Here is a 72,089-nt window from a genome sequence, read left to right as displayed (position 1 = left end):
TAGATAGCCCATTCATCGAGGAAGGCTATAGGCTATATTTTATCACGCTAAGACTAATAGGAGCGAATAAATAGCGAAAAATGTGGAAAAAACGGGAAAAATTCTTTGAAAGGTCTTATTTGAACGCGTCTCTACTGTTTTGATTTAAAAATTTATTTCAGTATTAGATAGCCCATTTATCGAGGAAGGATATAGGCTATATTTTATCACGCTATGACTAATAGAAGCGAAAAAATAGAGGAAAATGTAAAAAAACGGGGATTATTGTTTAAAAGGGATTTTCTCACGAACTTATACTAGAGCAATTTGCTGTTATTTGGCACAGATAAGAAGTAAACCACGTGAAGGATCACAGGCAATTTTTTGTGTTTAAAATATTTTGTGTTTAAAAAACTAATTTGTCTGTAAAATATCTAATTTACGCGGCCAAAGCCGCGCGGAACGTCTAGTTATAATATAAAGCTGAAGATTATGTTTGGTTGATCGCGGAACTCGATCGCGAATCTCAGGAACTACTAGACCGATTTCAAAATTTTTTTCACCAATATATAGCTAGGATATCCGTGAGTGCTATAGGGTATGTATGTACCACGGGCGGAGCCGGGGTGGACCACTAGTAAAATAATAAATTATTATTTTAGTACGACCACGATGTCAAATGTCAATGGCTTTGGTCTGTCATTGGAAGTCCATTTGCTCATAGAAAAACAAAGATAGTGGAGACCATTAATAAATTTAGGGTTTTTCAAAGTTTTCCTGCGAGCATTTTTTAATCATTTACATATATACATACATACATATTTTTCAGAAGAGCATACTAAAAGTTAAAATAATTTTGAAAACTTCATTATATTTCCAACATTATTTAAACAATTTCAGTGGCAATCATTATTAAGTAATTACGAGCGCTAAAATTAAACATTAAAAACTCCACGAACCTTGACGATCACTCCTTAACACTATATTTTAACCTTAAAGATATAAGGAAACGAATTTGTGAAGCTAAATGTATGTTTACAATTTGATATATATAATATTGTTTAATTCGGAGTCGATGAACCTTCTAGGTTACGACGGCTTCAGCCTTAGACTTTAACTCCTTGCGAAGGCGAATCTTATCATTGTGTGTCACTTTATTTTTCTTAAAAATATTAATTACTGTGCTGTACCTACTTGAAGGTTCTGGTGAGGTTGTTAAATTAAAGAAAGTCATATTTTTATGTTAAAAAATATTAAAAGTTCAAAACATGCTCACATAATATTTGTAAAGAACGTGTAGGTATAGAGTCATCTCTATAAAGATATTATTAGAAAATTTCTAAGCCGTACCTAACCGTTCCTTCCTATTTACGCGCTGATTTAAATTTACATTGACAATTAAAAATTAAATTTATTAGCGTAATATAATAATAAAGTGAGTACTGAATATCTACTGCTAACTTTCCATCGGATCATTCTAAAAGTATGACGAACACTCGACTCTTGTAAGTTTTAAGTCATTCCACTTGTACACTCCAAATTTGTCCAAATAACACTTTAATGACTATATCTAGCTCAAGTTTACTGTTACTGCCTATATTTAGAATAAAACGTTCAGACCGAATATAAACATAACTCGCTCCTGTACAAACAGTAACGAATCTCAGAAACCACGTGCTACCTATAACTGTCTCGTTTTCATTACCTTATGAATAAAAATCTTTATTTAATCGAATCGGAAATATTTATTTACTATTTTTTGTCTTATTGGAACGAGATAGGGCTGTTATATTATGTCGGGACATAATGAATATAATCAGGAATGTCGCCAACATCATTCAACCGACGTCAAACTGATCGGCCTATCGCCATTCTGTGAACATCCCTCTAGCAGCACCAACTATCCCAATCTTGGGCAGCCTTTGTCTATGCGCAGCCTTCCCAATATTTTCGGTTCATCGTGCCAAGACTTCCTAACTATTACACTTTGCCTACATTCCGACGGTAGACTACAACTACTAGGCTATCATAAGTTTCAAGCACATGGCATTTCAACTTTTATTGTTTCAACCATTTACATAATATGTATTGACTACTTATATATAAACTAAAATATTTATAGTAATTAAGTTCTTGTAGTGGATCCTAGTTTCTATACTCTAGTATTTTCGTTGCATTTTTCAAATGCACTAAAAGAAACTAGGAACAATGTATTTGCAGATAATATTCTCATGTCTGACATAAGCTCGGGATGTGACCTGTTTCAAATGAGAAGAGCAAATCTCTGGCGGTTTGCGGGAAATCTCACCATTTCGAAAGTCGAACGCGGCAAGTTTTTTATCACATTTTTTCGGAGGAACAGGTTATTGTGGCCAACCCGAGATAAATGTGTTTTGCCACTTCGTATGATCACGTTAGACGTAAGATGACATTTTCGGCGTTGTCGAGTCCAATGAATATTAAATACTCACAAATTCATACTTACAAAGTTCAAACTTCAGGCATTTCAGCACTTGCCGGTCATACTTTTTGTATTGTCTTTTTTATCTCTAAAACGCCATTTTTCAACGCTTAAATATCTAAGTAATTAATAGCAATAAATGTAGCATATTTTTATAGTAGTTTTAATACACGAAGTCTAATTTGATTTTAAGTTTTAACAAAAATAGAACTCTCGTAAGCACTTAGTTGACTGTTGAATTAAGACTCTGATTTCGTAGTTTTTCTATCCTAATATAAAACCATAAAACTTAAAAGAAGCGTTGACACAACCATAACATAAAAACTTACTATCTCAAGTTTATCTGGAGTTCAGTTCGATATCAGTTCGTCATTTAAAATGTGCAGGATTTCTTTACTTCTACCAAAATATTAGGCAATCAAAATATTATGCCGCATCGAGCTGCTAGCATCGTTTTAGTAGTGGCTTAGCATAGAGACTGCAACTGTACCATTTATAGTAGAGTTATAGATATATGAACCAAGCATTTATTGAAGGAATGTGTTTAAATAATTATTTTGACATCAACTACCTTAAGTAAGCATCAGCTAGAGATAAGCTAAAGGTAAGCTTCCTAAAGTCTACTATCAAATAACTTCGTTCCACAAGCACAAAAAGCCTTAAGCTCAAGCCATTAATACGTACATCATAATCTTATTACGGATCGTGCAACAATAATCCGTGTTTCCCTCAGACTCGTACGAGACTGCACCTTATGTTGTTGCAATAAAGGTTCCGCGAGGTAATGTGAACAAACCCACAAAATAAGTAACATACAGTAATCCTTGTACCAGACCATTAGATTAGCACGCTCACATTACTATCATTTCAGATAACTTAAAGTAGCAAAATGAAGTGTCATGTCGCGCGATTTTATGTTTGAAGCGAGTACCGGCCATTTAAGAGGGCGACTAACGCCAAAAATCAAACATCGTCCTTCTCTCTTCACACTCACGCCCGTCTTTCATATGCCAGGTGAAAAAGAACGACGCGGATTCATCGCCAAATTAGTTTTTTCTCAATAGCTCGATAAATATACAACATTTTAAAAATCTTCTAGGTCGATCTCTCAATGATAGAATTTTATACAATGTGTTAAAATATTAATTTAGTTCAATGCACGGTTATGGCAATAAATAAAAAATTCATGAAAATTAGATGCACCTGTGTGATTTTTTTCTATCAAGAAAATTTTAAGATATTGTGTTTTAGCTCAGATCGAACTCTCGGAAATATAATGTAGTATCTAATTTTAGAAAATGAAACATTTCGGGGCTTATTTTCAAGTATAAAAATGAATTATAAAATCGACACTTTAGGGTTAGTCGCCTTAAGGATATGGTAGAGATTACTGTATGAAACGCGGAAATTAATAGGCCCCGCAGACATCAGACTTTAGACGATGACGTTTAGAGTTTAGACGAACGCTTAATCAGTATGAAGACGTATGGAGGTGAGTACAATAAATGATTTGTATTAGTCAATAATGATGTATGTACCCCAATTTGCTCAAACTATCAGTCGTTTAAAAGTTTGCGGGGGCTCCAAGTCTCCAACCTGATTCATAGACTAAGGTTACACGCTCAGTTTGGAATCAGTTCTGTCCACCAGTTTAGTCAGACTAACGGGAGAATGATCTACAAACGATTGACTGACGGACTGATAACTTTTTAATAGTTTTTTATTTGTACTTTTCAGCCACCATTCTGGCGTCAGTCTAAGGCTGATAGACTGAACTAAGGCCAGACTGAGCGGGTAACTCTTGTCTTAGAGCTCCCCGAGACGAGCAGCGAGAGTAGTTAACTTCTGCATGTTAAATTTATACTGTGGTACCTTTGAACTCACCTTTGTCGCTGTATCGCGCACGCACGCCGCCGCCGAGTTATTTAATAGTTTTTTGTGCGTTGAGCCGATTGCGCCACCCTAGGGGCTTCGCGCAAAAAACCCTCCGAATACTTTGAATATTGTTTCGGAGTGGCCCCCGCGATGGCTATCGCACGAAACCGCCGCACGCACTGTCCTATCGCTGCCCGCTTAATTGTTGTATACGTGGCTAAACATTACCATTTTCGTGCGAGAATTATAACGCTATAATGAGCGGCTTAAGAATTCGTCCACCGTCGTAGGCTCGGAGCGGTGCATAAAGATTTGTAAGTTTTAGGAGAAAATTTGAAAGTTTTTTTGATCTTGTATCAAATTGGTTTGAGTAAGTGATTTTCAGCAGTAACATTTAACGTTAAGTACGTTGTTATTTCGATGTTACATTTATATGCATCAATTCATTCGAAAGGTGCACTAAGCAGTTGATAGTATGAAAGAACGAAATGTAAAGATAGTTGTGACGAATGTATCCTGTAATTATTCCAGAATAAGCTACTAGGTACCTATAAACTATAGTAAATAAAAGTAAATGTTACTAACTACTGTAAAAAATTATAAGCAATAGCCAATAGGTATAATATATCTGTCTTGTCTTGATTTAGGTCAATAAAAGCTAGTTTCGTGTCTAAAAAAATATATTCATAACACATGGTACATTTCACTGAAATTGCATTGGCTTTCTCCCTTAGTTTTGCTCTGCCATAAAAATCGATCGTTTCATCAAATTTGTCAAAAATTTTATCGCGTGTACCTGGTCAGAGGGTAACATAGGAAGCTCATTAAGGTAAAAAGCCAAATGCAAACGTCGACTAATGGCGAATCACACGAAGGGGAGCCCAGCAGCTCGCCCCAACACTCGCATCTAACGTTCGCCTTACAATTAGAACAAAAACCGCCTAATTAACTCATTTAACAAAGAAACGTCACTCTCGGCCCTATTAATGGAATTCTAAGAAATGTCAACAAGTGATAATCTAAGCCGCGGAGTGCATCGGGGAATAGCGAGGGGTTCGGGGGAGGGGAGGGAGGGCTATCAGCATTTCGGCGCGCGCCCCCGCCCGCCCGCGCCGCGCCCCGCGCTCGCCCCGGCCTCGCTACCCGCGACGCTCCCCTCCTTGCGGCGTGCTAACCTTGAAAATAGTTCTACTGACACGAGGGTATTCACCCCGAAGCCGAATTCCGAGCCCAGTGCACACCGCCGCGCCGCGCCCGTCTCCCCGCGGCGCAGCCACTTCTTATAGGATCCGAGGCGTTTTTTGTGGAGAAACGTGAAGTGTAGGCCGTGCAAGTTTACGCGGACCGCGGCGAAGGATATTTGATTATGTTCAGTTTTTTAGCCGGCCGCGAACACAAAAAACGCCTGCATACATTTTCTTAGGACGCGATTACTATTATATTAAAAATAAAACGGCGGGGAATTATTATAATTCCCCGCCGTTTTATTTTTATAAACTTTCGAGCTCTACCGCGGCATTGAAACATTGGAATATCAAAGATGAGAACATAATATGTATTAAGGTATAGGTATAAGGTATCCCTTAATTATCATTCTAATTATTGAGGATAAGGGTGAAGCCAAGTGAGCGTAATTTGTGAGTTGTGAGTCGCAGAATTTCAGTCGCGTAAATATCTTTTCATGTAAATCATGACTCACAAAATTACGCTCGTGTGAATCAAAGTGTCTAAACACACTAGGCCGAAATTACGCGGCGTAAATTCCGCATGATTACGTCCGCAATGTCAAACGCATACAAAATACGGACGGAACGCGACGGAATAGTGTGTCATCGGTAATTTATAAAATACATTGCGGGCGTAATCATGCGGAATTTACGCCGCGTAACTTCGGCCTAGTGTGTTTAGAGTTTAGACACAAACAGGACTTTTGTATGTAACTGAATGCAGCAGAATTTCTGCCAGCCGAAATTCTGCGACACACAACTGACAAATTACGCTCGTTTGGCTTCACCCTAATGTAGGAAATAATGGCTATTGAGAAATGCAATTTTAAAGAACGAGAGATTTTTCTACTAGAGACAAGTTTAAAGTTATAAAAGAAAAATAAATAGCAAATGCTGCAAAGTACATTCTATGGTAATGAATAATGATAATATAATATAGGAATCGAGTTATGTAGAAACTTTTCACGTAATATTTATACCAAGGGTAGTAAGATAAACTAGACAATATTGCGCTTTCATCAATAATAATATTATGTTGTATCAACCAAATTGCAATGACCCCAAACAAATGACCCATAATGTATTTCCATGTTATATACTCATTAGACTTGGTGGAAATTCATTGGGCACTCTGCCCTATCGTAGAGTCACGAAACGAATAAGAAAAAGAAAATTATTTACCTGCAAGCGGTGGTAGTCAAAATAAAGTAAGACCATCGCCATGCAAGACGAGGCAAGGGTAAAAAGCGGCAAAAAACGGTGAAAAAAGATGCGACAGGCTACGCAAAGCCTCCTTCCCCTTACGATGTTGTCTTTTTCTTTTCGAGGACTTTCGTTACGATCACGTATTGGCCTGGGCCAATATAATAGTCAATCTTTAAAAAAAATAGTAAAGAAAAAAAAGTTTCCAAAGAACAAGCTTTTCTGCCACTGTGTAATACTTTAAGACAAATCAAACGAAACCTACGCATATGATTGGACTGTATCGATTTGTTACGGAGTTCCTATCCTATGGCCACCATCCAAGACCACCATCAGACCCTAAAAACTATCTGAAGAAAATACCCATCTAGACAAATCAAATAAATCAACCATTTCGAAAAATAGCTCATCTCTTAACTAATATTCTTAATAACTCATTTAAACACTTCTTATAGTACCTTTATATAATTTACGAGCTTTTGCCCGCGGCTTCGCTCGCGTTAAGAAGTATTATTATATACAAACTTTCATTCCCTATTTGAAGCCCTTAGGGTTGGAATTTATCAAAATCTTTTCTTAGCGGATGCCTACGTCATAACATCTACCTGCATGCCAAATTTCAGCCCGATCCGTCCAGTGGTTTAGGCTGTGCGTTGATAGATCACTATGTCAATCAGTCAGTCACCTTTGAGTTATTTACTCTTTTCTCAACACAATCTCGATGGGGTTATAAAGTGGTTTTCTTTCGGAGTTCCTATGATGATTTCTACGTCATCATAAGCAATATTGCATTGTCATAGATATTGAGCTGCAATTTGGCATCAATATGTTAATATTCATGCAAAAATTCAGTTAAGGAATGAAAAAATATGTGAATTTTTATGCCAGATTTCAGTTTATTGGGTCACTATTCACTTTGAACTTTCGACTCGCAAAATTTTAGAGTTACTGCGCTGCGCTAGGCGGGCTATTATTTTAGCCCAGTTCAATTCAATTAATGCAATAAAGAATTACTTCTCATGATGTTATTCCTAGTGCCTGTCATATTGCATGTCTGCGTGCCTGGTCAAACTGATCGAACCCCAGGGCCCAGCTACAGATGGACAGTAATGGGCAGCTGCAAGTAGACGCCAAAATCTAACCACCAATTTCGTTAATTAAATGTATTGTTTTATCCGATCCAAAATGATTTCTGCATGATTTTCATTTCTTGCCATGGTAGCAGCTGCTACAGGGCTGCAGCCTGCAGGGCACAGGCTTCTTCCAGTTTGTTATACCATAAGTAGAAGGATCTGAATAAAGCAATGAAAAAAAAATTCAAAATTATTTTTGGTGTTTGAAAACAAGGCATTTTAGACATTGCATTACTTATGTTTGTATTGTGTTTTATATAATATTGTTAGGCTCAACGGCATTGAATCGATCGTCATTAATTTATCAATATTAAATATTATTCATTATATACGCGTAGCCCGTAGGTAATGTAGGTACAGCAGTCACATCATGAATATAAGGAACCGTCGACAGGTAAAAACTAGAAAATCAATTGTACCAGGACTTCATAAAACACAAGAAGTTTTATACTACGAACATACCTACTAGCATTAGATAAAAGCTAGCGAGTCATCGGCAACACTGTTGCAGCATAATATAAATATACACAGTACACCGTCTTATAAGTCAACTGCAAGCTTGGAACCTAAGCACACGCATAATAGTGATTACAAAAAACTTTTAGTAGTGTAAGGGTCAATTCAGACCGCAACGCGACGAGGCGATGCGAGGCGCAGCGCGGCATAAATTTGTATGGATTTGACAGATTTAAATTGCGTGGGACGTCTTGCGAATCTGTCAAATCCATATAGATAAATTTAGAAATGCATCTACGCGTCGCGTTGCGGTCTGAATCAAGTATCAACCCTAACAATACAGTATTACGTCGTATACTAGTAAAACTTGTCTATTTGCCTTCAGCGACTTTGATTTAGAAAATACGGCTAAGTAACTCTACTGCATGTTATTTACATTGTGGAAGGTGTCTCGAGATAAGGAACTGTTTACAATGCTTGAGTCAATGTCCTCCTTGCAAGTCGACAGGAAAACCTTGGAGCTGTCTTCCGCCTGTGTGCTAATAACCCATACGAAGGCCAATATGGATTTAACATATTATTCATTACTATCATTGTTAAATATTCATCGTCAACAAATTGTTTAAATGAAACTGTGTAATTTTCAACTTTAGGTATAGCAATAATCCACTTCGCCCAGACTCCCAGAGTTTGTATAATTAATAACCCAATATGTCCTTACTCCTAACTATATTAGGTACAGGCTAAGACATTTTATAAAATAACTAGATAATTATGTACCTAACGATTTTTTACTAAGTAGGTATGTTGCAGCTGAAATTTTTGTGCAAAATGGAATTAGATTATGTAAACTTTATGAAAACAACATGCAACAACGTCATCAGACTTTCTGGAAATTCTAAACAAAAAAAAACTGATCCTCGCAGCAAACGAACAAAAAGTTAACAAAAAAAATTATGAAAATTTGAAACCTTTTTTTTTTTAATTTCTATTGACGCTTCACACCACGTCGGTCCTGCAGGCCACCCCGTGGTAGGTGGAAGGACTTGTGCTTCGGGTAACGAAAAGTATAGCATTAAATATTATAATATTGTGTTCTATTTTTAACCGACTTCCAAAGAACGAGGAGGTTATATATTCGGCTGTGGATATTCTACTTCCTACTAATATTATAAAGGCGAAAGTTTGTTATAAAAAAAAACTACAGGTCCGATTTAAAAACTTATTTCAGTGTTAGATATCTTATTTATCGAGTAAGGCTATTTATAGCTATTTTTATTCGAAAATGTACGGTTTCAATGAAATTCCTAATTTACGCGAGCGAAGCCGCGCGGGACATCTAGTTTTTTTATATACTTATAATTCACAACCATCTACCCAGGAACTTCTTTGTATAACTTGCGGAATTCAAATTTTAAACCCCCGGCTCGGTCATCTACTTCGTCAAGTGGCCATTTTGATTTGAAGGTTTGATGTTGAACAGAACTACATACATACATACTAATATTATAAATATACGAAAGTGTGTCTGTCTGTTTGCCCGCTGTGAGCTGTTCACCTCCAAACTGCTGGACCGATTTTTCTGAAATTTTGGTATGGAGATACTTTGAGTACCTTGAAAAGACATTTGATACTTTTCATCCGAATTTACTAGTCGACGCCTGCAACTCTGTTCAGCAAAATCGGATCAGTGGTTTGAGCGTGAAGAGGTAACATACAGACGGACAGACTCACTTTCGCATTTAACGTGGAAGAGCCACGCTTCGATACGAATGGGCCGGCTCGACCGGAGAAATACCACGGGCTCACAGAAAACCGGGGTGAAACAGCGCTTGCGCTGTGTTTCGCCGAGTAAATGAGTTCACCGGAGGCCCAATCTCCTACCCTCCCCTATTCCCTTCCCTACCCTCCCCTATTACCCTATTCCCTCTTAAAAGGCCGGCAACGCACCTGCAGCTCTTCTGATGCTGCGAGTGTCCATGGGCGACATCGTGGCGTAGGGATGTGACGACTCCACCGCCTACCTGATGGTACTTCTGTCTCACAATAATTAGTGTGGGCTGGATCTTACATCAAGCGCAGTTACTCAACCGAAGGATGGCGGTAAAACCATCAACGATAGGGTTAGTGAAGAAATCCATGGCCATCAATGGGCTGCAGCATTGATGGTTTGATTCACTGGCCACTGTCAGATTGCCAATCCGCGAGCTCCGCGTGGCAATTATGAGCAAATGCCTTTCATGAAACGCACCAGAATATTTGTATGGATATCAAAAACTAGAAAATAGTTTGATTTATGAGTGCCTGTAGGTATAGTATAAGTAATAGGAATATCGACTCTACGCCTTTCCCTCGTCCGTATCTCCGTTCGCCCCTAGCCCCGTCTCGTAAATAAATTGAGCCCTACGTTAGTGACAATTGTTCACTACAACTAGTGCACTTTCCTAACTCTATGTCGCAAAGGAAATAATCATTAATTATTACTAGAGATCGCCCAATGGTCGAAATTCGACCTTAGTTTCAACGACATTAGGACTAAAAATATTGACTTCATCATATTTTTTTTAACTCTTGTCTCTGGGACTCAGCTGATCTCAGACTGTCCGTGTAAGCATTGTCTTAGTATCTAAGATTCAATAAAAAAAACTATAAATCCATTTTCAATTTGTCACCTTGTTGTCAACAGACTTCAGCCATAAATAAAAGAGTATACTTAATTAGTATGTATAGGCTTGTCACTCAACATCTGTCATTTTTCCCAGTGTATTGTGTGTGTAATGTTTTATTTGTTAAAAAAATGTATGATAAAAGCATAATTTCAAAATAATATTAGCTCGATGCACTCCTTCATCATATAAACTATAACTGTGCAAAATTTTCATTCACCTACGTTTCCCCATTTTTCGTCAAAAGGGATACAAAGTTTTTGGCTCACGTATTAATATATAGATAATAGATATATTTTAATTGTACCTTTAGGTAACCTCAATCATTTTGAACTTTCTTACTATGAAGCGCAGATACTATAATTTTATAATCAAGTCTCCAGATATAGACATTTAGGCGTTTTGGGGCCTTTCTGATGTTTACATGGGACCGAGGACATTAAAATCAGAAAAAGGTAGCAGAATTTTTGTCTATTGCGATTTGCACAGGAACCGACTATTTTTCCGAGCCCAGACTATTTGCATAGACATGTAGTTAGTACTGAATTTCAGAAAAAACGGCTTAAGGGCTTATCCCACCTTATAAACGTCTAAATTGATTCAATAACTCAAGTTAAGTCAAGTGAAATAGCATTTAGTAAGTTAGGATCCTAATTAGCGTGCTAAATCGGAAGAAGTGTGGCTTCTGATTGATGGAATCAGAAGTATTCTAATTAGTCTTCATTTTAAGATTCTAATTAGGACGTCTAAATTTAGTAAGGTGGAAATTGGAATAAGCTCTTTAGCGTCATTCTACCACATATTACCTAATTAGACCACCTTTCCATAGTAGGTACCTATAACCTAAATAACGTTTTTACTTTTTATATAGGCACCATAGCCAATATAATAAAAGGGTTATTTATAATCTTGATAAAGCTGTGATAAAATGTAGGTATACCTAATAAAAGTAAATGCTAATTAATGTTTCTGCTTATACTTAACGTCGTTAATATAAAAATATAAAAAGTTCGTGCATGAGATTGATAAACGAAAAATTTTTCGCAGACCGTTTAATCTCACGAAAGAAATCTATTTAATTTGCGCACAATATAAGTACAGTAAAACTAGTGGGTTAGATATTACTTTAAACCTATAGTTAATTTTCATGATACAATTTACAAAATTAAAGACCAATCACCATTTACCATGTTTTTGTGTGTTGATTTGCAGTTTGCCACACGTTTACTTTAACAATGCTAAATTAATTTATAATAGTATATTGTATATTAAAAATATACTTTTTTCCGGGAGAACATTTCCAGGGTCATTCTGAATGCTGAACTTGTACTTAGTATCTAAGTATATTTTAAATAATTTCAAACTTAGGACCCTAATTAATTTTTTGTCGTTTTGAAAACTTAGGAGAACATAATATTATATTAAACAGCATTTGCTCAAAAACTTCTTTTAAATAGAATTCTTTGCATTTGGTCCCTACACTGATTACTAAATAAGTAGTTAAGTAAGTACCTACTACGTAACTTCTAGGTACACTCTGTTTCAAATTTTAATTTTTAATCCAAACTTAAACAATTAACAAAGACTACTTTTGGCGGCTATAATCAAGCTGTAATGCTTCCAATTAAAATATCACAGTAGTATGTAACATTAACATAATTTTTTAGGCAGGAACTTAGTACGGTATTTACAGTTAGATCAAAATGAATTGAAACGGAGTAGATATGCAGACCGTTGAGATTTGATAATTTCTACGTGAGCTTTATGGTGTTGCCGTGTTGGCATAAAGCCTCTGTTTAAAGGTAAAATAACTTTGTACGATTGTCAGGGATCCAGGCGCGGTCGCAGCCTGAAATATATGGGGGGGGGGGGTCACTCACTAGTCACTACACTAATATATTTTTTTTATCTGCGCCCACGGACGGTTCTGGGTTGACAGCTGTCTAAGGTCGGACGCAGTGGCGAAGGCAAGATTTTGAGATTTTTCAATTTGACCTAGATTTTGGGGAGGGGGTCATGTCCCCTGTGAGTTGTAACCCCCCCTTCAACCGCGCCTACAGGGATCAAAAGTTGACTAACAATGATCAAACAAGTCGCTACCTGAGACCTGTCTCGATACCACTATTTCGCTATAGATACACGTCATGTATTCGACTCTACCTACATAGAGTCTCGACGTTAAGATAAATTGTTTGTATAAAATTAGCTCAGAATAAAATATTTTTGCTTAATTTGATACCCTCACTAGCCAGGCAGCCACCACAGTTGAGCTACGAACCTGCATTACACACAAAGTATCTGGGTTTATACCTAAAGTATATAATATACCTAAACCCAGCATTGTATGCAACATATTAAGCAGTACTTATAATATTATCTCAATGAAACCCAAATACTTTTTTACAGAGTTTTTTACTTCTTTATGACGTGGAAGAGTCATGCTTCGGCACGAATGGGCTGGCTGGCCGACCGGAGAAATACCACGGCCTCACAGAAAACCGGCGTGAAACAGCGCTTGCGCTGTGTTTCGCCGATTGAGTGAGTTTACCAGAGGCCCATACCCTTTTCCCTTCCCTACCTTCCCCTATTTCCTTCCCTACCCTCCCCTATTACCCTATTCTCTCTCAAAAGGCCGGCAACGCACTTGCAGCTCTTCTGATGCTACGAGTGTCCATGGGCGACGGAAGTTGCTTTCCATCAGGTGACCCGTTAGCTCGTTTGACCCCTTATTTAATAAAAAAAAACACTGCCTTGCCAGTTACAACTCATAATCATTATTGTAACGCTGGGTAGAATATACCAGAAAGAGTACGAAACATTAGGTACGGTAGCGAGATATTTATTTATTTCAAATCACATACATTGAAAATCATATACATTGAAAAGCTTATAAATAAGGCATATTCAATTTCAATACGAGATCAGCGATTTTAGCGTTGGGAGCTGTACTAGTTAAAACTGTGACACAGCTCCCAGCGTCTTCCACTCTGGATAGAACCGCGAAAGGGAATTTGTAAAGGAAAGCTTATTAGCGATGATGGTTGACACTTGACAGCTTACCTTTTACCTACTTAGTACTTAATACCTATGCTTACGTAAGGTAAGAAATAAGTGATTATGCGAATGCCGCAAACGAATCTCTTATCGTTCGGCGAGATACTGTAGTAAATCGCTCCGTGCCCTTTGTTATGTAAAAAAGATCGTGAACCCCACAGATTTGATATTTTTTTCAAGCAAAAAGGCAGCAGGTAGTCAGAGGATCGCAATCGCTTTTTTATGCATCTTCTCTAACAATTTTAATCTTATAAGAAAGATAACGTAAGCACACTGAACAGCGAGCAGTAGGTACTGAGATAATAAAACAAATCCTACTAATATTATAAAGGCGAAAGTTTGTTTGGATGTATGGATGTGTGGATGTTTGTTACTCTTTCACACAAAAACTACTGAACGGATTTTAATGAAACTTTACAATAATATAGCTTATACATCAGAATAACACATAGGCTACAATTTTAACCGACTTTCAAAATGGGGGAGGTGTTATGTTCGTTTTTTTATGTTCAACGATTACTCCGCCGTTTGTTAACCGATTTTCAAAATTTTTCTTTTGGCTTATGGGGTATCATCCCAATTTGGTATTATATTCACAAAAGTGGTGATCTGATGAAGGATCCATAAGTAATCGAGGGAACTCTTCAAAATTTATAGGGAAACATGTGGGGACTTCGGTTTCGTGAGAAGTATTCTAAGCATATGCTACCAATAAGTAAGATTTTGCAACGAAATATACCTGGTATACCGTGGTTCGGAAGGTGCTGAGAGAACTCCAGATTCTTTATAGATACAAGTTTGGGAGTTTCGGCGTTGTTTTAAGAATGGAAAGCATATCGTCGTCTTCCTGGCTAAGTGTCGTAACTGAAAAGTATTACTATTGCAGGGCAACTGTTTTTCGGTTGAGTGTTATGTATTTCGCCTTATGGATTTCTTATTTTTAGGTTTATTAACAAACGCGAATATGAATCGCAAAGGCTTTAAAAACTTTGGTAATTACTAATTAGTTAAGCTCGAACAAAGCAGATACGTCACTTTGTGAGAACTTTGTTTTACATTTCTGTGTGACCAGTCAGTTACAACGCCAATTCTATAGGTATTATCAAATTAAACTAAGTACATTCTATGTGAAATTATATATTTTTAACTTAGAAACATAATGTTAATTATAATTTATAACAATGAAATGAACGGTCTTAATATTATAATCAATGAACTACTAGAAACTTAGCACGTCTTGTTTAATATACTTAATTATCACAACCATGAAACGATCAGTCTCGAATAATTTCTTTTATTAAAGTAATTAGAACAATCACTAATTATGGTCAGTCGAAATAATAATGTAAGTATTATTATAATTATTAAATATCAATCTTATATTCGACACATCCAGGAATTCCAAAAACTTCGCTAAACGACTGAAAGCAAACACACAATAAACAATATGAAAATTAATTACGAAGAGATCTATGGCCATATGAGCCACAATGGATTTTTTATTCTGACCACTACACCCATCTGCAAATAAATGAATGAATTGAAATTTTAGATGAACCCCTTTTACTTTCCCCTTCGTGCCAGGTATAACATGAACAATTTCCTGAAGACATAGCTCGTAAATCGTAAAACTGCATGCTGAAAGCCTTCGTTTATAAAAAACTGAACTTTCTTTGCTGACGGGTAAGCTGATCCCTTGTTGTAGATCAAATGTAGCACATTGTATAAATGAGGGATTTTCCTGTGCAGCCAATTTACATTTCTTCCTAACTGTACAAAACAAAATGTTCTCTGTCTGGTGCTTGGTGTTCTCTTGCTTATTACTTTGTTTTGCTTTTTCGGAACCTTTCAGATAAATCATGCGTAAACTGCACTGGTATTTATGGTCGAATGTACATACGACAGCAAGTTTTTTTACTTTTATAGAAAATCCATTCGGACTAACTGTCGTATATACTTATGTAAATACTACAGTTAGCATTACTTTTTTCTCATACTTTGACAGATAAGCGTTTTAAAATAATGTGATATCTCTTTAACGGTAGAAGATACCGATACGATTGTTAGAGAGAACTTATGCAAAAAGAAGCTACGATTTCGAAGGTAGTATCTGTGTATTTACGATAGTTTGTTAGATACTACACTTAGCCAGGTGGGTGACGATATATGCTACTATGCAAATTACATTCATCATCATCATCATCACTACCATATTATACCATGCATCGTCCCATGATTATGAGCCTATTATGACCCTGTTCTTGTTACTTTTCATATAGTCTTTTAGATCGAGACTTGAGTTTGTCAAGTGATAATTTAACTAACAAAAAAATTTACACTTAATATTATAAACCTGAAGAGTATGTTTGCTTGAACGCGCTAATCTCAGGAACTAAAGGTCCGATTTCAAAACTTATTTCAGTGTTAGATAAGCTCATTTATCGAGTAAGGCTATAGGCTATATATTATCACGCTAAGACTAATACGACCGAAGAAACTCAGGAAAATGTGAGAAAAACGGGGGAAATATTAGAAAGGGTTTATCTCACGAACTACTGGAGCAATTTTTATGGCAATATATTTTGGCACAGATATAGAGTAGACCACGTAAAGGAGTATAGCTATTTTTTATGGGAAAATGTACTGTTTCCGTATAATTCGTAATTTACGCGGGCGAAGCCGCGCGGGACTTCTAATTAGATTATAAATTAATTAAAATAATATTATGATAAAAGAATAAGATAAAAATCATGTTTTCGGAATAAAAATTTAAAATTTACACTTGTACAACGCAAAAACTAAACTCGAATTATTAAATATTATAATATAGGTCTACCCAGTGGTCTACCACAGGGTTACTCAAAGTGCGCCATTTGACGGCAAGGGCGCGCGACATAATTTACGTAATGGTGGCTTGATAATTGGCTGGAAAAGATGGCTGGATTCGTAACCCGTTTGGGTCACGAACGAGAGCATAATTTCTAGTTTGAGTGTCAAGCAATAAGAGGATTTCAAACAATCACGCAAAGCGGTGAATTTCCTTTTTACCTTTGCTACAACATACCTACTTATGTGAGAGTGGGGTTTGGGATGGTGGGACACCTGGTCATGATAAAAACTAAATACAGAAATCGACTTCATACCGAGTCAGAATTAAGGTTAAAATTGTCTAAAGTTACTCCTAACATTGATTTCATTTGCGAAAAGAAACAAGCACACCCATCACATTAATATTAGAAAGACATTTCTTTTGGCACTTTATGTTACCTTTTATTCGAATAAAAACCTCATTAGTTAGTAAGGGATTCGCTGTCACCTGGAAATTTTGACAGGGGTTCGTGGAGCCGAAAGTTTGAGAAACCCTGGTCTACCAGAATCTGATGGCAAAAAGTGAGAAAAGAAATTGACTCTATCAATACCGGGAATAAAATATAGCGGCTGATTCTGTGTGTGAAACATGCAAAATATATAGCTTTTTTTTTACTAAATAAGGGGGCAAACGAGCAAACGGGTCACCTGATGATAAGCAACTACCGTCGCCCATGGACACTCGCAACATCAGAAGAGCTGCAGGTGCGTTGCCGGCCTTTTAAGAGGGAATACGCTCTTTTCTTGAAGGTTTGCAGGTCGTATCGGTCTGGAAATACTGCTGGTGACAGTTCATTCCAGAGTTTTACAGTGCGCGGCAGAAAGTTACGCGAAAAACGCACTGTGGAAGACTGCCACTCATCAAGGTGATGAGGATGGTATGTTTTTCGCTTGGGACGATAGCGAAAATTTGCAGGTGGTATGATTCCGAACAATTCCTCAGAGCACTCCCCGTGATACAACCGATAGAGGATGCAGAGAGAAGCTACATCTCGGCGTAATTCCAAGGGGTCCAAGCTGTTTGAAACACTATGGCAGTCAACAATTCGAGCAGCCCTTCGTTGGATACGATCCAGAGGGAGCAGTTGGTATTTTGGCGCCCCTGCCCAGAGATGAGAACAATATTCCATATGAGGCCGAATCTGCGCCTTGTAGAGTTGTAGGCGTTGGTCCGGACTGAAGTACTGTCTCGCTCTGTTAAGTACACCAAGCTTCTTCGAGGCTAATTTGGCCTTACCCTCAAGATGATATCGGAACTGGACTTCGCTCGATATGTTGACGCCAAGTATCTCAATGCTAGGGGAGATGGTTAAAGATGTGCCCTCGAAACGAGGATAAACGACCATTGGTGACTTTTTAGTGGTGAACGCGCAGACTTGTGTCTTGGTGGGGTTGAATTGGACTAAGTTACGTCTACCCCATTCAGAGACCTTCTCCAATGAATTCTCCACCTTAGACACAAGTTCGTTTCGACTCTCAGTGACATTTTGCCGAGAAATATTAGGGGAGCCGATATATACAGCATCACTTGTACTATCATCCGCATAGCAATGAATGCCGTTGGTTTGTAACATGTCATTGATATGCAGTATGAATAGAGTAGGCGATAGCACACAGCCCTGAGGGACACCAGCATTAACAGACTGAGTTTCCGAGCATTCCCCTTCAACTACGACCTTTATGCTTCTGTCTGCTAAGAAACTAGTGACCCACTTACATAATTTCTCGGTAAAACCCGATCAAAGGCCTTCGCATGTGCAAACTAACAGCCAATGCCTCTCCCTTCGACTCAATTGCCTGAGCCCAATGGTGAGTCAGGTATGCTAAGACGCGACCCTTACGGAACCCGTATTGTTTGTCGCTTAGCAATCCCTGGCCGTACAAGTATCGAAGAAGCTGGCTATTGATAATGGATTCCATTATCTTCGAGAAGGGAGAGGTTATAGCGATTGGTCTGTAGTTGGAAGGATTTGAGCGGTCACCTTTTTTGGGGATCGGGTGCACCGAGGCTGTCTTCCAGGAAGCCGGGACGATGCCATTGGAATAGGAGAGCTGAAAAAGACGCGTCAAGACCGGAGCCAACTCTGGAGCACACTTCTTCAACACAATAGGCGGGATTCCGTCAGGCCCACTCGACTTTTGGATATCAAGGGAACAGAGGGCTTTTCGCACTGAGCGCTGATGAAACCGAATATCCGACATGATGCTCGTGCATCGCGTATGGTCAGCGGTTTCTGCCCCCCGTCATCCAGGGTCGAGTTTGACGCAAAGAGCTTGCCCAGAAGATCGGCTTTGTCCTTTGCGTCCTGGGCCAACGATCCATTTCCTACGTGTAGGGATGGTAGGGTTGGCTTGCAGAAATTTCCTTCAATAGCTTCGGCCAGAGACCAGAATGCACGGGTTCCCGAGGGGAGGAAGTCTCTTGCCAATTCTATTGACGTGCTGTTGCTTTGCCTGAGTAATCTCTTTCTTGAGGGACCTAGAGGCAAGGCTGTACTCCTTTTTATATTTAAATCCCGAGCAGACACTGCGTTGGCCCAGGATTGGTAAGCCTCCTGCTTCCGGCGAGAAGCTTTTTTGGGGGATAAACCAAACCAGGGACGAAATCTGCCGCCAGTTGACACTACAGAGGTCGGAATGAAAAGTTCCATCCCCTGCATCACCACATCGGCAACAGAGTTGGCAGTGTTGTCGGGATCATCCGGCGAGAAGCACACGTGCCCCCAAGGATAGGATGCAAAAAACGACCGCATCCCATCCCAGTCTGCTGACTTGTAGTGCCACACACGACGGTAGGTATTTAACAGCGCGCTGTCTTAACACCGTCGTAAGTGGCACAGAACTCCTAAAAAGGCAATGATCCGATGAACCAAGTGGCGCGGTTACGGATATTTGGTAGCCGTCAGTATTTGAAGTCAGTAGGAGGTCCAACAAGGAAGGATTCTGACCATCCACATCTGGGATTCGCGTAGGCGTAGTAACCAGTTGTGTCAAGTCGTTCGCAAGGGCAAAGTTGCAGACAGATCTCCCCGCATGATCAGTTTTACTGAAATTGAGCCAGTCGGCGTGGTGGGCATTAAAATCGCCAAGTATTATGATCTCTGCGGATGGGATCTGCTGCTGCACAAAATCTGAAGCAGCTTGCAGGTGCTCCAAGAGTCGGTCCGTCTCGGGGTCACCGCTATGGGACCTATATAGGCACGCATAGACGCGAGGGTGGTCGTCGCAATCTATGCGGAGCCATAAGTTTGATAGGTCCATGACCTCAAGATTGCTGAGGCGGTGAGAGCTGATATCATCTCTGATATACACACATACTCCAGCTTTGGGTAGAAAGGAGTGCTCGAGGTAATACCCTGGGTGGGAAAGGTATGATGTGTCACTCGGAGATGATATCTGCGTCTCGGTTAAAAAGAGCAAAGCCGGCTTTGCCGTCTCAAGGTGGTAATGGACAGCATTAAGGTTGGAGTGTAATCCCCTGATATTACAAAAGTCCATGTTTAATATCGAAGGGGGTGCCTTTGTGTGTTTGCTCTTGCCCCGAGCAGATTGGAGCGCAGTTTTGCCCTCCCCAGAATACGAGGGGCAGCCTGGACGTTCACGTTCAGTTCCAGGAGTTCCTGAGCCTGGACGTCCAGAGAGGGATTCTCCAACGCAGTTGGTACCCTCCTGGGGTAACAAATTATTTTTCAACTGCGGCATTTCTAGGGGGGTAGGGGATTGGGCCTCCGGTAAACTCACTCACTCGGCGTGTGTTTCGCCGAGTGAGTGAGTTTACAAGCGCAAGTTTACGCAAGCGCTGTTTCACGCCGGTTTTCTGTGAGGCCGTGGTATTTCTCCGGTCGAGCCGGCCCATTTATGCCGAAGCATGGCTCTCCCACGGACAATATCAAGGATCCAATGATCAAGGATATTTTTTGAAAATCTGCCATCCAAATTTGCCATTGATAGATCCTGGTAGACCTCATTAGGACCTAATGAGGTCTACCAGGATCTGTCAATGGCAAATTTGGCAATAATGGCAAAATTTATGTACCTAATGATTAGGCACATAAATTTAAAAAATAGCTTTTTGGCAAATAGCTGCTACATGACCATAATAAAAGAAGAAGATGACGTCTGGCATATGACAGATGACAGATGACATATTTTGATATGGAGGCAACCCGCAACAGCTGATTTCATTACCAAAGCGATTACTTGCAAAAAGGCAAATTAGTGTAGGTTTTGCACGGAATTCAATTTATATTAAACAGGAAACTGTTAACTATAAATATCAGTCTTATCATCAATCAGAACAGAAAGTTATTTACAAAATGCAGTACACGAATAAGGTTAGTTGATTTCGTTACAATTTTATTATATTTTTATGATATTACATTACTGACTAATTTTATTATTTCAGAATTTTCCCGCCTTGAAAAATGATAGATTATTGCGAGCAGCTCGCGGTGACGAAGTAGACAAAGTGCCGGTATGGGTTATGAGGCAAGCGGGAAGGTACTTGCCGGAGTTTCAGGCTGTTAGAGCAAAACATGACTTCTTTACTGTGTGCCGCACCCCCGAGCTAGCATGCGAAGTCACGTTGCAGCCGCTTAGGCGATACGAGCACTTGGATGCCTCAATAATATTCAGTGATATTCTCGTTATACCACAAGCACTAGGTATGACAGTTGAAATGCATCCTGGTTTGGTAAGTGTTCACTTTAACTTCTTCAAGAAATAACTAAGTAATGACTGTCAATAGTAACTTTAGAATGTGAATTAAATCACTTTCAGGGTCCAGTGTTTCCGGAACCACTCAAAGATCCAAAAGAGATCAATAACTTGCAAGAAGATGGAGCAGTTTCCAGACTTACCTATGTTGGGGATGCAATTACATTGACGAGACATAAAATTGAAGGAAAAGTGCCCCTCATTGGATTTACTGGAGCTCCGGTAATAATTTGTCCCTAAAATTACAAGATCTAAAACCAAGTTTAAAAAATCATAAAAGATTTTTTTTCTCTATTGCCAACACTCATTCTTCCTAGATAGGTAGGCACTCATATTTTTTTTTATGATTTCAGTTTACACTCATGGGATATATGATTGAAGGTGGTGGAAGTAAAACCATGTCCAAAACAAAGGAATGGTTGGAAAAATATCCAAAAGACATACATAAACTTTTAAGCCTCTTAACTAGAGTTATCATTGACTATTTAGTTATGCAGGTAAGGTTTTATTTTGTCACAATTTGACTATTAAGTATTATTAAGTATTGTTGTTTCTATCCAATTTATTACAATACAATTTTGATTAATTCCAACTCCATCAAAGTGCAAAATATTATGATCTCAAATGACATAATATTTTTTGGAGTTTAGAACTTTTCACTAATCAGTAGGCCTACTACGAAACCGTTTTGAGACTAAAACAATCAGACGAGAATGCCACATCCTGCTCTTACAACATTATTTCACATTTGTTAGAGTAGGACGCAACATTCTCGTACTATTATGGTACGGGCCCAGAATATGCTAATGTTGGTTTGTTTATTAATTAGTAATATTTTGTAGTTTCACTATACCAAGACTGCAATCAAAATCATATCAACGCTGTGTTAATATTGGATTAACATAGAAGAAACTGCTATGCTAACTACTAATTATTATTATTTGTTATAACTTATAAGTTATTACTCATATTTCACTTCCTCAGGCTGAGTCTGGTGCCCAACTGTTGCAAGTGTTTGAATCCAGTGCCGATCATTTAACAAGAGAACAGTTCATGGAATTTTCTGCCCCCTATCTAAAAGAAATAAGAAGTGGAGTAACTCAAAAATTAAACAACAACAAGTTAGAGCAAGTGCCAATGGTAATATCCCCTTACTAATAAAAAGATCCATGTTATAAATATACATTATTGTTACACAATATTTTGTCTGATACATAAGAAAAATAGCTTAAGAGAGTTACTGTGTAGTTGTGTGTGTGTACACGGTGTGGGTACCTCTTAGGTATAAAATGTTGTCCCTACAAAGGGGGAATATTTTTAATTTGTTCAAGCTAACTTATAAGAATATTTGAACTCTTAACACTCTCAATAAATTCAAGATAAAATCTCAATAAGACCTTGTGACCTTGCTTCATCTAACATTCCGACAATGTATATGTAATATAATTATTTCTTTAAAACTATCTTCAACCTACTTTACAAAAGGTCAAAGTTCCAGACGGCATTATCTTTGTTATATACATGTATAGTACAGTAACATCACTTTTCAAATAGGATTTCTAAAAATATGGTTTTAAAAAAATTTATGATACTAGATTCGGACATGTGAATTCTTAAATTGGAAACTTGTGTAATGTAATAAAATGTACTTAAGTAGCTGCAGGGATCCACTAACAATTTTTAGCTTAAGGAAGAAACCTATAGAGGATCCCTGCAGCTAAGAGGAAATCTCAAGTTTTTGGCTCCTAAAATTTTATTTTGTGTAGCTTTGTTTTTTTTTTTCATATTAGATTTATAGATAACATTAATTTCAGACGGTGTTTGCTAAAGGTGGGGGACACTCCCTGGACATACAAGCTACATTAGGGTATGAAACTATTGGCTTGGATTGGACAGTCGACCCTATTGAGGCAAGGAAAATCATTGGTGCCAATATTACATTACAGGGCAACCTGGATCCCCAGGACTTGTACAAATCTCCAGTAAGTAAAAACTATGCACATATCAAATAAATCTTGGGGGGTCGCATTATAAAAAAGTTGAAAAACACTGAAATAAACTATGTGTGCAAAAAGGAAGTCTTAAATACAAAGTAATATAAAATGAATCAATTTTAACAAAATGTGATTATAACATAATATTATTTCAGGAAGAAATAAGGACATTGACAAAACAGATGGTGCAAAATTTTGGCAAACACAGGTATATCGCCAACTTAGGGCATGGGATAACGCCGCAAACGCCATTAGAAAGTATGACTGCATTCACTGAGGCCGTACATGAAGCACTATAGTGAAAAAGGTGAAAATATAAAATTTAGAATGAAGACACACTGAATATGGAGTGTTTGCATGTGTTTGTGTGATGGGCAAATATTTAAAGGCATTTATTTAACGGTAAATAAGCAAAGCTTTACTACAGAATGACAGCCTTGTTAATAAAGACATATGACACATCTAATTCATGATTGCTGTCTTTGTCTTATACATTAAAAAACCTATTAGATAAGAGTTGGATAGAAAATAGGGGTATTTAGACTTCATAACTTAAGCAATTATAAATTGTTTACAACTTTCCCACAATGCATACAAACTAATGAGCCGTGACGTCATAGCTCAGTAGCAGTTTGTATTGCGCATTTTGAGTCTTATATAATTTTTGAATTGTGATATCTTGGAGAGTTTTTAATCCAAAGTCAATCTTTCACTGGAGTTTCTATTTTTGAGAGGTCATTTAATTACCTATAAATAAAAGAACACAAGCCTATTACCTCTGCTATTACAGCCAATTGGATTATTTGGTCTTGTCATGTTCTAAATTTATTAATGAGGCCGTAGGAAAACAGGTGCAACAAAAAGACAAAATTGTGTTTCTTATTATTTATTTATATAAAATATATAATTTTTACATGGTGTATGTTGTTTTTGAATTTTGACTTGCAGCTGCGATATCCTCGTCATGAGTTCCACATGATTTTTTGACATACTGAAAAAGAAAAGACCATTTTACATAATGTTGATCACTGCTTACATATTGCCTATTATTTATTACCAGATGACGCCCGCAAATCCGTTGCGCAAAAAATCGTTTATCGCGTAGGAACCGTACATTTTTGCTTTTTCAGCGGTTTCGGCGTGAAGGGGCGACAGACACACTTTCTCATTTATAATATTAGTTTGGATTGACATATCAATGACCTGGAGCGGACCTGATTCACATATTTGTATAATTACTAGAGATCGCCCAATGGTCGAAATTCGACCTTACTTGCAACGACATTAGGACTACTACCTATATTTTGTAAAAAATATTGACTTCATCAAATTTTTTTTTTTCAATTTTTGTCTCTGGGACTCAGCTGATCTCAGACTGGCAGTTTAAGCATTGTCTAATAGTATCTAAAATTAAATAAAAAAACAATAATCCATTTTCAATGAGGGATTTTCCTATATTTTTAATTTGATTGTCAAACAGTTTCCATTTTAGTAACTAGATGGCGTATGGGTAGACAACTATCGGTAATACCAGGGAATACCATCAATAATTGCTACAAAACTGGGCAAAATAATGTAAAACTTGATACATTTCAACTTGAAAAAGACGCAATAATATTCCAATGAATAGGATAATAAAGTTATTATAACGATGTTTTAGCTAAAATTCACGGAAGAAATAGCCCTATTTACCGATATTCACACCAAATGTCACAGGAATTATACATTTTGGTTTTGACAACATCTTACCTGCACTTGTGCAAGATAACGGATATTTAATGGCTAATATTTTACCAATAATGAATATCAAAAACCCGAAAAACCACAATTTGGGAAAAAATAATAAAAACCACACCAACAATAAAAAGTAGAAGTTTGAAAGTGACATGCCCGCCAAAACTCTTTCAGTTGTCAAGTTTCAGTTTGACAAGTTTTTATTATGTCAGCGTGTTTCTAAACTATTACCAGTGTACTGGCCTAATCGCTTAGGTTTAAGATATTTTGATTCATGTCACACTTGACAGTACACTGATATTTTTTGGAAACACAACCCATATGTAGTCAGTGATGCCAACCTGCAGATAATTTCAGATCGGTGAGAAACCAATAGAAAATCTAGAAGTGTCTATCCTTACGCCATCTAGTTAAGATTGTTAAAATTAAAAAATATAAATGAAAATCCCTCATTTGTCAACTTGTTGTCAACAGACTTCAACCATAAATATAAGAGTATAATTCGTATGTATCTAAGGCTTGTCACTCAAAAATCTGTCATTTTTCCTAGTAGTAGTGTCGTAGTGTGTGTAACGTTTTATTTGTTAAAAATATTTATGATAAAAGCATAATTATAAATAATAATAGCTCGATGCACTCCTTCACAATATAAACTATAACTGTGCGAAATTTCATGCACCTACGTTTCGCCATTTTTCGTAAAAAGGGTTACAATTCACTTACAAAGTTTTTCTCTCACGTATTAATATAATTATTCCTATTATTATTAGATATTATTATATTTAGCAGCAAAGTTGATTGCCGATATTACTGCAATCAGTTGATATGTCATATAAAAAAAGAAATTACTTGAATACATTTTACTATTTAAAACATTATCCTAAGAATATGAATGAGCTCTATCTTATGTAGAGTGGTTTAAAGGTGCGCTTCCACCGGATCAGTAGGGCTACTACGAAACCGTTTTGAGACTCAAACAATCGGACGAGAATACCGCGTCCTGCTCTAACAACGTCATTTCACGTTAGAGTAGGATGCGGCATTCTCGTTCGATTGTTTGAGTCTCAAAACGGTTTCGTGGTACAAGCCCTGAATTGGAGCGTAAGAGCGGTTTGTTGCTTTGTATTGATTTCTATGGTACTGCGTGCACTGGATCAGCATTTCTGCGCCTGATACTGGTATTTGTGCTGATGACGTAATCTGCAGTGAATGCTTCATTCGAATTCTGAACTTTTCAAGTTCTGACGTGTTTGCGATGTGTTACAGGCGGCGCTTTACAAAAACCTAAATTGCCGATGCTGAATCCGAATGCAGTGGACATTTAGTTAACCATGATGCTCTGTCCGCTCCGTAGGTACGCTTCTATTCCAATCCAGTGGACATGCAGCTTAAATGGACTCAGTTTAAAATGAGTACTTACTTGGGGGTTGACTTGTATTTGTTCATCCATCTCCTGGATGTATTGGTGTAGTTTGATGCAGCTCGTCATTTGCTGCTCAAGAACACTGAGAGTTTCCGGTGATGAATACTTCTCGGGGTTATCGAGGAAAACAACCATGCCATCTTTCTGATTTATCAGGGCATATATTTCGCCTTCTTCAATCTGCAAAGTTTTTAAAAATAATTGGTCATATTTAAGATTAACATTTTTGATGAATAATTTTAAAATAAAAACTTTATTACTAAAAAAAGCAATGCTTGCTTTTTATGTGGACGGACTCAATGAGAGAAATTACAAAAGATGGGCTTGGAAAGAGCTTTTCCATACTATTGTATAATAATTCTTGTTATCATAAAAGCGCCAGGATAAATAGTTTATGATATCTTACCATATTAAGTATGTACGATTCAGCTTGCGCAGGACCAGACAGCTGCACGCGAGAAGCGACGTCACTCAGGGAAAGAGTCAAGAATGTTTTTGTCAGTCTTTGAATGTTTTTTTTGTACATGGAACTTAAAACCTTAAAAATGAAAAAAATAAACAATAACATTTCAGGCCTACCCCGCCGAGAAGAACTGACGCGAGCGTAAGAAACTCGCACAGGGCCATAATAATTAAACATTTATTTACTTTACTCTTAATTTTTATAATAATTACTAGAAATATACACAGATCAACCAAAGAAGTTAATGAAATTGCTTTATAGATCCTAGAGGTAATTTGTCAAAACTAGCGTCACCAACTCACCAGCGGGGCTAAAATGGTCACATAACACATTTAGCAATTCCTCTCAATCAATTCAGCAAATGAATTGTCTAAACTGACAAATGTCAAATCAGAAATGAATTAGAAGCACAGTTGCATTTTGCGATTTTAGAAAAATGAATCATATTATGATTCATATCATGATTCTTCAAAGCGACCATTTTAGACCCGCAGGTGATTTTATTGTGGCGAATCAATTTACAACATACCTGGTTAACAAGGCCCATATTTTTGTCTCTAACAAATGTTTCTCTATGTTTGATTGCTGCATGTTGTGATGTAGCCAGTTCATGGTATGCAAAAGATAATGGTTTCAAAAAGCGGCATACAACTTGTGATGTATATTTCGGCATCGGATGGATCTAAAAATACATTAAGCTTGTTATCTTTATTCAATTTAAAGTTTTATTATAATCTCTCATCTTTGTTTCATTTTTTACTAAAATAATACTTAGTAATATAATATATAATAAATACTTAAATGAACTTACTAACCTTTCCATGTAGAATTAGTGAAATTAAAATATATTTCTTGTAGGCTTCGAGCATTATATGTGAAACAACCATGGCTGGCACTGTAACTGCCACTTCAAAGAAATAGAGAGCTCGGTCATAATTTTTCATGGCCGTGTAAATCATGCCACCATAGTAATAATACAGAAGAAAATGTTTTGAGTCATTGTTCCCGCCAAGCTGAAAATTATATGATGAAATCTTTAATAACAACAAGAAAAATTTTAATATAACTTCAATACACAAATTATTATTTGGCCCACTCAACTATCCACGCCTTTATTTGAAAGCTATTGACACCCTCTTTATTAAATAGTATAATTGGTTAAGACAAAAACATTTTCATGAACTTTCATAGTTTTTACACTTTTCTATCTTAGCCATGAACTAAAATTAGTTTTAATAGTAGGAAAAATAATCATAGTAATTAATAACAAAAAAAAATTATAATCTTAGTTTTTTTAGATTTTGATGCAGTCTTGGAATAATTTATCATAAATTTAATTATTTTCAAGTTTTAACTTTAAAATAATATTTCTATAAATTATTAAATCAAATTTTAAATCCCATAAACCAGTTGCTACATAATACTTTGGTGACCCGATCAAAATTTAAATCAAGATACATGAAATTGTTTACCTCTGAACTTATTCCAGTAACATCAGTATCTAGAAACTCCATAGCCGGTTTAATACACTTGGCTAATAAACACAATTGGCACAAATCTGCATGTATAGACGTAAGTTGGGAATCAAATAGCTGAATTTTTCTGATGGCTCTCTTCAATATTTCTATACCCCTAATCGGTTGTTTAACTTCAACAAGATATTCTGTAAGGCGGTGACATAGCTCAGCATCTGTGAAAAATTTGATATGTAAGTATAAGTAAACAGAGAAGATAATATAATATTCAATCTCAATACAAACATTTAAAATGAAAAGGACTCAAGCTTGTAATCGTAGGTTAAGAAAATATTTAGATAACTGTAACAAATTTTATAACAGTTTACTCACACAAATCTGGCGCAAAGCGTACTTGCTCTCCATTGCAGTTACTAATAAACTCTTGAATTTGCTGCACCATAGATGACTTATCGACGTCAGTCTGTAGTAGAATTAACATTAACCCATCGATCGTGGGAAAATGAGACACAATAGATAATCTACTGTATCTCATTCACCGGTGAGCGTATGGGCTTGATGAATTAAGTTAATAAAATTCTATAATTTGACTGACTTAAAACTTTTATGAAATATTTTTTAAGTGCAGTTAGGCACTATACAAGGCAAATATTATAATAGAGCATAATAAAATCGAATGAATTGCAGTCAAATAGGTAAACTTACCTGTGTAACTGAATACTTAGCGACGAGAACTGCTAAAACACCCAGAGAATGTTGTTGGATATCCAGGGTCTCTAGGACTGTATTTAGATGTGCACTATTGCGTTGCAATATTTCATCTGATTTTCCTATAACATCACATAATTCTCTAAAGTTTCCTGAAAATTAATAAAAGAAATAATACAACATAATATTATGAAGTTAGTTTTGTAAACGACCAGACATACAAATAGCGGCATTGATAAAAAAATATTTAGGTACCTGCAGCAGAAGACGTTCGTACATTGTTAACAAATTGTTCTAAAGGCGATGCCATTTTATGTATATAAGTTTATTTTAATTAATAATCCGCTGCGGAAACAACTTTAATTTGTTATTATTTGGCAAAATTCAGCGTATTTTTATTTTTTTGAGAAAAAATTACAACTTGCAAGGTTTTGAATTTTTCGCTGTCAAGCACCTGTCAAGTGTCATGTGTCAAATGACAGCAGACATTGACAGTTTTTTTTTTGCTTTTGGCACTGACACCAATGAATAAAAGTCAATGCAACCTGCAGATAATTTCAGATCGGTGAGGAACCAATAGAAAATCTAGAAGTGTTTATCCCATAGACATAATATAATTATATTATGTCTATGGTTTATCCCATAGACATAATATATACTGTCGTAAAGACCACCTGACAACTCGAAAATGCGTGACCATTTTTGATCTGTCAATGTGCGCGTGTGCTAGTGATGTATATTTTACTATCGATAGTATAGTATTTTGCTATCGATAGTTCAGTCCGTTCGAGTTATTTTACCTGAGTTTCTATAAGAAATAAATAATATGCAACTTTGATAGATTTGTATTTCAAATTAGGTATCATAAATTTTAATTGGCAAAAAAAGGTGACGATTGAAAATTAGATACACATTTTCTTTTGGAATGATTTTTCAATCGTCGGATATGTTATGACATGAGGTTCTTATAGGGGTAAATAATATACACTTAACACATTATAAAGTTACTTATTTATTACTCAGGTAAAATCTATCTGGTAAATCAGTCCTTAAATTGAAAGTAAACGTTGAAAGTAAACAACACACATAGTATATTATATTTTATTCTTAAATTAAATACATATTATAAAATATCATAATATTTTATTACAATTATTTTGAACCGACTTCCAAACAGGAGGAGTCTAGACGTTCGCCTGTGGATATATTTTTATGTATGTTCAACGATTACTCCGCCGTTTATGAACCGATTTTCAAATTATTTCAAAACAAAGTTGGAATAGCTCCTTTAACCAAAATAGTATTTATTCTAATTTTTCTTTAAAAATTTTCAATGAAATGTTTGCTACATATTGTTGAATTTTTCTTGGGATTCCAACCAACACGCCCAATTAATTTCAGCCATTTTCCTCTTATTAGAGGATCTTGAGGGAATCTGTAAAACAAATGATTATGATATATAAATATAAACCTTTCTCTAGTTTTAGAGTCACTCTATATTATAGTAGTTATATTATATTAGCTATATTATACTATACTATATTATAAATAAATAAATAAAATAAAAAACTCTTTATTCAAACAAACAAAACAGATCAATTTACACACGTTACAAAAACAGAAATAGTTTGAATTGGCGGCCTTACTGCTGGAAGCAGTCTCTACCAGGCAACCATAAAATATAACTAAAAATATTTAAAATAAAAATAAGATAAGATACTATTAGTATATAAATAAATAAATATAATACACAAATAAATATAATAGATACTTTATACCGAATAAAATAAATACATATAAGTAATATAATAATATGAATCGAAGAAGAGGATAAATCGTAAGGGTTTAAGAGTTTGCAGCTAAATCTAAGTAATATTGTTTGAGTCTTTTTTTAAAATTATCAATAGATTTGGACTTATGTATGCTTTCGGGTAAAGAATTCCACAGACGAATAGCAGAGACGGTGAAGGAAGAGTCATAGAAGTTAGTGTTGTGGGAAGGGAAGGCAAGAGTTAATTTATTGGCTGAGCGAAGTGTAGGATGCTTGTGTCCAAGAAAGGTAAAGTTTTGTTTGAGGTAAGCAGGAGTTTTGGGATTAAATAGAATATTAAAAAGAAGATGAAGAATATGTGTATTCCGACGCAACTTAACAGGTAGCCACTTTAGCTCTGTCCGGTAGTTAGATATGTGATCGTATTTTCTCAGACCAAAGATGAATCGGATGCAAAGATTTTGCAGGCGTTCAAGGGAAGAAAGAAGTTGATCATTTAGATCACTGTAGCAGACATCTGCGTAATCTAGGATGGGAAAGAGTAGAGCGTGAACTAATGAGATTTTGGTTGATACAGGAAGGAAGTAACTGAGGCGTCTGAGAGAAGCAGTGGCAGCGAGGAGCTTCTTGCGGAGTTCTTGAGTTTGTGTGTTCCATGAAAGACTGCGGTCAAAGTATATACCGAGGTTGCGAACGGAGGAGCTATAGGGGATGAGAGCCCCGTCAAGAATTATTTCTGGTAAGTTAGCCCAGTCGACTTTAGCAATCAGCTGCCTGCTACCAATGATGATGCACTGGGTTTTTTTCGGGTTGAGATTAAGACCGTAATAATTGCTCCACTTTAGTATTTCTGACAAGTCAGTATTAAGTTGAGCAATCACGTTAGAAAGTGAGGAAAGTAAGGCCTGTCTATAGATTTGTAAGTCGTCTGCATACATATGGTAGAAAGAAGAAATTATTTGTGAAACAGAGTTTATGAAAATGGAAAATAGAAGAGGAGATAACACGCTACCTTGGGGCACGCCTGCAAATACATCACACCATGAGGAAATTTTATTGTCAATTTTAACACGCTGCCGGCGTCCTTGTAGGAAGCTGCGGAACCAGTTGACGGCCTCAGGAGATAGATTGAGCGATCTAAGAAGGAGTAATAAAATGTCATGGTCTACTGTATTGAAAGCATTGCTAAAGTCCAAAAGGATGAGAATAGTTAGATTTTGGTTATCCATGCCATGACGAATGTCATCAGTAATTTTAACTAAGGCTGTAGAAGTACTATGGCCGGGGCGAAAACCTGATTGCAGAGGATTTAATATATTATTTAAATTAAGGAAAGAGCATAGTTGTTGCTGTACTAAACGTTCAAGGATTTTCGAGAGGAAAGGAAGTATTGAAATTGGGCGGTAATCAGAGAAAGATAGGGGACTAGATTTCTTGGGCAGAGGAATTATATAAGAATCTTTCCAAGAGCTAGGAAAAGCAGAGGTTTTGAGGGAAAAATTAAGGATATGGACGAGGACTGGTGATAATGTGTCAAGCAATGGAACTATCATGTTACGCCCAATGTTGTCACTACCCACAGCCTTAGATGAAATTGACAGAACAGCCTTTTTAACATCACTGATAGATAAATCCTTAAATGAAAATGGGGGGTAATCTGGTATAGGTAAGTTAGATATAGTATGACTTGTGTGAGCTTTTTTGTGAGTATCGTAGACATGTGCGGGGTTAGCAAAATGACTATTTAAGAGATCTAAATCAATGCTGGACGAAATTGAGGTTTTAGGATCTTTGCCAACTCCAAGTGACTTTAAAAACCTCCATACTTTAGCTTGGTCACCATTTTCGACACACGATTGAATGTGACGTTTTTGCGCATCTCTGCACATTGTGTTGCAGCGATTGCGGAGTTTATTATAGGCTAATTTGTCGACATCAGAATGTGTTTGGCGTAATTTAGCTTTTGCACGATTTTTTTTATTTATTAAGGATTTAATATCGTCTGTTAGCCATGGCGCTGGAAGGTGCTTTATTTTAACAGGGCGTAACGGTGCATGTTTATCAAAGAGTTCGATGATTCTACTCTCAAATATAAAAGTTTTTTCGTCAATCGAATCAGCATTGGTTATCTCTTCCCAGTCCACATTTTCAGCATCCTCGCGGAGACTGTCTATGTCGATATTTTTAAAGGACCGATGCAAGACAACTTTGGGCTTGGTTTTAGCTAGACGAAATTTGTATGAGAGGAATATGCAGTCATGGTAAGAAAATCCTTGCGCTGGACATTGGCCGTAAGAGTCTACAAGGTGAAGTGAGGAAACAAACATAAGATCAAGAAGTGATGGTGTGGAATGAGGATAGTGATGCGTGGCTTGCAGAGGAAGAGTATTTAGATTAAATGAGTTAATGATAGAGATAAGTTTTTTAGAACGATAATCGTCTTTTAGGAGACAAGTGTTAAAATCTCCCATCAAAATAATGTGCTCATAAGAAGGAATAAATTCATCGAGCAATTTTTCGAAGGCAGTAAAATAATTGACGGAGAGATTAGGACTGTAGAATACCCCAAGCAATATTTTAGACACGCCATTTGCTATTTCTAAAATAAGGTGTTCAGTATCATCGGCTGAAGGAGGTTGTGCTGATGATCTCAAAATTTTATATTTAATATTAGATTTAAGGTAGATTGCAACCCCACCACCTGGTCTACCTATACGGTCATTTCTAATGAGATGGTAACCGGGTAAAGAGTAAGAAGTGGAAGGTAGACAGGGTTTGAACCAAGATTCGGAAATAAGGATAGCGTCAATGAATGATTGAGAGTCAAATGAGTTAAGAAGTTCAGAAAAGTGCGCCGGAATACTTTGAGCGTTCAAGTGTATAATATTAAAATTCTTTAAGTTGTTAGAGAAGTGAGAACTAAGTGTAGAAAGTAAATGATCAGAACAAGTACTGTGAAAGCTATCGTCACTGCAACTCGAGGAGCCCGAAATAGATATAAAACTATCATCTAGAGATTCAAACATTGATAAAAAAAAAAAAAAAAAAAAAAAAACAATATAATATTATATATAAATATAATATATACAATAACGTTATCTATATAATAATAAAATATAAATATGTATATGTATTTCTTCTTATATAATTACTTGTAACACACCAACCGACTTCACAATTTTATAAATTTAAAGAATATTTTCAAAATTAACAATAAATCTGTATATAATTCAATATAGTAGCTGCTGCTGCCTGCTATTATTCGTTATAAGAAAACAAGGCTTTATCACTTTTTCTTTTAACATAAAAAAAAGAACAAGAAACAAAGAAGAGGAAGAACCACAGAAATAAGCAAATTTGACAGCCACAAACTATTGGTATTGACAGCTGACATTTGACAGGATACATGTTCACAGTTCACACTTCACTGTAATTCTTAAATAATAATAAAGTTTGTTACAAATTAACAATCAATGTAACAAAATAAATAACAATAACAATGTTTTAGACTTGTGAGTAGCAATTATTTTGCAGCTTGTCTAAGTACACAACAAAGCTAGCACATTAAAAATTATGATCTAAATATTATGCATTACAATTTTAACCTTGTGAATAACAATTATTTTACAGCATGTTTATGTTTATAACATATTAAAGTTAGCACATTAAAAACTTATGACCTAAATTAGACTAAAACAAAAATATACATTATTATTGTGACCTGTGACATCACAAACCACAGTAATATATTTTGTGGGTTAAAATTTACATAATATAAAACACTAAGTAAAGTACATACTAGCTATTAACTCACAATACAGTATTAGAATGTTTTTGTTCCTTTTAATCCATATTATACTATAAATCACTTTAGACTTTAGACATAAATATGTGAATAATTAATAGAAATGTAGACTAGGCAACACAGTGAAAATATAATATAATTAAACAAGAGAATAACAGTATTTGCTGTAAATTAAAGGCTATAGAATATAAATATAATGAACTACTAACCAAGCTGCTTAGTTTTTAGGATTCTTTTGGGTCTTTTGCTGACATCGGCTACAGCTGGGGGAGTGTTATTGGACATGCTAACATTAGATTGTTGCTGGACACTTGTTTTTTCCGAATTGGCATGAGGAATTGCTTGTAGTTCTTGGAGAGATGTTATTTTGTGACGTGAGCCATCCGGAGTTGATATTATAATAATACCGTTTCTAGTCCAACAGTTTGAAATTCCAAAAATTTCTCTTGCAGCAATAAAAGTTTCGTGTCTGCTTTTGTTGAGGAATTCTGACATTGTTGTGCCTGAGCCCTTTAAGTTTGTTTTAGCGAACCAGATGGAGTCTCTAACTTGGATTTCTTGGAGCTTAACCAGAATAGGTCTGGGCACACCTTCCTTGGCCCTTCCAATCCGTTGGCTTCGTTTGATACAAGAGGAGTCAAGAGACTTTAAGTTTAATTTCATAGAGATAGTTGCCATAACAACTGCTGAAGTGTCCTCTCTGCTGTCCTCTGGGATTCCATGAAAAAGGAGCATCTTTCTTCTGCTACGCATTTGCTCCTGGTCATGAAATCTATTTAGCAATGCCACCTGGGACTGAAGATTCTGCAGAGCGGACAGAATAAAAGTCCTAAAGCACTCAAATTCTGAGGCTATGCGCGGAGTGGAGATTGTATCAGTTGTTGAAGTGGTAGCCCGGGCAAGTTCTTGTTGGAAACCCTCCATACTAGATTTGAAGACTTTGGCCAGATCATCTATGGTCTTTTGCAGACTTTCCATTTTGAAGTGAAATAAGTAGGATTTGAGTGAGTATTTTAGAGGTTATAAATTGTGAAAAATCTGTTAGGAAACTGAGGTCGGTGGTATTAGTTATATTAGTTAAAATAAGATAATATGTCCTTTTTAGTCCGGCCGCACATTTTCCGAATTTCTGATCACAAAAATTCGGACGCCCCGCCCCGCTCATACATTTTGACACGTCAGAAATTCTTTTAGTATGATGGGTCTACAACAAAATGTATGAACAGAGTGCGTTCCGCCGGGCGTCCGAATTTTTCTGATCAGAAATTTCGGATAATGTGCGGCCGGGCTTAAGGTGATAAAATATATAAAGGTAAATGATTTTTATTTTAGATTTATGTTATTGTAAAATATCGATAAGCATATCGATAAATTTGATTCAAGCACTAGCGTATATGTAAGAAATTTTGATGAAAAATTTTTCTTCAAAATTTGTGTAATATAGGAACAATAGTACCTTTAGTTACGCAAAATATGAAAGCAAAAGGGAGGATTCACAATATTTTATTTGAAATAGAGAACTAAAGACCAGAATATAGCAAAAATAAACACATCGTAGCAATTAGGACATGAAGATTAATTACGGGTGAAATGTATATTTTTCAGGATTATTTCTATGATTTACACTGCAATCACTCACAGCACAACTTATTATTGATATATATTAGAGTATTTGTTGAAAATAACATACGATCTAAATAATAAATTGCAAATACCGAAAGGGCATAAAAACGATTGACGACTTTTGACGACCTGTCAAATAAAAGTTGTTACAATTTTCATTAGACTGCCTCTCTCTTTTCATCTTGTTATAATTCCATAAAGGATTTTCTTCTCTCTCGCACTCTTTGTTGGTCTTTAGCATTATATTATGTCTATGGTTTATCCTTACGCCATCTAGTTAAGATTGTTAAAAATAAAATTAAAAAATAAAAATGAAAATCCCTCATTCTACAATTTAATGACGAGGGATATTAGGGGGTAGAGATACGTACAACGAAGACAGACGATTTGGACAGCTCAAGAAAATATGTTCAGGAGAACCTTCGTCCGGAGAAAAATGGCTGTGACATACGGACGGACAGACGTTAGCCGTGTTCGTTTCATTTTTTCGCAGTTTAGCAGCTGACAGTCAACTTCATAATTGAGTGTCATGTTGAATAACATCCTAACAGTTCTGACAGAAATTGTTAGGATTTTATCATAAAGTTAATATACCTAGCGGAATAGAGAAACAAAGGCCTGAGCAGGAGAGATGTCACTATCAGTAACACTGCGTGGTAAAAAGAGACGTGTGATACATGACAGCTGCACTCTTTTGTTGACGTCCAGTCGGCACGTGCCGCACGTTGACAATTTAATCTCATAGAATTCATGTTCAATCATGCTTGTGTAAGTGTAACGTACACATATTTTTCACACAGATGAAACCAATTTTGGTTACGTTTGACAGCCGAGATTGTTGCTCTATTCCGCTTAGGCCCACTTGCGCCAGACTGGGTTAACACGCTTAACTCTGAGTTAAATTATACTTCGAATTTAAATTCACAACATGTCTTGCACCACCAAGAGTTAGGAGTTAACCTCAAGTTATTTTTTTAAATTTTTAACCCACCGATGTCGGAGGCTTAAATCAACTAACTCTGGGTTAGTAATATCAAAACTGAGATTTTTCGGTTATGACTTATGTAGTTTGTTGTGTTCAGTAATAGGTACCAGTTTTATTTTGTGTTTAACCATGATAAATGATCAGTGGTTGTTATCTGATGATGATGAAGAAATTATCGAATACATTAGTTCGGACTCGTATTACAGAAGGATTGTAAAACGGGCCGACCTGTTTAGGGTCCCGTATTTACTCACAAAGAGACAAAGATTCCCATCGAATATTTCGCCTAGAAAAAGAAACTGTTCTCTTTTTATTAAATAAAATTGAAAATAATTGCAATATACAAATGAGCATAAAAAGTAAGTCCCTACCAAAGTTTAATAATAATACCATTGGATTAGTGCGTCTTTAGTGAACTCCTTTATAAATAGGTTAGACGAGATAAACATTGGACACAAGTGTTTCTTCCCAATTTTTATCATTTTCCGCTTAATTTATTTGCACAAATAATCACAAAACGCACGCACAATGCGACATAGAACCACGTGTCATTTCAAATCTGACATAAGGAGATAGCCTTATTTAAAGTACTGTGGAGCGAGAGAGAGCAGTACAATTGAATTATTCAGCATTCGCTCTATCATATTTGGCTGGATGTAAAAAGAATGAATGAACATGACATAAGCCCGGGTTAGTTGACTCTGGGATAAATTATTCTGGTGCAATATGTAGTATGTTAAAGGTATATTAACTTTATGGATTTTATTGAACATGATACTTAATTATGAAGTTGACAGTCAGCTGCGAAAAAATGAAACGAACACGGCTAGACAGACAGACAGACAGACATGACGAATCTATAAGGGTTCCGTTTTTTGCCATTTGGCTACGGAACCCTAAAAAGGGATGACACTACGATGTTGCCACTTTTTAATTCCTTCACTTTTTTGACAGACTATACGTTAGTATATGTTCTACGAAAGTGAAGAAATTAAATAGTGGCAACATCGTAGTGTCATCCCTTTCTAATCAATCTAAAGAAAAAATAATGAAACTACGATGTTGCTACTTTTTAATTTCTTCACTTTCTTGACAGACTATACACTTGTGAACGATAACGAATATCTAATGGTTAAGACACAGTTTACACAATTTTAGGAAAATAATACAAAAACACAACAGCACTCTTTCGGCCTCCAAATCCCAAATCCAAAAGCCTCCAAAATAGAAAAACAACTAAAATTATTTTGTTGCATTTTCTAACTTCCCTATTTCTACATTTTTGGTCGGAGCCCAAAGGCCAGAGAGGCAGAGGCAGTCGATATTTGAAAACGCCGTAGGCCGTAGCCTGTGAGCAAGAGTGACTCTTATTAAAGGTGCCCAGACACGGGACAATTTGTCGTCTCGATCGATCGTCAAGAAAATCGTCCAATCGATCTTTTGAACGTAAAATCGTTTGCGATATTGCTACACAGTACACACGTGTACAATTTGTCGTTCGATTTTAAGGATGTATATAAGGTCAAATTGCGTACTACGTCCAATTAAATTATGAAAGTACTAAATATGTAAAAAATTGGACACCCAGACACTTATTATTCATTATAATAATTTTTTATAATAGTTTTTTAATGAACTATTCGATATTTAATTAATATTGAAAAAAAATTGTTGTAAATTGACTACCGCAAATGGCGGCCAAGAAAGCTCGGCAAAGTTATAAATGAAGGTGGCGAAAAAAGGAACTAACGCTGCCACATACAAAAACGACATATTTGACAGTTCTTCTTTACCAGCAACGCCCCCGCCCAAGTTCATATAAAGTCTTGTCGCACCCTTCGAAGTATAATTTTCATAAATTTTTAATTTGAAATATTTCCCCAGAATTACCGGTGAACCCAAAGAAATTGATAAGCAGTTTTTTTAGATGTTTATCTTTGATACAAAGTTACCAATTCTGACGAATTCTCAAAAATTGTAACACTTCCGGCAAACCTTACGTATAATAAATGAAAATTTTAAAATGAATTATTTCACGTAACTTATCGGTAAGGTATTGATTTTTTGGTATCAATCGATATAGGATGTTATATTCTACTATATATTTCGAATTGAGGTCAGACCGTCAGAATCTTTGAATTTATAAATGTTATATACATCCTTAACATCGAGGAGATAAATCGTTACGATAATTGTCCCGTGTATGGCCACCTTAAGTTTCTTGTACTGCGATGTCTAAATAAAAAAAAAGGTTGACAAATGACATTGATTAATGATTGACATTAGACAAACATGTCATTTTTTCTTCTTCTTATTAAATAAGAAGAAGAAGAAGAAAAAATGACATTACGCGAATTAAGAGAAAATAGAAAAAAAAATTAGTTTAAATTAAATAGATTTACAGTTTTTATACCCAAAAATACTAGAATATAATGGCTATTTTACATAGAGCACTATTTACATGGTTCATCTTCTTAGTATTTCTTATTCTTCTCTGTTTGCGACTAGAATCAAGAACGCATTGGAACTGGTTCATAGTTTTTATTCCAATGTGGGTTTACGATGGCATTTTATTAATTTACGTACTCTTTCACATGGTATCTCACTGCCGAAATGGTATCGAATGGATCAGAGCTACGATAAACAAAAATGTGTGGTATATTGCCGCTATTGGACTGAAAATGGCAGCACAAATAATTATATGTGTCAAGTTGGAATACACAAAACTGTATCTCCCAATTTCTCTTGTGATGACTCCTATATGGATGCTGCTGCCTGTTCTGTGCGTGGAGGTTTTTATGCATTTAATTAAAAACTCAAGTCGAAGTAGTAGATACTAAAACATGATGTGAAATTCACACTATATAAGATTAAGGTGAAATAATGTGACTGAGATAATTTTAGAATTGGCACTTATCCATTTACGTGAACGAACTATTTGTTATTCAATGACAAAGTGTAGTGCATAACGTAATAACAGGCACAAGTTAAAAAAAATACAATGGCTACAATTGAAAATTCTATAGCGGATATAAAAAGTTCTATTGTAACAGAGGTACCAGCTGGATCAAAGGTTGTACTGGAATGTGATAGCAATGACTATCACCATAATTTTATGTTTTGGCTTTTTGACAATAATAAAGTCATAGGACCTGGAAATGAGTATGATGCAAGAAAATATAAATATGAAGTTTTGTCTGGAAAATTGCATATTGATGTAAGTAGCTACACAAGTTTTATTATGCAATATCAAATTATCTGAATAAGGGCGTTTGTGCACTACACGGAATTTTACCGTCCGGCGCGGCGCGGCATCTCGATTTCCTACCTTATTTATATGGCAAACGTGAAAGTTATGAACGCCGGACGGTAAAATTCCGTGTAGTGCACAAACGCCCTTAGACAAGAAATTTAGTGCTTAAAATAAGAGTATGGTTTAAACTTAAACTTATTTCAGAGAGTGAGTCCATCAGAGTCAGGCTATTACAAATGTTTCTCCAAAAACTTGGATGGTCATGGTATAACAGTAGGGGAAGTGGAAATGATTGTCAAGGGATCTACTTTCACTGCAATTGATGGTATAAAGTTAGCGGCCATTATCATATCTATACTTGTGATAATTGCATGTGTTGTCATTTACATGAGATTGAGGAAAGAGTGGAACAAATATGATGGACACACTGTCGTACCAGGTATGAAAATTATTTTCTTATCTCGTTATATAGTCCCTTATCTCTTCGTGCTTGTGCAATTTTGATGAAATGTAGTATGGAGATAAAATGTGTTAAAACTATTATTGTTTTATTTTTGCATAATTAATAATACTTAGAGCAATGGAGTTGAGGGCCACATCCAAATTAAAAGAAAAATGGCAAAAATATATGACAATATACTTTATTTACAGTTGATGAAGTAGATGAAGATGATGGTGAGGAAGTATACAACAAGACCACAACCTCTATAAACCATCCAGTACCTGGCCCGAGCAGGAATCCTTCCTCTGAACATCTCATGTACGGCATAGACAACCAAGGTCTAGATACTGATTTCAACTCAGTCTTTGAAAATATACAAATCAAGACACCACAAGCTAGCCTAATCTAATCAAGACACCACAAGTTAGCCTTATCTAATTTCGTTTCCATGAAAGCAAGTTTAAATTTATTATTATATGTTTTGTTACTATGAGAAATTATCAATATTCCTTCAAGCCCCATAAGGACACCGGTGACCGCAACAACAATAGAATACAATAGCATTTCCAAGAATTCCCGATCGAAGGAATATATTAATGATATTATATATATGTTGCAGCCGACTGGTTTAAATAGCCGTTCAATCAAACAGCAAGCCTTTAGACTGAACAACGCCATTCAATCACACGGCTATACGTCGTTTAGCCGACTTGTTGACTACAACGTTCAACACTACAGCTATACGACGCTTAGCCAACTGGTTTGTTTTTGTTTTGGCGGGGGCCGCGCCTCCCGAGCCCCCCCTTTTATTTGACGGCGGTCACCGGCTGCTGCCGCAGCACGCTCGCTGCGCTCGCTCAGCTCCCTCTGCGTTGTGGTGTAAGTTCTAACCTAACCTAACCAACTTTTGGACTTTCTGGATTGTGTTTGTTTTTGTTTTGACGGGGGGCTGTGCCCCCGGACCCCCCTTTCGGGGGAGGCTGCGTCCATCCATTTCATAATCCCGTAATTTCTCCTCGAATATTTGTTGAAATTTTAATTCACTCTTATGTGCCTCCACAATTTTTGTCAAAGTTAAAGTGTAACTTTTATTAACTACTTTCTTTCCGAAAAACAACCACAAACACCAACAAACACCTGCTAGTTGACGCCATATTGTAAATAAAACGCACCTAGCACCGCAGCGGTGCGCGCTGAACTACTTCAATTTGACGGCGGCTTTTGAATCAGCTGTAGTGTTGAACGTTTTGAGTGACTAAAATATTCAATATAAAAGCTAGACGTGTGATTGAATGGCGTTGTTCAGTTAAAGGGCTAGCTGTTTGATTGAACGGCTATTTAAACCAGTCGGCTGCGACATATACATACTGTAAATAAATCTTATGTTGTAGTATGTTATTAAGTCTAACCTTAAACAAATAAATAGTCCAAATTTCTATGACTTTTTTTAAAATATTCTACACTTTGATAGAATTATAATAAGATACACACTGTGTATCTTGTACATATGTTTCAGGGCAGTGTGCTTTGACTGTTATCATTGGAATGCGTTAGTTGTGAGAGAGGTGTTGTGTCAAGGGTATCGTCTTCATCATCATCGTTTGATTCCATTACAAACACCCTGACTTTTCTTTGGTTGTTTGAAACTACTACTGCCACACCTCGAGGTCCAGAGACAGCTATTTGGTGTCCATCCATCTTTTCGAGTATCTTATAGGTGCTTGAATCTAAGAGTGGGGACAAGTTTTTTCTCTGAATTTTCTCATTAAATATTAAAGACTTTGATCTAAAATTGATTTCATTTGCATTTTCTAGTGCTATCTTTATAGGAAGTTGAATAAAAATGGTAGCATCTTCGTGAGGATGTTTCACAAGGACCGATAAATATTCTGTTGAGTAAAATTGTAAATCAAGGATAGTCATATTACTTTCTGAATTTTTACAGTCGGGCAGTAAGCATGCCGAGAGAATATATTTACATGCAGAGGCTGTACAATTTCTGTCGTTTACATTAAATGACATGAAATATATACCACCTGTTGCACTTCCACTGTGAATGAATGATGTCAAATACCTTTCCTCCTCTGGGTCAAACATTTGAGAATAACGTAAAATTTTTGTTTCATCATTGATATTACTTTCATGACATTTGAAATTACAAAGCACAGAGAAGTACTTGCTTAAATCTTTGTCTTTTACTTCAAAGACCTTAGCTACTGCATTATTTAAGTAGTTCTGTTGCTGAACAAGAGAAAATTTCTTAAACTCCATCATAGAGAATATTGTGTCATTCTCTTTTAATAGACATGCATTTTCCTTGAGAAACTTGTGCCAAGGGTTATCATCATCGTCTGGCAGTAGCGTGAGTTCCTGATCTTGTAAATACTGACCTAGTCGCTCAAGGTTGAACTTTACTGGCTTTTCAGAACCATCACCATCATCCGATTGAACATTATCAAAGTTATATAGAAAATCTGCTAAGTGTGTTAATTCCTGTTGTGTTATCTTGACGATTTCACTCGGTGTTTGCTCATCTAATAATCTTACTATTACAACAAAAAGCCATCTGAAGAATATCTTGTAATTTCTCATGGACACATCAATAACTTGCTGAAGTTCTAAGCATTTATTGAGGAATGCGTAACAAGCTTTGATTGCAGCAGTTACTGTTTGTTCATCAAGTTCGAAAATCTGAAAATATGATAGTACATTGATTTTAACATAATAACAATAATAATAAATGGATACATACCTTGATTTTAACATATCTATGATTTTAACATAATAACAATAATAATAAATGGATACATACCTTAAATCGGTCTGGTACTTTAGTCAAACCTCTTAGCTCAGAAAAATAGTAAGTAAGACTTTGTCCCACAATATTTAACTGACGCAAAACTAATTTTTGGATTGAAGAGTAACTCAGTTCCACAGAGCTGCCAAATTTTTTGAGTCCTTTTGCTGTAAGGTCCTTCAGAAGAAAAATTTCTAGATCTTCAGATGGAACACCTGGAAAATCAAAAATGCTAAATTAAAAACTTGAGTTTATGAAGCTTGCAGATGTTAAAAAAATTTACAAATTTAATTACAGTACCTACTTAGACTGGGTTGCACCAACTAACTTTAACTATAACCTTAACTATAACTGGAAAAATTGACAGATGTCGTATGAGAATATGGGGTGTTTGGACGCCATATTTAACTTTAACTTTACCCACGCCTCTGGTGCAACCCAGTCTTAGACAATCTACTATTTTTTTCTATGTTTAACTTTTGCCTGCGCAACATACTTGCGGGATTCAACCAATAATAATATAACGTCACATCTTACCTAGCATTAGCAATTCTAGCAAATCTGCTGAAAGACCACCTTCTGAAGTGTAACACGCCATTTTTGTGTCCATTTCTAACAAAATGTGTTCCCAAGCTTCAGTAATGGAAATCATTGTTTTATCAACTTGTGACATCAGTTGAATGATATGATGATGTTTATTAGCAACAACATACATTTCTTCACAATATGCTGTCAGTACACTGGTGTTAACTAATGCTAAATGTATATAATTAGAGGTTTTATCTAAATAAAGTACTTGCATACAGCTGAAGTCATCAGATATATTAATATCGAGCACCTTGTATTCCCCACACTCATCTTTGGTGATTTGAGACATAGGCAATGTACCCAGTGGATACTTTCCGTATATGCTCATAAATATATTTCCATTACCATGTGCAATGATCAGCATATTCAATTGAGTTTCCTCTAAGTTATCCTTTTGAGTTTTATTATTTTCTTCATTCTCTGAACCTTTATGGGAATTTATAGTGGAACTCGGCTTTGGTAGAAATATAGAAGCGTCTTCCTGAAATTATATGGAAATATCTCAAGTTAGGTAAAGTAAGGTCAATATATTGACCAAAAGTTGCATGTATAATGAGTAACATATCCATACTAATATTATAAAATATCCAAAAGTGTCTGCTTGTCTATTATTTCTTCAGACCCAAACGGCTGAACTGATTTTGTTGAAATTTGTTAAGGAGATAATTTAAAGTCAAAGGAAAGGACGTAGGATATTTTTTTATCCTGGAAAATGTACAGTTCCCACACAATAAACGAATTTCGGTGCAACGGATTTACGGGTGTCAGCCAGTAATAATATATTATAACGTCACAACAGTCCAGCAATCAAACTTACATAAATGTTATATTCAGTGGCACTGTCTAGAGCACCAGATTTCACTGCCCATGTTATACATGGAATACCATGGCTACTAACTTCATCAAACTCTTCAGAGGTCCCTTGGCCAAAATCAAATTTATTAAGTACTTCTTTGTCTTCAATATCAACCATTAAAACAGTGCCTGAACTGTACCCTATAGCGAGTGCCTGTTAAATTTAAATTAACAATTAAGTACTTTTAATATAATTGTGTACTTGTGCGTTATTTTTTACGTAATGTAACAATTTCAGTAAATTAAATGAAAAAAATTAACATACTTTTCCATCTGGTCTCCAAGCCATTGACTGAACTAAAATATTTTCTGCTGGGGGTTGTAGAGTCCATACTTTTTGCCAATGCAGTCGATGCACCTGCACTTCACCTAGTAAAAGAAATGGTTGATTTACAAGCCAACAATTGGGTACATTGCATCTCGAATAAGTAAACTTAGGTTTTTTTACCTTTGAAATTACTTAGTGCTAATAAGTCAATGCGGTTACTCCATATTATAATATCGACCTGGTTAGGGATATGTTTTTCTTCTACTATTCTCATACCGCAACTATTCATATTTTTTTTTTGTACAATCGACTGAAATTAAGTAATAAAGCCTATGAATAATGATAATTAGTAATTATGTTTCTAAGATCAGAAACTGTATCTATAGAACAGTCTTCCTTTCTCTTGGCACTTAAGATTATAATATTATGAATTGTATTAAATATGTACATATCATAATTAATTTCTAGTCGATAAAGACAAAGTTCTAACCAATTTAATTTTTAAATTTGAAAATTTATTCCTGTCAGTTGTCACTTGTCAGTTTTTTTTGTTTTTGGTTTTTGGCACTCACAAGTGACACCGGAAGTTAATTTAGGTTGGGTTGCACCAGAGGCGTGGTTAAAGTTATGGTTATAGTTAAATACTAGCTGTTGCCCGCGACTTCGTCCGCGGCAGCAAAAATAAAGGACAAATAAATAAAATAAAAAAGAGAGAAATTTTCCCCTTCCTTACCCAAATAGTAACGCATTGGCGTTACTATAGTGCGTCAAGAATGTCTAGAAGGCGAAACTTTTTTTTTAAGCAATAGCAACCATAGACTTAATATATACTAGCATTATAGATTTATGATAGCAACACTCTTTTGACATTTGTCCCTTTGTTGTATCAATACTCTATGACATAAAATTTACAAAACAAAGATTTTCAATTTGCTTAAATTTAGTTTTACAATGTGAAAACTTCATGTTACTGTGATTCATATTAATAATTAAAGTGAAAGACGTGTCATAGTGCTGAAAATTTTAAGATTTTCATTGAAGAAAAATAGTAATACGCGAAAATATCACTGAAGTTCTCGCGTCCACATTTCCGATTCTGATCGCACAATCGCCATAGTAGCAGGTAATTAAGAGTTTGTTTTATCAATTTTATTTGTTTATTTTAATGCAATTCTAAGTAGCCTGAGTAAGTATTATGTGGTAAAACAACAATTTTACTTAAACCTTATGTTTACGTAAACAATGAACTGTCAAAGAAATCTATCATATAACGCGCCTAACAATGATTGATACTTTGACTTAGGTGCTTTGCGTAGGTAATTATGTATCTTAGACGTAGGTATATAAAATTCTCGTGTCACAGTGTATGTGCTTAACTCCTTTAACACTTTGATGCAGCATAATATAATATTATAATTATTACGTTTTATGTTTACAGGTAGTAGAAAAAGCGTTTAACGAAATAACCGAAATGGCTGGGAGAATTTATGCTATCATTTTGAAACACTGAAAATAAATACAAGGAGTGGGAATTAACCCTTTATTAGGATATCCTAAATTCAATATTGAAGAGCTGATTATTGAAGACGAATGTGTCTCTTCACTGTGACACCACTGCTGTAACTACATGGACCTAGAAAGTGGCGATGATTCTGTTTCCGGCTGCATTGTAGAATATTATTTGGATGATCATATTTTATTAAAATAACAAAACCCTGTTTTTCACTTATTTATTTTTTGTATTTTCTTAAATAAGTAGTTCCATAATAAAAAAGGAGTGAGCTTCTCTCAGCTCTTACTGGTCATCAAAGTAGCTCTGCAGCTCTCAGGGAAAGGGTACCTAAATAACAGGTGTTATAAATTCATAATAATATGTAGCACTAGTGACTAGATGTCCCGGTGAACTTCGTGTCACTTATAAAGCTTCCCTGGACTTCCAGGAATATTTAAAGACTAAAATTAGCCACATATGCCTGCCTAGCATACGCCAACGAGATATCTCACTCTCGAGATAATTAAAAACTACTCGTCTCATAATGGCAAAATCTCGACATTATCTCGACAAAAAACTATCAAACATCAAGAAAACATGTAGAGTGAGATATCTCGTTGGCGTATGCTAGGCAGGATGTTCAACCGTTTAATCGAGTTATTGCATTTTTTATATAGTCCATCAAGAAAGTGAAGAAATTAAAAAGTGGCAACATCGTAGTGTCATTTCTTTTTAGGGTTCCGTACCCAAAGGGTAAAAACAGAACACTATTACTGAGACTTTGATTTCTATCCGTCTGTCCGTCTGTCTCCAGGCTGTAACTCAAGAACGGTAATAGCTAGAGAGTTGAAATTTTTACAGACTATGTATGTGAGAATGGAGTAAAATAAAGAGTAAATATTCAGTCTAATAGCGTTTAAATGAGTAATTTCGAAGAGTATTAAGGAGCTGAGCTAGCATTCCGTGACATGGCACGGAAACGTGTTTGTCCCAGTGACGTTCTTATTTTTTGGTAGTTTAAGCTTAAAATCCTTCAGAAAAACGTAAAATCACTATATGTTTCCATATAAATTTTAAGGAGTCCTGTCGATTTCTCATGGATCGCATCATCAGATCACCACTTTTGTGATCATGTTACCAAATTCGGGCTACATCTCATACAAAAACAAAAGAATTTTGGAAATCGATTTACAAACGACGGAGCTGTCCGCGAACCAATATAAAAAAGTATATCCTCCTCCTTTTCGGAAGTCGGTTCAAAAGTAGCCTAAGTTATGCCTTACTACATCAGCTATGTGTCAAAAAAAGTCCCGTCAAAATCGCGCCAGCCATTTAAGAGATTAGCCGGAACAAACAGACAGACTTTGGTGTCTGTACCCTATATACATTCATATGCATCTAGTTAAAAACGGTTCTTTCAATATTACAAACAGACACTCCAATTTTATTTATATGTATGGATGTATAGATGGCGTCCTTTAGCTTTAACTTTACCCGGAGAAAGTCATAAAAGCGCCATCTAGTGCTCAAAAGACGAGACTTTACAGAAAGTGATTATTTAACTTGAAAAAATTGTTTTCAAGAATAATAATTATTTCAAATTTCAATCTTTCATCCTTTAAAGAAACAAATAATATTTATATAATCATAATCATAATCTTTATTTGCAATAATATGGTGTGTACATTAAGATGTTACAATATGTTAAAAGTGTCTCACATATTATTGTCGTTATAATTGACATGCAAATATTTAATGAACATTTTGTCAAATTATAATAATAATATTAATATAAATCCTTCTTAAAGTTATTAGTTATTAAAACATAAATATAGTCAATAATTTTTTTACCCATAAATGTCAAACTTAATATAAAATTTTTACATCGTCATATTTTAGTAGATAATGGTGAAAAATATAAAAATGTCAATTGGTCGGTCAAATCACAAATTAAAATAGGTTAATTACTTACATTAAATGTCAAAAGGAATTGAAAATTATCAAAGTATACAATTTAATCCATACTAATATTATAAATGCGAAAGTATCTCTGTCTGTCTGTCTGTCTTGCTTTCATGCCAAAACTACTAAACCGATTGCAATGAAATTTTGTACACAGTTATTCTAGAGTCTGAGAAAGGACATAGGCTACTTTTTTACTGGAAAAAAGGGTTGTAAGGGGGTGAAAATGCGTAAATTTGTTCAAATTAAGTTAGTTCCAACAATTCATAATAGATGGCGCCGTGCGTCTTCTACATCGCGCTGACGCTTGCTCAAAAGTCTTTCTATAAGACGTGGTATCATCTTACATTTAAGTTTCGATTTTTTTCGATTGTTATATCTATTCTACGGTATTAAATAACTCAGTACTTTATCTGTGCAGTGACGCAACCTTAAATCTATCAATGATAAATAGTTTATGGGTAAAGTTGTGTAATTGGAGGGCTAAATAAGCTTTAAAATTTGGCATAAAATATAAAGTTTAATATAAAAAAAATGAAATACTTATTGTGTGCACACTGCACAGCTGTATTGATTTAAGGGGTACCAGGGTTTTTTTATAAAAACTTTTGACACCAATTTTGTTGACATCGCGCGCTATAAACTGAAGTCCACGCGTACGAAGTCGCGGGCAACAGCTAGTATACAATAATTAAACAAGAAATTCTAAATAATAGCAGAAACACAATTTTTACATAAACAAAACAGTTTTTCATTTTGTCTATCTTCAAGGAATTCTTTATTTGAATAATAACATTTGTCCAAAAGCCAAGAAAATAGATTATTTTTAAATTTATAGTAATTTGATATATTTTTAATCCGTGTTTTTAATATTATTTGGTGACATATTATATATGTATTTATGGACATGATAGTAGCATTTCTAGGATAAATTTCTAGGTTTTGTTTAGGTACCCAAATGTTTTCCTTGTACTAGTTCCTTGTTTCTGCATCTTATAGTAGGAAATAGATATTGGTATTTTCTAACAAAGAGACAGATCTCAAATATATATTGACATGGTAGGGGAAGTATTTTCAGGTCCTTAAATAGAGGTTTGCAATGTTCTAAGTAGCCAGCTCCAGCTATAGACCTTATACATTTTTTTTGAACAATGAATGCCTTTGATACGTCTGTTGAATTCCCCCATATTATTAACCCATATCTTAGTATAGATCACGGAGCTAATACAGAGAGGAGGTGTGGTAATCAAATTTCCTGAAACAACGCGTGACAATTTGCGGGGTGAGGGGGTGTCAAGCTCCGCCCACTTTTCCATATTTCACCTATCGTGTAAAAGCAAAACTACTAGCTTAGGTCGATGTTGATGTTACTACGTAGTTCAGCTATCTTACACTAGATGTCAAAATTCTTAAATATTATGGGACGTACTCAGAACTTTAAAAAATGTATATTAATTATAATAAGGTCAATCATTAAAATTAGGGTTAGAATTTTGACCGAATTTTTAATATAAAATAAGGAGACAAACGAGTAAACGGGTCACCTGGTGGAAAGCAACTTTTGTAGCCCATGGACACTCGCAACATCAAAAGAGCTGCAGGTGCGTTGCCGATCTTTTAAGAGGTAATAGGGTAGGGAAGGGAATGGGGTGGATACTAGGTAATAGGTAAGTACTCTTTTTCAAAAATTTCATGAAAAAAATTTTAATCAATAATTACCTACGGCTGGCCAAATGTGAGCGAGCGTCAAAATTAGCAAACAAAACTGTCATTGCGATACTTAACCGATTCAATGCGGCTCACATTTTTGAAGACTTTCAGTCGTGGCGGCACACAATTTTCTCGTGACAGGTTATCCGTGTCATACGCCATACAAGTAGATGACATGGCTTCCGTGTCACCCGCCACGTTCAAAAAGGTTTATTGTTTAGTTGAGCCCAAACCATTGATGTTAACGGAAGGCTACGTTGTTTTGATTTGACTTCGAGTAGTTTTACTTAGTGTAAACCTGAAAATGGCAGGTAAGCGATTTTTTTATTCAGATGTTGCAAACCTTATGTAGGTTTCAAAGTTAGAAAAATGAGTATACTAAATATAATCGGGGTTTCCGATGTAAATTATTATACGTTCGTAGATAAATTTAAACAAGTTCAGTGTTAAGTTTTTTAACCGACTTCCAAAAAGGAGGAGAGTTCCAGTAATAAAGCTCATAGCTACAAGACCACTTTTAACCGCAGGGAAACGTTTTATTCCTATGGATAAGGAAGTTTGCGGTAACAGCTAGTTAAAAATATTTTCGAAAGAAACAACTTAGATTAAAACAAAAATCGTTGGTGGATTAGTAATACTTTGATGTCAACGCATTACGTTGAAAATTAAGACGGTTTTGTTCGGAGTAAACCTTCTAAAGTGTAATTTAAGGGAGACACAATCGATTTCTAAATGACACGGCTCACGTGTCATATGCCACACGTTAAAAACCCATAAGACGCGGCTGTCGTGTAATCCGCAATTAATGCACCTTTAAAAAAGCTTGACGACCCCTACGTTTTTTTAATTCACAGAATATTATGAGGCGAAGCCAATAGGCTTGTTCTACGTGGAAAATTAAGATGATTTTGTTCAAAGTAGAACCTTCTAAAGTGTAATTTGAGGGAGATACAATCGTTTTTTTAAATGACACGGCTCACGTGTTATACGCCACACGTTTAAAACATGTATGACACGGCTACCGTGTCATCCGCACTGAATCGGTTAATAAAATAATAATTCTGAATACAGCTCTGGATATTTGTTACGTTTCAAATAGTTATCATAGATGACGACAGATGGCGGTTTATAAGTAGTATAATAATAAAAGCTATATAACTACGGTTTTAGCTATTAAATGTGTTTAAGACTAAGTGTATAACAGTTACCAGTATTCAAGTATTTTTATTCCAATAAACTTATTCAAAATTATACGCGTTTACGTCTGTATTATCTTTCAAAGGTTTGGCCGTCCTGTGTCAAGTAGTATAATTAACGCTGAAATCTGAAATGTTCTAGAACTTTTATATTTAAATTACATTTAAAATTATTTACAGATGCAATGTGATGTTATTTATATTATCAGAACGTCTGTCTGAGTAACTTTGACATTGTAAAACACAATACTTCATCCTTTCGTTGTTAAAAACGTAGAAAACACCAATTTATTGGGAATCTCGTTACGTGTGCACCTGACAAACGCTGAAAGTGTACTGACTTAAGCCCCGCCCACAATGATGACGTCAGGACCTAGTTGAAAATCACAGTGCACAGTTGCTTAGGCCAGCTCCTCTTCGTATGAGCTCCGTGGTATAGATGCAACATAACCGTGGTATGCCATAAGTGCGGCATTAACAGAGGCTATATTTCTAATTCTTCTTAAAGCGAAAATGAATCTATCCAATTTATTACACACAAAGTCAACATGGTCTTTCCACTTAATTTCACTGTCAATTATAAAACCTAAAAATTTTGTTAAAGTCACGCATTGTATAGGATCTAAATCATTATCCTTATTGTCAATTTTTTTATTAAATTTAATAATTTTTGTTTTATCTAAATTTATTTTCAAATTATTCCTATTTAGCCAATTAATTATATTATTTAGTTCAATTTTAATGTCATGATTCAATTGTCCTTTTTTACATTTAATTATCAGCGAACATAATATATTCATGCTTTGTTGCTTGAGGTATATCGTTAATGTATAATAAAAAGAGGATAGTGCCGAGTATACTGCCCTGCGGAATTCCGACAGTATTCAACTTGAATTGCGATTGATATTTTTTTACTCTATTTTTGGATATGTTCGTTATCTCTGTGCACTGTGTTCTATTTTCCAAGTAAGATTTGAACCAGTCGTTTGCATTTCCCCTAATACCACATTTTTCTAGTTTATTAAGTAGTAGTTTATGTTCAACAAAATCAAATGCCTGACTCATATCTAAAAATACCGCGGCAGCTTCTAGGCCTTTGTTAATAGCCTCACCAATTTGTTTAATTAGAGAAAAACATGCTAATGTGTTAGAGCTTCCTTTTATAAGCCCAAATTGTTGCTTAGTTAGTATATTATTAGTGCTAAGATAATTCATTAATTTAATTTGCATCGCTTTTTCAAATACTTTAGAAAGCATAGGTACCTATAATTGTAACTGGTCTGTAATTTGCAATATCCTCTCTATCACCCTTTTTGTGAAGGGATTTAATAATTGATTTTTTAAATTGATTTGGAAAATATCCCTGTTCGAATGACATATTTACCGTATGACTGATAGTAATGCATATATATTTTGCTGCTAACTTTACTATTTTAGTCGTAATTTCGTCATAGCTTGCCGACTGTGTGTCATTCAAAGACTTAATGATTTTGTAAATATCTTGTGGCACAGTTGGGGATAAATACATAGAGTTACTATGATTATTCATGCTATTGTCATATTTACTATTCATGTCGATATTAGCGCTTTTATTATTTGTACTTGTCTTGGTTATGTCAATGAAATAATTATTAAAGAGCTCTGCTATGTCATTACTATTTGTATATATAGTATTATTTGTTTTTATTATATGCTTATTTATAAATACATTACCAATGTTAGTTTTTATCACATTCCACGTAGTCTTACATTTGTTTTTTGCTTTTTTATGTAGTTATTATTATATGAACTCTGAGCTTTACTTATACATTTTTTTAATATTTTCGTGTATTTTTATATTCTTTTAATTGTTCTTCTTTTTTTCATAAAACTACAGGACTTTCACCGAATTTAATTTCTTCACTTTTTTGACTATACTACTTAGGGGGATATTAGATTATCATATATATAGGATCCGAGATCATTGAGTCAATGATCATATATATTGGATCCTATATATGATCATAGAAATGATCCAATATAAATGATAATGTAATACCCCCCTTAGGCCCGATTCGACCAAACTTGAAGTTACACGAGTATAACTATCATGAGAATAATTTTACTCCTTTAATTTACTCTAGGGTATATCGTTTGCATTTTACCAAGTTACTCAAAGAGTATGAAATAAAATGTCAATTATAGTTCATAATGACACCGACCGTGACAGTTGAACCCTGTTGTGCAATTATTCTCAGTTTAATATTTACTCCACCAAAATAGCCCCGTAATAATAGTGTAAATATTTACTCCCGTGTAATTACCTCATTCTTGGATTAGAAGTTGGAAAAACGCAAAACCAGCTACTCTTAGATTAGGAGACAGTTTTACTCGAGTAAAATTTTACTCCAGTTTGGTCGAATCCGCCCTTACTAAATTAGGACAAGTGGAAACTGGAATCAGAAGCTTCTAATTAGTCTTCTTTTTAGGATCCTAATTAGAACTTCTAAATTTAGTCAAATGGAATAAGAGCTAAACGATAAAACCAGAAATGAATAATCGGCCAAGTGCGAGTCGGACTCGCGCACAAATGCATGCAAGTGATTGCAAGTAAATAATAAGTGTACTGGGTAGAAAATAAATAGGACGAAATAGGCAATTACAACTTCTCTTTCAACGAAATAGGCAATTACAACTTCTCTTTCACCCTGTTTTTGAGATAACACCCCTCCAATGGCCATGTTACTTGCGTCCGTGTCGACTATAAACTGACCTTCAGGTTGTGGATACCCCAGGATTGGTGTTTCACACAGATGTTTTTTCAGTTTCTGAAAAGAATCTTCAGAAGTCTTGTCCCAAATAAACTGTCGTTTATCTTCTGTCAGCCGATGTAATGGCTTGGCTATCTCTGAGAATCCCTTAACAAAACGCCTGTAGTAGGAGCATAGGCCGAGAAATGCCCGCACTTCGGTTTTGTTCTTAGGGGTTGGCCAAATTTGGACTGCTTCCAGTTTCTCCGGGTCCGTCTGGATTCCATCGCTGGAGATGACATGGCCGAGATAATTGACCTTACTTTTGAATAACTGACACTTTTTCGGATTCAACTTTAACTTGGCCCCCTCTATTTTGGCGAAAACTCGTTCTAAGTTTCGCAAATGGTCCTCGAAGTCGCGGCCAACAATGATGACGTCGTCCAAGTAGACTAAGCAAGCCTGCCAGTACATACTCCATGAGTCGCTCAAATGTGGCAGGTGCGTTGCACAATCCAAAGGGCATGACGTTAAACTGCCATAAACCTTTACCGGTGGAGAAAGCTGTCTTCTCCTTGTCTTTTGGATGAATTTCCACCTGCCAGTATCCAGATTTCAGATCCAGGGTCGAGAACCATTTCATGCCACTCAAGGTACCCAGAGTGTCGTCGATTCGAGGTAACGGATAACTGTCCTTCTTAGTGACATCATTGAGACGCCTATAGTCCACACAAAATCTTGTGCTGCCATCTTTCTTCTTTACTAATACAACAGGTGAGCACCACGGGCTTGCAGACGGTTCTATAATCTTATGCCTTCTCGTGTCCTCCAAAAGGCCTCCAACTTCTTTCTCCTTTGCAATAGGTATCCGTCTTGCTTATTGACGAATTGGGTTCTCGCTTCCGGTATCTATCCTGTGCTGGACCATCGACGTTCTTCCAAGGTCGCCTTCCTGACTGGAGAAGATATTCGCGTGGCGTTGTAAAAACTTCTTAGCTTTCATGCTCTGCGAATATGTCAGATTACTCTTGCAGTCATCGAGTAGCCCAGTCACTAATCCGTAGTTGCTGCTGTTTGCTGAGTCTGCGCCTGTTATCGAACTACACTTTCTCATCCAGACAACTTCCTCGCATTTTCCAATGACGTCACCTTTGTTCAAGCAGATCTCGCGATCACCAAGATTCGGAACCCTGACCGCAGCGTTACTGCTTCCACTAACAAGGGTTCTCACCGTCATCAGTTTTTGCGCAGATGTCTTGGTGGGTGTGTATTCGATCAACACGCATCTGTTTGAATTTTTCTTTCCACTTGGCGGCAGTTTCACCTGCACCCGAGCTTCCGCACGTCCAGGTATTATGACTTTCTTTAGACATTCAACTTTTCCGCAGGCGCCTCCAAGGATGAAAATTTCTTCTTCACCACACTTGAAAACTCCATCAGCGACATTAATTCTGCAGTTGTGCTTCTTCATGAAATCCAAACCCAAGATGCAATCATCCATAATCTTAGCCACGATAACGTCATGAGGGTATAAGGATCCCCCTACATTAATCGTAACTGACATTTCTCCCAGGATGGGTATTGGCTGACCGGAGGCCTTCTTGTGTCTTCTTGCGGCTTTTACCAGATTTGGGTTCACTATCGTTCTAGAGGCTCCTGTATCTAGAGTCATTTTGCAATCCGTCCCGTTAATAGTCCCTTGAATCACAAGACTATTCCCACTGCATGCTTGGGAGATAACAGTTATCGGGGCTTCCTCTGCTTCAGCCAGTACTCGCCCTTTAGTCCTGGCTTTTCCCAGATCCCGGGTAGGGGACGAAGCACCTTGCTTCTTCAGCTCCTCCATTTGTTCCTCGACCCTTTTCATTCTTGTCATCTGGGTCTCCTTCTGCGGGCAGTTGAGCTGAATATGGCCCCTCTCGCCGCACTTGTAGCACATGGCTCCAGAACATCTCTTCGTAGGAGCCTTAATCTCCTTCTGTGGGCAGTTGAGCTAAAGATGGCCCCTCTCGCCGCACTTGTAGCACAAAACTTTTCTTTCTGGGAGCCTTAACCTCCTTGACTTCTTCAGAGACCTCGCGGATCTCATAGGTCTGCCGTATGTCACGCCGAACGGCCTCGACCTCCAAAGCATGCGCCAATGCTTCCTTAAGCGAGGTGTGGTGACGTAGCCTCACTGCAGCTCTGACGTCCGGGTCCTTGATTCCGTCAACAAATGCTTGCACAATATTCGTGTCGACCATCTTGGAATCGGCTCCTGGGTTTACCTTCTTGACCAGTTTTCCAATTTCCAACGCCCATTGTTGTAGTTGGGCAGTTGGGCACGAAACACGTGCTCCAGGTGTCGCTCCCCGTATTTGGATTCATGTGCCTCCATCAGGTCTTTAAACCCATTTCCTGTATGCGCTTCTAGGACCGACAAAGCTTGCCCTCTGAGCGCAACTGTGAGAGCGGTCAGGCATTGTTCATCATTCCATCCGTTGGCAGAAGCAACAGTCTGGAATTGCTGACGATAAGCATTCCAAGAAGTAGTGCCATCGTATGGTGGCACTTTTACTCTTGGCCTATGTGCCACTCCAGAATTTCCACTACACGTCGCGACTCCTGTGGTTTCCAGGCGCACTCCTTTTTTCTGTAGTTCAGTGAGGCCGGTTTTCACATTTTCCACATCCACTCCCAACCCGGTAACGCGTTCGTCCATTACGTCGACATCTTTACGAAGCTTTGTCACCGTGTCACTAACATCCTTTATAGCTCCAAGCGCTTTTTCTTGAAGGTCTTTTTGTTGCTCTTGTGATTCTCGAATCGCTCTGATTTCAGCCTTTTGAAACTCTTGCAAGGTGCCGAGCTTGCGGTCTTGTGACTCTTGTAAAGCGCCGAACTTGCGGTCTTGTGACTCCTGCAATGCGCCGAGCTTGCGGTCTTGTGACTCTCGCAAAGCCTGAATTAATCCAATTAGGCTTTCTAATTGAAGTGCCACTTGAGGGGCCGCAGAAGCTACGGGCGAGTCGAGGTGGGTAGAGCCAGTGGTCGGGGCTTGAGCAGGCGGCCCCCGATGGGCGGGGCTAGTGGGCTTGACCTGGTGGGCGGAGCCAGTGGGCGTGGCTACGCCCAGAGTGGGCGGAGACTGAGGGGCGTGGCCAGTGGGCGTTACCACGCACAAAGCGGGCGGAGCCTGAGGGGCATGGCCAGTGGGCGTGGCCCGGTGGGCGGAGTCAGTGGGCGTGGCTTCACCCAAAGTGTGCGGGGCCTGGTGGGCGTAATCAGTGGGCGGAGCCAGGTGGGCGGGGCCAGTGAGTGGGACCTGTCCCTCAGTGGGCGGAACTTGGTCCCCAGTGAGTGTGGCCTCCGCAACTCCCCTCTCGGAGTCAATGGCAGCAGCTCGCTGCGCCCTTGTCCTGACACTCCCCTTGAACTCCTCTCTCGGAGTCAATGGCATCTCCAAATCGCACTTCTGACACCAGTTGTTATGTGCTAGGGTTCGAGGATTTGGAGAGAAAGACCTGGTGAATCTCTTGAAGACTTTATTAACACTGCACTAAACACTAGGTCACAACACTTAGCACTAAGTCCAAACACTAATCACTAGGTCCAATCACTAAGCACTATCACTGTCGTCTGTAGGTCGTATCCAAGTCGAAGGTTTCACTGGTTCACTCACTATTGATCACTTGTTGTCACTCGGAAATCGCCTTGATGATCGCTCGAACCGAACTGACTCGCCGGGCCTGCCTGCGGCTTTTTATATGGCGAGACGAATTCCAGAAAGTTCCCGATTCACGTAAACAAGTAAACAGCCGTGGGAACTTTCTAGGAGGCTCGAGCATGTACCACAATAAAACTGCCGTCCTTACGATAAGTGCAGTAAGTTGAATTTAATTTAGACCTTATGGACTCAGTCATAAGGTCTAAATTAAAACACGTAAACAAAATAAACCGGTAAACACGTAAACAAAATGTTGGACTTTTCTAGAAGGTTCGAGTATGTACTTGCGCACCTCATGCCATCTAGTATTGAGTAGGGGATTTATGTTGACTCTGCTCCCTCGGTAAGTTTCGCTGGTTTGTCGCTAGATGGCACCACGTGTCCGTATACCATGTACCGTAACAATATTAATAAAGAGATATAAAACTTTCATCTGTCGATGTCGATGGCCTAACATTTATCTTTGTATGGTCCAAATCATGAGATGGTAAACAAAACTTTATACGTTAAAATTGGCATGAAATTGTGTCGCTCATCTTGTGGTTTGGACCAAATCCATACTAATATTATAAATTCGAAAGTATCTCTGTCTGTCTGTCTCGCTTTCACGCCAAAACTACTGAACCGATTGCAATGAAATTTTGTACACAGTTATTCTAGAGTCTGAGAAAGGACATACGCTACATTTTGATGTGGGAAAATATCTTATTTCCATAAAAATATCGATGAAAATGAATTCGCATTACGCGTGGCCAGCGCTCATCTCGGGGGTCCTGGGTTCGAGTCCCGCAGGCGGAACAAAAAGTTTTAAATACTCCTAGGTCTTGGATGTGTATTAAAATAAAATTTCAAAAATCTTAAATATATTTTATGTATAATATTATACAAAATCCAGGAATATATCGATGCAATGAACATTTTAGTTCTAATGCGATTCAACAGATGGCGTTTTATTTTTTACTTCATTGTAACATAGAACTTTTCATACTTATTAGTTATTATGTTTTTGTTTATAGTTTTTAATACGTGAGAATGTTATGTTTAATAATATTATCACTTGGTATAATAATAATCAATCTATCTTATCTTATGTAGAACTCCTACTGCATTTCTAATCCATACTATCCATACTTCCATACTAATATTATAAATGCGAAAGTATCTCTGTCTGTCTGTCTGTCTCGCTTTCACGCCAAAACTACTGAACCGATTGCAATGAAATTTTGTACACAGTTATCCTAGAGTCTGAGAAAGGACATAGGCTACATTTTGATGTGGGAAAATATCTTATTTCCATGAAAATATCGATGAAAATGAATTCGCATTACGCGTGACCAGTGCTCATTCCGGGGTCCTGGGTTCGAGTCCCGCAGGCGGAACAAAAAGTTTTAAATGTTCCTGGGTCTCGGATGTGTATTAAAATAAATTTTCAAAAATCTTAAATATATTTTATGTATAATATTATAAAAAATCCAAGAATATATCGATGCAATGAACATTTTAGTTCTAATGCCATTCAACAGATGGCGTTTTATTTTTTACTTCATTGTAACATAGAACTAATCATACTTATTAGTTATTATGTTTTTGTTTATAGTTTTTAATACGTTAGAATATTATGTTTAATAATATTATCACTTGATATAATAATAATCAATCTATCTTATCTTATAGAACTCCTACTGCATTTCTAATATATGTGACAAGTTGACGGCAGAAGGCGCTCTAAAATAAAGGAGTTCAAGTGTACCGTGTTGGCCTATATTCCATCCAGTAAATGTATCAATGCAATCAACATTTTAATTCTAATATATGAAAACAGATGGCGTTTTATTTTTTACTTAAATATATTTTATGTATAATATAAAAAATCCAGAAATATATCGATGCAATGAACATTTTAGTTCTAATGCGATTCAACAGATGGCGTTTTATTTTTTACTTCATTGCAACATATAACTAATCATACTTATTAGTTACTAGCTGTTGCCCGCGACTTCGTCCGCGTGGACTTCAGTTTATAAAGCGCGATGTCAACAAAATTGGTGTCAAAAGCTTTTATAAAAAAAACCCTGGTACCCCTTAAATCAATACAGCTGTCCAGTGTGCACACAATAAGTATTTCATTTTTTATATTAAACTTTTTATTTTATGCCAAATTTTAAAGCTTATTTAGCCCCCAATTACACAACTTTACCCATAAACTATTTATCATTGATAGGTTTAAGGTTACGTCACTGCACAGATGAAGTACTGAGTTATTTAATACCGTAGAATAGATATAACAATCGAAAAAAATTACGAAACTTAAATGTAAGATGATACCACCTCTTATAGAAAGACTTTTGAGCAAGCGTCAGCGCGATGTAGAAGACGCACGGCGCTATCTATTATGAATTTTTGGAACTAACTTAATTTGAACAAATTTACGCATTTTCACCCCCTGACAACCCTTTTTTCCAGTAAAAAAGTAGCCTATGTCCTTTTTCAGGCTTTAGACTATCTGTAAACAAAATTTAATTACAATCGGTTCTGTAGTTTTGGCGTTTGGCGTGAAAGCGAGACTGACAGACAGACAGACAGACAGAGATACTTTCGCATTTATAATATTAGTATAGATTTATGTGCACACTGCATAGCTGTTTTTGGGTATTTTGATTAATTAAGGGCCGCGCTACACCGGAATGGCAGCGGCGAGGCGAGCACTTTCAGCGCTGCCATTCCGGTGTAGCGCGGCCCTAAGAGGGGTACCACTTACCAGGGTTTTAAAAAGTTTTTAAATTTGATACAAATTTTGTTGACACCGCGCGCTATAAACTAAAGTCCACGCGGACGAAGTCGCGGGCAACAGCTAGTATAATTATAAAGGTTCAATAATAAATTATACCTAATGCTTAGGCCTTAAATTAATAGAGCATTGTTTCATCAAAAGACGTAGAAAAATATAAAAGTAAAAAAGATTATATCAAAACTGTAGGTATAGTTTAATCAATATACAAAATATAGTATTTAGTAATCATTGTTTTTAACACATCTTGTTCATTTGCATGAAAATATGTAGATGGTCATGACTCATGCTAGCTATAGAAGCATAATATTATGTTAATTTCATAACTGATTTAATACAAAAAGTTATTATTTTTTAAAATGAGTAACTAGTATTTTTTTATACACTACATCAAAACTTAAAAACCTAATCAACAACCTTTTTAAAAGGTAATAATAATTAAATTAAATATTATTATAATAAGCACTTAATTTTTGTACACTGACATTGTGCATGTACTTAATCTATTGGGTTGAAATAGTGAATGTTTTTTTAATCACAGATTTTTTCTTTTGTACATAAACCAAAAAATTCATTTATGTCAGCACCAAGTCCAAACTTCTCCATATATTTACAAAATTCACCCATATTGGAGTGTTTACTTTGTTTGCATGATGCAAAACTAATTTCTTGAAAAGAGGTAAACTTTTGCTGTTTTTTTCGTTCTGATTGTTCAAAGATGTTGTTTTTTCTCAAGACAATTTTTTTCCAATTCATTGATTTGATGACTTTCCACCATTCATGACAGTCATTCTCATCACCTTCTATGTAAATGATACCAGGCTTACCCGGTAAGCAGAATCCAGTCAATTTGTAATCTTTAGCAACATTTACTATCACCTCTCTCTTTCTTTTGTTGTAGATGTGGTGAGAGTAAATCCAATATCTACAAAACTTTATATCCTCTTGTTCATGCTGGTGTTGATCTCTAGGTTCATGTAATGTAATAGAAATAAATTCATCAAGGTGCTCTTGAACCCACGATATAGCTGTATAGATGCACACTTCACCTTCTTGTTTTTCAGCTTTTATAAATTTTGATAGATTCTCGTTCAAGGAAGTTTCCTGCTGCCGATTTAGTTGGTTACATCTTAAGTATATTTCGGGATCCTCATTTGGGTAAAAACTCGGTAAATTTACACACATTTCTAATTTATTTTCATTCACAGAGAGTTTCAGTATAAAATCAATATGGTCAGGAACGAATTCTTTTTTTGATTCTGAATTTAAGAAATTTGTGATAACGTCAATAATTTTACGATCAGTAAATACGATGTCATCATTATTCGGATACATCGACTTTAGTAACTCTATTTCACACAGCTGCTGAGAAAGACATTCAGCTAAAGTTTCCTCTAAATTTGTTTCCGACGAAGCCATTTTAATACTTTGGTTTAATAGTAGTCATAATAAAGGCCTGGACAGTGAACATTAAGATTTGAAGAATAAGTACTGAATTTCCACAAGGAAAAAGTTTTAAAGTGTTTTACTTTACCGTGTTCTAATTGTATTTTATTATGTTTTAAAGTGTTTTACTTTACCGTGTTCTAATTGTTTTTTTATTATTTAAACAAGACAGCTGTGAGCACCATAGTATCCCTAAGTAGTCTGTGGTGAGCAGTGTTGCCAGAGCTGTATGTTCGAAAGTTACTTATTGTCATGCGAAAAGTAACATTTTGAGGGGAAAAGTAACATTTCGTATTACTTATATAATATTTTAAATGCCGAGGGGGGGGGGGGGGGGGGGGTAATCCAGAATGCACGAAAACATACTATACATATAGAAATATAGAGATGAAGTGATTTTTTGGATTCCGTATAATTATTTTATTATTAAAATTATTTATATACCTATTAAAATGAAAATATAATAACATAAGCTCTTATACAAAAAAAACACAATTTTTGGCCTATTTTTGCTCTATCATGGTACGGAACCCTTTATGAGCGAGTCAGACTCGTGGGCGGGGGCGCTGCTGATAAAGGAGAACTGTCAAAAATTTGTTTTTGTATGATGGCAGCGTTAGTTGCTTTTTTCGCCACGTTCATTCAAAGCATTGTCAGCTGTAACGACAAAACTCAATAAAACTAAGTGTGTTTCGTTTTCGCATTTTTGGTTTCAAACTTTTTTTTTTCAATTACCAAAAGTAACGTAAAAGTAACATCTGTAGTCATGTCACATGAATGTAACATGCAAGGGTCAAAAGTAACGTAAAATGTTACAAAAGTAACATTCTGGCAACGCTGGTGGTGAGCACTGAGCTGTCAGCTGATGGTCAGCTGACTGAAAACAAGTAAACTTCTTGACTGAAAATGATGTTTTGACTTTTGAGTTTTTTTTTCTTATTGGCAGTACGGCCATAGCCAGTGTCTAGTAATGGCGGAAAAACAATATTTTTATACCGCGGCCGCACGTATGCGTCTATCCAATCCGAGTCACTATACTACCATTTGTCAATAGTAAAAAAACAACAGTCAAAAGATATTGGTGTTCTGTGGTCAAAATTTAAGCCGTGTTCGCATTAAGTCTATGGTTTAAATAGAAGTTTTTGCGTGTTCGTTTGATTTTTTCGCAGTTTGGCAGCTGACTGTCAATTAATATGGTCAACTTCATAATCAAGTACTGTATACAGTTCTAAAATACCATAGATAAAGTATTATACACTGAGGTACTATAGACTGGAGAGAGTCTTATATATCGGTGTATAAGCGTCAAAAGCATGTAATGTTATGTCCTACTTACTAGGACATAGCAAAGGAGTCTGTCTGCATATTTCATGTAATAAAAGTGTTAATAAAGGTTTTTAGTGAACATTGAATGCTAAATATTGTTGAGTTTTGTGGTTCCGCTAAAATATAATAAACCATAAGAATGGTCAAAGAATGCCTCAAACACGTGGATTTAACATTAAATACATAAGTTTTGAACAACGATTTTTGGGCTTTTCAATCGGTATTTTTGTAAGCTAAAAAGATAATTTATAAGTTTATTAATCCCTTATTCGTGCTATATAAAGCATTAGTGCTAAAAATGTCACATCAATTAATAATTTGGCTATAAAAATTGCATATTTTTTAACGTGTGTTTACGGATTCTCATCACTTGAACTATAATTAATCGATATCATGAACTAATTGACTTTCTTTCCTATATCATAACGTGCTTCGAAATAATCGACAAATGGAAATATTCAAGAAAATAAACGCACACTACTTGTATGAAAATAAGCACAAAATGGCCACGCGATGACGGGCTAAGAGTACATCTATACTATAATACTTTATTTATGGTATTATAGTATTCAATGTAAAATACCATCAATTTCTGTCAGATTTTAGAACATGACACTCACACTAACACTAATTTTTTACTTCGAAATAATCGACAAATGGAAATATTCAAGAAAATATACGCACACTACTTGTATGAAAATAAGCACAAAATGGCCACGCGATGACGGGCTAAGAGTACATCTATACTATAATACTTTATTTATGGTATTATAGTATTCAATGTAAAATACCATCAATTTCTGTCAGATTTTAGAACATGACACTCACACTAACACTAATTTTTTACTTTGCGCATGCGCAATGTGCATTGAAAAACGAAACGAACGCGACTTTACAGTCGGGAGTTTTGCTGGGAATGTCAAAGAGTGATGTTGTGTTTTTATATTATTTTTCTAAAATTGTGTTATCTGGGTTTTTAATGTGTAATATTGGTAGGATATTAATCATTAGATATTCGTTAACGTGCACAAGTGTAGGATAGTGATGTAATAACCAGAAACGTGCTCTTTTGTGTTCCCTCCAAAACTCCACCGAAAGTTTCAGTAAAGCGTCTACCACTTTACTGAATCGACCGATTTGACTTCTTGACTGTATTGACTTTATACTTAGACTTTGAATAGACTTTAGACCTGACTGACGACGATACAGAAAAAAATGTATTAAAGACTAGATGTCCCGCGCGGCTTCGCCCGCGTAAATTAGGAATTTTACGGAAACCGTACATTTTCCCATAAAAATAGCTCTTATGTCCCTATTCCCTTCACTTGGTCTACTCTATATCTGTGCCAAATATTGCCATAAAAATTGCTCCAGTAGTTCGTAATTTCTAATATTTCCCCCGTTTTTCCCACATTTTCCTGAGTTTCTTCGGTCGTATTAGTCTTAGCCTATAGTCTTAGTTCTTACTCGATAAATGAGCTATCTAACACTGAAATAAGTTTTTAAATCGGATCTGTAGTTCCTCCGATTCCGTTCAAGCAAACATACTCTTCAGGTTTATAATATTAGGTAGGTATAGATTTTTTTAAATTATCGCTTGACAAACTCGAGTCTCGATCTAAAAGACTATGAAAAGTACTTACCAATAACATGGTATAATATGGTAGTGATGATGATGACGATGTTGATGATGAATGTAATTTGCATAGAAGCATATGCTTTCCGTTCTTAAAACAACGCCGAAACTCCCAAACTTGTATCTATAAAGAATCAGGAGTTCTCTCAGCACCTTCCGAACCACGGTATACCAGGTATACCTCGGTTCAAAATCTTACTTGTTGGTAGCATATGATTAGAATACTTCTCACGAAACCGAAGTCACCACATATTTCCCTATAATTTTTGAGGAGTTCCCTCATTTACTTATGGGTCCTTCATCAGATCACCACTTTTGTGAATATAATACCGAATTGGGATGATACCCTATATTTATGATGATACCCAAAAGAAAAATTTTGAAAATCGGTTAACAAACGACGGAGTAATCGTTGAACATAAGAAAACGAACATAACACCTCCCCCATTTTGAAAGTCGGTTAAAATTGTAGCCTATGTGTTATTATGATGTTTAAGCTATATTATTGTAAAGTTTCATTAAAATCCGTTCAGTAGTTTTTGCGTGAAAGAGTAACAAACATCCATACATCTACATATACATCCATGCATCTATATATCTGTGGGATAATGCGTGGCGACGCTAAAGGAAGATCTTCCGACCGAGCGAGGTGTTATGCTCGGTCAGGCCGAAGCCCACGTGATACATTTCAGCTGTCGTATATATACCGACGCGCTCAGAAAACTTCGATAGCGCGATGCAGGAATATTAGGCGATTTGTGGGTACCGCCACACATCCAAAATTTTTCTCACCTTTTAAACCTTCCCTAGACCTCCACGAATAATTCAAGACCAAGATAAGATAAATCCGTTCAGCCGTTCTCGAGTTTTAGCGAGACTAACGAACAGCAATTGATTTTTATATATATAGATTATTGTTTTCCCGCCATAATATTTTATATTATACTCGACTCTGGCCATGGTTATAGCCGAAGTGCGAAGTGCATTATAAGAAAAAAAATTTACAGTCAACTGGCAAGTGTCAATTGTCAATGTCACTTTTGTTTACCTACATGGCAAATTATCTTTACCTAAACCCAAAATTTAGATTTTAGAATAAATTAGGTTTATCTTAGGATTAAAAATGCAGTTGATGAATAAATACTGTTAAACTAATTTGTCGACTGTACATGAAACTTATGCCATATTGATTTAGAAAATACATGAAAATGTTTACTCAGGTTATGTTAATTGTTTCAGCTGTAAAAATGTTTTTTATTCCACTATAGTAAGTAATATCTATTTAAATTTGCTCAAAGTGCTTAAAGTAATTAATTATTGGGTGTTAGTAAAAAAATCTTATGCATAATTTCAGCCGTTCAACTGATTTTGAAGTTCATAGAAATTGGTTGGCTGTTACACACAGTCTTTCTATGGATCGGTGGTATTTTGATGAAACCTCTGAATGGACTCTTGATTATCCTCCTTTCTTCGCATGGTTGGAATATGCCTTGTCTCATGTGGCAAAATTTTTTGACCCTGGCATGCTTGAGCTCGAAAATTTAAACTATGGCAGTCAAATGACAGTGCTATTTCAAAGATTGTCTGTTATTTTTTTGGACTTTCTGTTCATTGTAAGTGCTAGGAGGTAAGGTTATTTTTCATTAAACCAAAATATTAATATCTAAGTACATGTAAAATAACATTTCACAGTAGACATATTAATTATACTTATTTTACCCAACTAACAGTTGACTATATACTCTGATGCTTTTAATTGTCTTCTAGGGTCTCCAATCTTGTAAGTAGAGGAAAATTATTGGCATTTTTATTGCTGATGTCAAACCCAGGGCTACTGATGATAGATCATATTCATTTCCAATACAATGGTTTTCTCTTTGGGTTTTTACTGTATTCAATAGAAAGTATGATCAGTGTAAGTATTGTATTAATATTAATTAAACATAAAGTAAACCAAAATAAGTAGAAAAGACATTAATGTCTTTGTTTATGTTTGTGAATAATACACATATTGATTTTTTGTTACAGGGTAGTCACATTTCAGCTGCCATATGGTTTGCAGTTCTGTTGAACTTTAAACATATATTTTTATATGTTGCCCCAGCGTATGCTGTATATTTATTGAGGGCATACTGTTTCACAGTCTCATCTAATGATGGTACGCATACCGCTTGGTATTCATTCTCTATATCAAATCTGTTTAAACTCGGTTTTGCTGTGATTTCAATATTCTGCTTATCATTTGGTCCATTTATTGATCAGTTACCACAGGTATGTATTTTATATTCTTCTAATTAGTCTACTATACAAAAGAAATATTAAGGATATATTATGTATAATATCCCTTAATATTTATTTTTTGTGTGCATTAGACATTATTCATCTTTTAAAGACCATGATATTGTCTTAGATATTAAATTGTTGCAAAAATGTTATCTGCTAGATGTTACTGCTATAAATGTCTTTTTTAGGTATTTTCAAGACTGTTTCCATTCAAGAGGGGATTGTGTCATGCATATTGGGCTCCTAATTTTTGGGCTGTGTATAATTTTGCAGATAAAGTGTTGCAATATGTGTGTAAGTTTTATATTTTTTATAATATAATACAAGCTATCTGTTTTTTTGTTCTGTTTAACAGAACCCAGTAAGTTCCTTTGGCAAATAGCATAAATAGCAAAGACAAACATTTCATGATCAAGTGTATAAGTACACTATACAGTGCCACTACCTAATATGGGGTATATTAGGTAGTGGTAGTTATTAATATAATATTTATAGTTTATGCAGTGTAGAACTATATTAGGTCTGTTTGTCTCTGTCTGGTACATGGGAAAATCATACATCACAGACAGAGATAGCAAACCTTAAAACGGTAATAATAATATTATAATAAGGCATAATAAAATGCTGCATTATATATTTATTAGTAATTCGTCATATGGCAAATATAAAGCTACAAGGATGTTTGACTTTGGAGCATCAATGTATTGACATGGCGACATGTGTATTGCAAAGCTGCCAATAATAAAAATCCAGGAAACATAATAATATGTAACCAGTTTTTTTTTGGAAGTCGGTTCTATTGTTTAGTCATTTCGTGAATGTTCGACATACACCAATAAATTGACAGCGCGAGTGTGGCAAAGTTGTCTCTCAAGTGTTGTTAGGGTTCCATAGCCAAATGGCAAAACAACCCAGGATTCCTCATGTCTGTCTGTCCAGTGTCCTTCCATAATATGTCACAATATGATAATTATTTATGTAAACTGTGTAAATAAATGCATAGGTGTCTTAGGTGTTTATTTCGATGTTATTTTGCGGAACTATTGTTTTTGACTCACTCTTCTGTAGTACATAATTAGGGTTGCCAGATGTCCGGTATTTAAGCGTACAGTCTGGTATTTTCGAGGCTTGTCCGGTAAAAAATAAACGGTCATACCGGACAGAACAATGTCCGGTATTTTGAGGAATGTTGGTGTTACTGGTACCCAGTTTTAGGTGATTTTGATTTTTTCGATTCGATTCGATATGCAAGTTATAGTATATGGCGACCTCAATAATTTTATAACCGCAATCTATACTAATATTATAAACGCGAAAGTATCTCTGTCTGTCTGTCTGTCTGTCTCGCTTTCACGCCAAAACTACTGAACCGATTGCAATGAAATTTTGTACACAATTCTAGAGTCTGAGAAAGGACATAGGCTACTTTTGATGTGGGAAAATATCTTTTTTCCATGAAAATATCGATGAAGATTTATTCGCATTGCGCGTGGCCAGCGCTCATCCCGGGGGTCCTGGGTTCGAGTCCCGCAGGCGGAACAAAAAGTTTTCAATGTTCCTGGGTCTTGGATGTGTATTAAAATAATATTTAAAAAATCTTAAATATATTTTATGTATAATATTATAAAAAATCCAGAAATATATCGATGCAATGAACATTTTAGTTCTAATACGATTCAACAGATGGCGTTTTATTTTTTACTTCATGGTAACATAGAACTAATCATACTTATTAGTTATTATGTTTTTGTTTATAGTTTTTAATACGTTAGAATATTATGTTTAATAATATTATCACTTGGTATAATAATAATCAATCTATCTTATCTTATAGAACTCCTACTGCATTTCTAAGGAGTTCGAGTGTACCGTGTTGGCCTATATTCCATCCAGAATGCAACCATGCAATCAACATTTTAATTCTAATATATGAAAACAGATGGCGTTTTATTTTTACTTCATTATTGTAACAGAACTAATCATACCTACTTTATTATTCGATCCGACGCATCGAGCACGTTAAAGTGAATTTATATGGAATCAAAGCAGTATCCACGTTAGCCAGTAGATGGCGCTGCTTTGATTCCATATAAATTCATGTTAACGTGCTCGATGCGTATGATCGAATAAAACTCGCACTAACCCCTTTGTTTTTGGGTATTTTGATTAATTAAGGGCCGCGCTACACCGGAATGGCAGCGACGAGGCGAGCACTTTCAGCGCTGCCATTCCGGTGTAGCGCGGCCCTAAGAGGGGTACAACTTACCAGGGTTTTAAAAAGTTTTTAAATTTGACACCAATTTTGTTGACATCGCGCGCTATAAACTGAAGTCCACGCGGACGAAGTCGCGGGCAACAGCTAGTAATAATATAAAAGAGTGTATTTTACCATACAAACCCCCCCCCCCCCATTTGGGGTTGTCCGGTAATTTGGGGTTGTTCGGTATTTTTTTGTGACTCACCTGGCAACCCTATACATAATATTTAGTGTTTGTTGCTTGTAAGCCTGCACTGTCCACTAAATATTATGAATTTTTTACCGATTTCCAAAAAGCAAGAGGTTATAATATTATGTTAGTCTGTCAACACCTCCATCGTGGGTATCGCAGACACAATAGATTTTCAATTGTTATGTACAGCAGCTGGCTGCCGCTTGGGAATTGATAGGTTAAGTCCTGAGCGGGCTGCCAAATTTTGCTGTGTTTTTTAATCTTATATCTTTAAACGAGCAATTCTTGTATATATATAAATATATAATTGTTTTATCGAATACCGAGCAAAGCTCGGTTAAATAGCTAGTAAGTATTAATACGATCCTGGAAGACGATTGACTTGAATGAAATTGAGATTTATTTAAGTGATCATTGTTTATTTATCTGATATTTACCTAACGGAAAACACGATTCACTTATTTTGCCTCGATAGTAATTAAATATTTTTCGAAATTATGATTCTTTCTGGGCTTTTCAACAAATATCTGTTACACTTATTGTGTTACTATCGTTAAATAACTTGTACTACTACAATCACACAGGTGACAGGACACACACTTTATAAAATAACTAGCTGTTGCCCGCGACTCCGTCCGCGTGGACTTCAGCTTATAGCGCGCGGAAGTTCCCTTCATAGAGTAACTTATATTATAGTACGTAGTTCCCGACTCCCGTTGAACCATGTAGATTAGACATAACACATAAAACGCCCTTATTTAAACTTAGGATAGGTCATAGGGGGTTAAAACTTATAAGCTGGGAAGATGGATCGAAGTTGAATATCAACGATCAACTTTTCTCAATACTTCCAATAGCCGTCACAGGAAGCTTAATCCTTACCACCTCTTATAGTAACACTTTTGAGCAAGCGATAGCGCGATGTAGGAGACGGCACGGCGCCATCTATTATGAATTTTTGGGACTAACTTAATTTGAACAAATTTACGCATTTTCACCCCCTTACATCCCTTTTTTCCAGTTAAAAAGTAGCCTATGTCCTTTCTCAGACCTTAGACTATCTGTGTACAAAATTTCATTACAATCGGTTCGGTAGTTTTGGCGTGAACGCGAGACAGACATACAGACAGACAGACAGACAGAGTTACTTTCGCATTTATAATATTAGTATAGATTAAAAAATAATAGGTAAAAGAAATATTTGTAGGTATTGTATTTAATTTTTAAGTAATCATCAAAAACATTTTTGGGACTTACCACCTTTACTTTCGTGCTATAATGCGGAAACCGTTGTTACGCGATATTGTTCACTATTAGCTGCAGCGCAAAGCACAATGCTCGGTGGCACGATTCACGGAATCATTATATCACGATTGGATTTGGTTTGGAGCGGGGTGTTTAGGCGGGGCTTGCGTGCTTTGGTATTTCTGACAGCAGGCTCTTAAATTTTTTTTAGGTATTTAACCGACTTCCATAAAGAAGGAGGTTATATTATGTTAGTCTGTTAAATTGTTTTTAGGTAAGCGATTGGATATAAATGTCGC

At 36.0% G+C, this 72,089-nt stretch overlaps 7 protein-coding genes across 8 annotated transcripts in view; 4 read left to right on the top strand and 3 right to left on the bottom strand.

Moving 5' to 3' along the window:
• The first annotated feature begins 21,079 nt into the window (after nt 1–21,079).
• Nucleotides 21,080–41,323, top strand: LOC121729180 (uroporphyrinogen decarboxylase). 2 transcript variants are annotated; one of them, XM_042117616.1, is made up of 8 exons: nt 21,080–21,255; nt 21,327–21,614; nt 21,701–21,859; nt 21,991–22,134; nt 22,622–22,777; nt 23,452–23,619; nt 23,787–23,929; nt 41,311–41,323. In XM_042117616.1, coding segments are annotated over exons 1-8 (1,077 nt in total). In that variant the 5' UTR covers nt 21,080–21,237; the 3' UTR covers nt 41,312–41,323. The 2 variants fall into 2 exon arrangements, with proteins under 2 accessions (XP_041973550.1, XP_041973549.1); XM_042117615.1 differs by lacking the exon at nt 41,311–41,323 and having other exon boundaries at nt 23,787–24,551.
• On the bottom strand, nt 24,502–29,848 carry LOC121729179 (COP9 signalosome complex subunit 3). Its single transcript, XM_042117614.1, has 9 exons — nt 29,690–29,848; nt 29,432–29,586; nt 29,099–29,189; nt 28,724–28,941; nt 28,067–28,264; nt 27,781–27,933; nt 27,195–27,326; nt 26,786–26,968; nt 24,502–24,622 (listed from the first exon to the last, which is right to left on the bottom strand). The coding sequence occupies exons 1-9, from the start codon at nt 29,742–29,744 to the stop codon at nt 24,542–24,544; spliced, it is 1,266 nt and encodes a 421-aa protein (XP_041973548.1). The 5' UTR covers nt 29,745–29,848; the 3' UTR covers nt 24,502–24,541.
• Nucleotides 40,026–40,458, top strand: LOC121729184 (transmembrane protein 60). The gene has a single exon (XM_042117619.1). It carries the CDS (start codon nt 40,051–40,053, stop codon nt 40,456–40,458), a length of 408 nt encoding a protein of 135 aa, XP_041973553.1. The 5' UTR covers nt 40,026–40,050.
• On the top strand, nt 40,618–41,852 carry LOC121729183. Its single transcript, XM_042117618.1, has 3 exons — nt 40,618–40,835; nt 41,076–41,310; nt 41,523–41,852. Exons 1-3 carry the CDS (start codon nt 40,620–40,622, stop codon nt 41,720–41,722), a joined length of 651 nt encoding a protein of 216 aa, XP_041973552.1. The 5' UTR covers nt 40,618–40,619; the 3' UTR covers nt 41,723–41,852.
• A 783-nt stretch (nt 41,853–42,635) lies between these two features.
• LOC121729178 (anaphase-promoting complex subunit 4) lies at nt 42,636–46,235 on the bottom strand. Its single transcript, XM_042117613.1, has 6 exons — nt 46,002–46,235; nt 45,819–45,922; nt 45,516–45,707; nt 44,648–45,179; nt 44,126–44,325; nt 42,636–44,004 (listed from the first exon to the last, which is right to left on the bottom strand). Exons 1-6 carry the CDS (start codon nt 46,108–46,110, stop codon nt 42,826–42,828), a joined length of 2,316 nt encoding a protein of 771 aa, XP_041973547.1. The 5' UTR covers nt 46,111–46,235; the 3' UTR covers nt 42,636–42,825.
• A 15,643-nt stretch (nt 46,236–61,878) lies between these two features.
• Nucleotides 61,879–62,935, bottom strand: LOC121729181 (RWD domain-containing protein 2B). Its single transcript, XM_042117617.1, has one exon. The coding sequence runs from the start codon at nt 62,821–62,823 to the stop codon at nt 61,936–61,938; it is 888 nt and encodes a 295-aa protein (XP_041973551.1). The 5' UTR covers nt 62,824–62,935; the 3' UTR covers nt 61,879–61,935.
• A 3,944-nt stretch (nt 62,936–66,879) lies between these two features.
• LOC121728901 (probable dolichyl pyrophosphate Glc1Man9GlcNAc2 alpha-1,3-glucosyltransferase) overlaps nt 66,880–72,089 on the top strand; it is a 7,708-nt gene continuing 2,498 nt past the window's right edge. The window contains exons 1-6 of the mRNA XM_042117223.1: nt 66,880–67,079; nt 67,167–67,439; nt 67,580–67,727; nt 67,841–68,083; nt 68,284–68,389; nt 72,065–72,089. The exon at nt 72,065–72,089 is cut by the window's right edge and continues 174 nt beyond it. Of these exons, the coding sequence (XP_041973157.1) occupies nt 67,015–67,079; nt 67,167–67,439; nt 67,580–67,727; nt 67,841–68,083; nt 68,284–68,389; nt 72,065–72,089 (860 nt within the window). The 5' untranslated portion in view covers nt 66,880–67,014. The remainder of the gene's footprint in view (nt 67,080–67,166; nt 67,440–67,579; nt 67,728–67,840; nt 68,084–68,283; nt 68,390–72,064) is intronic.

Source organism: Aricia agestis, chromosome 7 (assembly GCF_905147365.1).
Source record: "Aricia agestis chromosome 7, ilAriAges1.1, whole genome shotgun sequence".
NCBI lineage: Eukaryota > Metazoa > Arthropoda > Insecta > Lepidoptera > Lycaenidae > Aricia > Aricia agestis.
This window is presented reverse-complemented; position numbering and strand designations above follow the sequence as displayed.

Coding starts and splice junctions, on each gene's coding strand:
- LOC121729184 (XM_042117619.1), top strand. CDS start 40,051: ATGGCTATTTTACATAGAGCACTATTTACATGGTTCATCTTCTTAGTA.
- LOC121729181 (XM_042117617.1), bottom strand. CDS start 62,823: ATGGCTTCGTCGGAAACAAATTTAGAGGAAACTTTAGCTGAATGTCTT.
- LOC121729178 (XM_042117613.1), bottom strand. CDS start 46,110: ATGAATAGTTGCGGTATGAGAATAGTAGAAGAAAAACATATCCCTAAC. Junction 45,708..45,818: donor CTTGGAGACCAGATGGAAAA/GTATGTTAATTT, acceptor TAAATTTAACAG/GCACTCGCTATAGGGTACAG. Junction 44,326..44,647: donor GCTAGAATTGCTAATGCTAG/GTAAGATGTGAC, acceptor TTGATTTTCCAG/GTGTTCCATCTGAAGATCTA.
- LOC121729180 (XM_042117616.1), top strand. Junction 21,615..21,700: donor TTGAAATGCATCCTGGTTTG/GTAAGTGTTCAC, acceptor AATCACTTTCAG/GGTCCAGTGTTTCCGGAACC. Junction 21,860..21,990: donor TTGGATTTACTGGAGCTCCG/GTAATAATTTGT, acceptor TTATGATTTCAG/TTTACACTCATGGGATATAT.
- LOC121729179 (XM_042117614.1), bottom strand. CDS start 29,744: ATGGCATCGCCTTTAGAACAATTTGTTAACAATGTACGAACGTCTTCT. Junction 29,190..29,431: donor CTAAGTATTCAGTTACACAG/GTAAGTTTACCT, acceptor ATTCTACTACAG/ACTGACGTCGATAAGTCATC. Junction 28,942..29,098: donor ACGCTTTGCGCCAGATTTGT/GTGAGTAAACTG, acceptor AATTTTTCACAG/ATGCTGAGCTATGTCACCGC.
- LOC121729183 (XM_042117618.1), top strand. CDS start 40,620: ATGGCTACAATTGAAAATTCTATAGCGGATATAAAAAGTTCTATTGTA. Junction 40,836..41,075: donor CTGGAAAATTGCATATTGAT/GTAAGTAGCTAC, acceptor AACTTATTTCAG/AGAGTGAGTCCATCAGAGTC. Junction 41,311..41,522: donor TGGACACACTGTCGTACCAG/GTATGAAAATTA, acceptor CTTTATTTACAG/TTGATGAAGTAGATGAAGAT.